General features: G+C 41.1%; 1 protein-coding gene across 1 annotated transcript; it reads right to left on the bottom strand.

The window, feature by feature from the left end:
* Positions 1-18,447: 18,447 nt before the first annotated feature.
* Positions 18,448-44,299, bottom strand: smad6b (SMAD family member 6b). The gene is made up of 4 exons (XM_041795686.1): positions 42,728-44,299; positions 40,028-40,084; positions 38,921-38,998; positions 18,448-19,343 (listed from the first exon to the last, which is right to left on the bottom strand). The coding sequence occupies exons 1-4, from the start codon at positions 43,524-43,526 to the stop codon at positions 18,802-18,804; spliced, it is 1,476 nt and encodes a 491-aa protein (XP_041651620.1). The 5' UTR covers positions 43,527-44,299; the 3' UTR covers positions 18,448-18,801.
* Positions 44,300-72,089: the final 27,790 nt, after the last annotated feature.

Here is a 72,089-nt window from a genome sequence, read left to right on the forward strand (position 1 = left end):
CAGTATTTCTTCACTCCTGGATACACACATCTACCTGGAGCAATAAATGAATAGACCTTAGTGTACATAGCAGGCACTCTGATGTGTCAGTGTATTATGTTTTCCTTGGCTGGTGTCGTTCAGTTTTCTGGTAAAGTCGCCACATGTTCCCCTCTCCCACAGACACACATACACAGATTGTGTCCCTATTAGCTCTGCTGACATTAAATATATATGGGGAATCTGAAAAATGAATAGTGTTTTCATATCTACACCATGTCTGCACCTTAATAAGCTGAAATTAAGTTATTCAGTTTCATGCGCCCTGCCAGACACCTAAATAATCTCTTTTGTACGATGTAGAAGAGCCAATTCTGTCCCGACCATTTTCCCCCCTCTCTTCATCTCCCTTTTGCAGTGAACAAGGGTTGACAGGTTCCTGTCGTTCCTGGCCGGTCGGAGGGAGAGCCAACAAAAGAGGCCTTGTTTGAGACTTACCCCTGTCAGACTGCGCACTTTGATATTAAAAACTCAGCTAAAGGAGGAAGGGGTGAGAGTAGTGAGGGAAGACGGGGAGAAGATGAAAAGGATGAAAACAAACACCTACTGTCTCCTGCGCTCATGTCTGTAGGTGTAACCTCATAATGGACTTACAAATATTAGTCCAGTCAAAACAAAATAAAACAGCTCTTTGACTCCTCATGTAGCGACTGTGATCGCTGTGTCTCCAGCTCGTCCTGCTGTAACAACCACCTGCCTATTCTCTTGTACTCTCACACAGGAGGCTTCTCTTTAGTCATGTACAGGCCCTCTCAGACTGGACCCGAGCCATCGCCAGAAGGAAGAAATCCCCTGATACTGTACCTCACCAACTGAGGCTGTGCCAGAGAACCTGAAATACAAGCAGATGCTAGGTTGTGCCCAAAAAACACACACGTGCCAGCAAAAATAAACCAACACTGATGACCAAATTTACCCTGCCCTCAGTTTAAACTTATACCCAAGAGTGAGCGCTTTGGCAGGCGTGCTCAAAGCTGGAGAAGAAGCAAACTTTTACAAAAGAGTGCCATGGGACATAAAACATATTAGGAAAAATATGAATTTCATCACATCCCTCACAAACACATCATTCAGACAGAATTTCTGGCTGCCTCCTTCAATTTCGGTCTGCTCTCTGGGAGGAATGAACGGCAGCAACAGAGATAAGTCTGTACGCTTTCCAAACAGAGGTGACAAGCTGCAGCATGTCGGCCATTCAGGAAGAATGCTGCAGCAAGTGTAATGAGGATTTTCTTTTGCTTTCTGCTTGCAAGGCGCCTGCTATTATCCTGATTTTGAGAAGCCCTGAGGGCAGTTATTACGGCATTTATATTAATTCCCCTGGATTGCTTCATTTGGTTCATACAGGCCACAGAAATAAAGACTCAGGCAATTAGAGGAATGCCTGTCGAGAGAGGATGAGCTCAGTGATGGCACAGAGACTGCATTGATCCATGTGCTGCTTTATGATTGGCATCATTGTCCTCTGTACGACAGTCAGATCCCTGCTCGTCTGAAGCACCAGGGCCCGCTGTACTGCAGCTGACCCGGCTTTCTGTAGCTGGGGGCTCATTCCTATTAGCAATAGTTTGCCGTGTTAATGGCTGTAAGAACATCATCAGGCCCATCAGCTCTGACAGGCTGCCGCCACTTGTACCTGCAGCCACAGGCGAGGGGATGGGCCTCCACATAAATCTGCAGAGGAATCTGTGAGAAGGACGCCATCCTGCACAGCTACATGCTAGACAAGAGCAGCAGAAATAACAAAGCAGGCATAGCTGGCTCACACAGCCTCAGAGCCTCCAGGTAGCACAGAGGGAAGAGTTATCAGAAAATGAACGCATGTCATACACTCAGGTATTTGATTTGCACCATGAAATATGGCAGGAATATATATGAAAGGGAACGAGGGCAGCCAAAAACAGGGCTAACTAGAGTTCGTGTTTACTTTTCCATCAAGTTTTACAGTTGTAATTTTAAAAATGAATAATCTTATCAATCTGCAGTTACGATTAAAACTTGAGGGCCAGGGCCAGAACATTTCTCTTTTACTTTTCATCATATTTCAGGGAAAAAAAGTGAGTTTTACTTCACTTAATGTGTCAGACAGATTTGCAGGTGATGTCACACAGCAGTGGAGAACTATCCTTGGGGGGCAAGAAGTGATTTCTGCATGGAGAAAAGCTACCAAAAAGTCAATTTATCACTATGCCAAGTATTCAAAGTGCAAAAACAAAACAAAAAAATTACTCTTAAGATACTTTTTATCCTGAAAGTAGAGAAATATACAAGCAAAAAACAATTTTTTGAACTCACAGAGGTGGGCTGTAGATGGCTTCTTCAAGCCCCATATACACTGGCAGCCTGGATTCAAGTCAGGCCTGTGGATCCTGTCTGCCCCCCACTCTCTCATTCCTGTTTCCGACTCTATCCACTGTCTTCCTCTCTGAAAAATAAAAGCATATAAGCCCAAAGATAAAACTTAAAAAAGATAAATAAACTCAGAGAAACAACACCAGGTAGGAATTTAAAAAGCCTCCATCTAAAGCCCAAACAAGCAGCATCACACAGTGCTCATGTATGGTCCGTTTCCACAAAGTGATCCAGTTTGGTTCAGTACAGCTTTGTCATGGTTTAGACATTAAGCCCTGATCTTGCCCGTGTGTCTTCAGCTCGTATCAGTCCAGCATCACTTGTGAAGGGAAATCCATCCAGACTATCAGCTCAGTTGAGCTGATTGTTTGGCTCTCAAACAGCTCTTCACTTGGTCCCAGTTTGACCTCTTAAATGTGGATTAAATAACAACAAAAGATGGAGGAAAGGAAACTGGCACTTAAACAGAACCTAGCTACCACACCGTTTTGTAGAAGAGGCTTGCTCATGAACGGCTCCCTCAGTTGCCTGCCCCACAAAGTTTATTTGGGTGATAGTTTATCACCATTTCAATTGAAATCATGTTTATGACAAAGTGAGGATTCTTTCATATGTTGCAGGGTTCACCTAGCCTCTTGTCTCAGAACAAAAGCCCTCTACACCAGTGGTTCTCTACTGGTATATTGTCAGGACCCACCACCACCTCCATAATGACAAATCAGGACCCACATAAGTTATCAATCACCACCAAATGTTTTTAATGAAAAAGGGTAGTTTGAACTTGAGATGGAAAAAAAGATGTGATGAAACACAGAGATGCCTCTTCCATGCATACATGACCCACTAAAAACGGCTTTGTCACCTACATTTGGGTCCCATCCCACCAGTTAGGAATCAAGGCCCTAGACCAGTGTTGCCCAGCCATTTTTCTTTAGAGCACCCCCCCCCCCCCCCCCCCACACACACACACACACACACACCCCCCCACACACACACACACACACACGTACCTAAGAAAAGCAGAGCAGAGATCATTTTGAAATATTTCAAACCCAGAGGCTTTTTATTGTAAAGACATATTACTTTTCTGCTAGACTTTTGTGAAAGTTTGGTTTTTCTAACTCAAATTGTTGGATGTGTTCTTCAACTCCAGTGAAGGATTTTTACTCCAAAGGACAAACATGCATTTCTCTCTCTCTCTCTTTTTTTTTTTTAAGTCCTCCATTCTCCTGTCTTTCTCCTGCCTGCTCCTCTCCCTCTCTGCACCTCTCCCCTGCTCTCTTACAGCTAGGTGCTGACAGAAGTTAGCATTCACAATCTTTCTGTTGAGGCTTTAACAGGAGCCAGATGAAAGACAGCAGCAGATTAAGATGTTAAACAGCCTCAGATGGGATGGCACGGGACGAGGGAGCCAGTTGGGGCCAGAGCACAGTGAAAATGGAGACAAACAAAAGCCAAGGAATGTCAGATGGAGATCATGTTGCAAGGCCCTCGAGAAATAAGATGTGTTATTAACACTGGCTGGGAAGCTCTCGGGGAAACACTTATGTCTCTGGGACCCCGCAAAAGCACCAAGCCTTGGGACTTAGCACCCATCCTCCAGGCCTCTGACTACTGAAGTGAAATTCAAAGTTTGATTTAGGGTGGCCTCTCAGTATCGACAAGAAAATACTGAAAGGAGAACACAAAAACTGTCAATTTTCCCATAAAACAACTGATAAATTACTGCTCAGAGGGATTGTGTTTCTGATCCATAGTATTGAGCAGACGAGCCAACAGTTCCTGGCCTGAGGCCGGCTTGTCTAATACAGCTATAATGGCAAAGAGGTGAGTATTGAATGTAAAGTTACACTACAGATGGGTTGCCAGACCTGACATTAATAAGGCATAGAGATTGCATCATGAGTACTGCTTTTACCATCCAAGACAATGACACATTCCATAAAACATTTACACTAGGTTGGACTAAAGTACGTTTCAGATCATTTTTATTAGGTTAATAGTTAAAAAAAAAAGTGCATATAAAGGTTTAAAGGAGCAGGAACTATGCTGCTCTGTACAGCGGCCCTAATCAGACAGTCATTTGTTTAATTTTACTGCAATCTTCTGTGAAAGCGAATTTTTGTGTAATCTCATCTTATATGTGTTGTCATTATGATTGATAAGAACAATGGTTTACTTGTGATTATCTTGATTTCTCAAGATCTTGAGAAAGCAAGAAAAATTGAGCAAATAGCTCTAGTGTAGGCAGGCCAAGTCAAGCGCTGCCATTTAATTAAGATCGACTGATCTCATGCAAGCCCTCATCAGCTGACAGCATACTGATTCACTCACGCTATTGGCTAATTGCACACATGCTGCCTTACTTGAGCTGCTCTAGCATGGCTCTGCTTTTGCTGCACCCTCTGCAAGCCGCTTTTTTGCAACCCTCCTCCACCCTAGTTCCTCCTTTATTCTGTTTCTGACTTAATCAGTGCCATTCTGTAGTCATTGATGCCTGCTCAGCTCTGGGGTTTATTGCTGCTTTTGTCCCTGCCTCAGGCTTTCCTTGTAGGCACAGGAAGGCAGGAACATGTGTTGCTGTTGCTGCTTGATGATTTCCATGGATGATAGTGGAAGGGAAGGGCATCCCAGAACAGCCACACCGCCAAATATAAATAACAGTTATAAATGCAACATAATGACATCTAACACTTCTATCCCAAGATGATGAGTTGAAATGAGTGAAAATGTTGGTAAAACAATCAAAATTTACTGTATATACAAGAAACAGAGTAAAATGAAATATGCATATGCACGCATGTTGTCTCAGGGCTTCCATAGTTCTGAGCTCAAGTTAATACTTTATTTGAACAAAAAAGCACTCGGAGAGGGCAGACCTCCGCCATTAGCCCTATCTCCCAGTAGTGAAGAATCCTTTACAAAATTCCTGGATCCATCATGTGCCCCCCACCACAGCATTCGCTGATTACTCCATCCCCTGTGGGGTGGAAACACGGTGAGCAAAGCATTGGCTTCGCTACAGGTGCCATCAGATGCACCCGTGGTCTCATTGGACGACTGGAAGTCATGGCAGAGGGTGAATATTCCTCTATTCCTCCCAGCATTGTGAGTATCCTCTCTATAATTCGCTGTCTTTCTCTCTGTTACGCTCCGACTCGTCTCCTCGACCTGACGTGCGTCTTTCGAACTCTACAAACTTCAAAACTTTGAATAAAAACACACCCAAAAACTGCAGCTGGGATTGAAGTTACTCATGTCTGCCATCTCCTGGTGTAAAGTGGTAACAGCGCAGACCTCCGCCATTAGCTCTATCTCATTATGCCCTTTCTGACATTTCCTGAAAATTTAATCAAAATCCATCCACAACTTTTTGAGTTATGTTGCTAACAAACAAACAAACACATAACCTCCTTGGCGGAGGTAAAAAAAAAAAAAGGAAAAAATCCTTCATGCCTGATGCAAAAAACTGTGGGAAAAACACTGTTGTTAAAGTAATAAAAACCTTGTGCTTAAAGCTTCATATTTATATCCCCAATTCCAAATAAAATCCCATCAAAATGACTAAACATCGAGAGAAGTTTGCTGTGTTTAGTGAGGCTGCACATAAGAAGCAAAGAGCTGTTAAAAGAGCATCCATCTCTGGATTCTTCCACATCTCAAGGGCACCAGCTTGTTTCTTTTTTCTCTTTTCCACTCCCACCCATCCTCTGAGCTGATTGTGAATGGCGTGTGTAGAGTAGAAGTGGTTGGTTTAATTCAGTGTGCCAACATCTCTCTACATCTGTGAGTGTGTTTTCCCTGAATCCCACTTGAGAAACAGCCCGCTCCTTTGTTTGCTTTGATAAGGTTTCCTGTGCATGCTTGATGATGTGTAATAGAATGTAATATGTTCATTTAGTCACATTAGTTTGCAGGAACAACACAGACTCCACCACATGCACATGTCTACACAAATGATCATGCACACGCACGGTTACTCACACACACATTCCTGGCCCCTTGCTGGCACTCATACACTCAGCAGGTATGTCAGTGTGGAGACAGGCTGCTGGTATGTGCCCCAGGAATGTGAAACCTGACCTCTGGGCTGGAATTTGAGCCCCCTCACTCATCTTCATGCTTCTCAGAGATACGCCCACTGAGCTGGCCCTTGCTGTACCCGGCAGAGTCCTGAAACAGCTCCATAAAGTCATCTCCGTCAACTGAGGGGCTGCTTTAAGCTCTGGCAGCAGCTAAATGAAGATCTCACAACACACAGGACGAAATAAAAACAAGCGGCAAGAGTACAACAGCAACACTTGCATAAAGGATGAAGAATGTGAAAGAATAGTTTGATCATGGGGAAAATGATTATTGGCTTCTGTTCTGAGAGTTAAATAAAAGCAATGATGATTTAAAAAAATAAGGTTTGTGCTACTGTACGTTGAATGAATGTAAGATTACAAGGAAATATTAACTGTGTGGCATCAGACTAGAGCTCAACTATTTTTTTCCCCCCAAATTTTGATTGTGATTTAATTTGTGATAATTTTTCAAATTCCTCATCTTATGTGGTTTTTGAAAAAAAAAAAAAAAAAAAAAAAAAGCAATAAATTGTCCTATATTATGACCCACACAGTATTGGATATATTGGCAAGGTCAATCATATTTGTTAGGATGAAATTAGATGATGCATAAACCCATATAAATGACATATTCTTATGAATTGCCTTCATACACAGTAAATTAACTCCTTAGTTTAACTCTCGGCCTTAGAAGCAATCACTGTGACTGAACGATTATGAAAAAAGATCTAACTGAAACTATTTTGACTAAAATTGCCATTGTAGTGAGAATTGTTGCATTGTAGGGAAAGATAATTTTATGCCATTCTCATTTTTAATGAGACAATCATTTATAAAATAAGGAAATGAAACTTTTTCCCAAACTATTCTAGAAAAATGGACTCTTTCTATGCTGCTGCTACTTCTGCAAAACGTTTTAAACTGGCATTTTGACACATATTTCAGGTTAAAGAAATATTGCACCTTCTGCAATTTGAAAATAGCAGTAGGCAATATTGCAATTTAACCTAAATTTCGATTAATTGTCCAGCTTTACATAAGACCGTAGATCTCAGACGCCCCTTCTCGTGGGCCGTCACAGTGAGACACTGTCTCTGTCAAAACAAAAGTGCTGTGATTTGTCTGATTAGATTTTTTAAATCCAACTTTATTGATAAACAAAGTATGGCAGTTACATTCATTAAATAACTACATTGCTAACATACAGACTAAGCAAAATTTCATAAATAGATCAGAGAAAAAGGTCGGAGGTCTTACCCGGGGTAAATTATGTAGAGAACTATTTTAGAATTAGTTACACAATGAAGCTTAAGCTTCATTCGCTTTAGCTAAAGCTAACATAGCTAGGCTAGCTATGTAGTTTACATAACTACGTGAGCCAATGTCACTTAGTAAGATTTAGCAAATGTAGCTAAAGCTAACATAGCTATGTAAGCTACATGGATAATGTAGCCACGTAGGTTATGTAGCTAGTGTTAGCTTCATAGCTTCAGTTGTATAGAATTCCATGAGCTTTGTGAGCTTAAGCTTTAGCTGTCAGCTACATAGCTCTGTTAACTACGTAGCCTGCACAGCTATTGGAGCTACATTTGTACGCTACATTTGCTACATTAGAGTGTTTTCATGGAGGATGAGCTTTTTTTTCCTGTTAGCAGACTGTTTACTCACCTTAATTTAACGGTTGTAATTAAGCTATACAGGTCAGGTATTTAACTTTTAACTAACTTAACCGAACCAAAAGTTCAAAACAGTTTTATCTTGAAAGTTTGGCATGTATTTCCTTTCTGGCAGATGCTGCGTCAGTGGTCTATGAGAGGGGGCGTCTGAGTTATGGTCTGCTGTCAGACCCGTCTCACAATATGGTGGATGCTTTTTGTTGTTATTGTTGGTTTTTAATTTAGATAGAGCCTTGCTAGCTATATCCTGGCAGTTAAATCTCATGTGATGAGCTTAAGGTTAACGTCTATTTGGGGAGCCCTTAAAGGGATATTTCAGTATTTTACATACATGCAAGAGCACATAACCGGTAGCAAAAGCCTGCATTGCAAAATAGTGACAAAAACATAGACACTTTCTTGGTAAAAAATGAAATGCTTCAAAAGTTTACAATAGTGCATACGTTTGAGCTAACAAACTGTCCCCATCTGTTACCCTGTTTAGCCTGGCTTCCTGGCCGGTACAACCAGCGAGTCCTTCTTAAAGGAGCAGTTTTCACTGAAATTACTTGAGTCACTCAAAGAAAGGCTGCTTAAAACAGAGTGTACGTGGGCCAGAATGAGACTCATTAATGTGGAGTCTCCTCCGCAGGCAGAGAAACAGAACAAAACAGAACCAGCGACGTGGACATCTCGGCTCCCGAAGAGAAGGAGGAAGAAAGCCCACATGGCTGAGCCTAACTGCCTCAGCAGCTCCAGCCGCCCAATCAGCCCCGGTCCACAGAACCACCAGCACTGCAGGCCAAACCTCAGACTGGAAGCTTGGAAGGCAAAGTAGTGTGACTGCATTTCCTGAGTCCACCCCATTTAAACTCACAATATGGAACATATTAGGAGCCCTGTAGAAGAAGGAGAAGAAAAAAAGGGGGTCTGCGTTCCTAGATCTCCTCTTTTACAGCCCTGTGGAAAAAAAGTCACTTATACTTCTAAAAGGACAAACTGGAAAAAAGTAGTTTAGCTCTTGGCCAGATCTGAGAGCATGACATACTTTAATATATAGGATTACCTCTGAAAACGTGACAGCATGTTAAGTGAATGTATTTTGTATCATTCAGCAAAAAGCATAAAAATGAGTCTCGATTGGCTGGCTGGGGGACATTCATTTCTAAAAAACCCACAGGCAGGCAAGAAAATATGCATTTCAGGGCGGCTGCAGCACACTGCATTCATGTGCTATTGCCTCACTATTTAAATAGAGGGGTCTGCAGGGATTTGATTATAGCTCATAAAGCAGCTCTATTACAGGCTGGTATAATCCAATTTTTTGAGACAATATCACACAGCAAGCAGTGAGCGAACACGTCTTCTTTTCTCATCAGCCAAACTCCTCATGCAGAAAGAGAAATAGAGAAAGGAAAATTAAACAATTAAACTCTGACTGTTCCTACCGTGAATGAAGCCTTTATCCTCTGTTTCACAGAGGGGAGTCTGGCTTTAAGGGAGGAAATATAAAAGTTAAGGACAGCAAACTGATGATGCATGCATGTGCAGTTAAAAAAGAAAAGCCTTTGTTCAGTCAGGTTGACTTGATGGGACTTCATACAACTGGATTAAGAGAAATCCTCATAAATTTAAATGTTACATGCTAACCCAGGTATCCAAACACAGCCAAAATAAAGAACTATTGTGCTTCTATGATTTGACTTGGACAAGAGGAGGCAGCAATATGCTGTTGATAAATGCTGTCAGAAATTAGCCTGAGGGTGTGTAGTGTGCATGTGTGTGTGTTCTCACACTGTGGCATTCTTTTAACCTCTGTGGAAACTCACTAAAATAAATCCTTTTGCGTACGTCAGAGAGGCCCCTGTGCACCGTGTAATTACTGAGGGGAGGGTGGGATCTGCAGAGGAGCATCAGGACCGAGCTGCTTTTGGCTTCTGAAAAACCACCTAAATGCTTACTCAATGGTCTGTTCCAGGGCTCAGAGCATGCAGTTAGAGGCCTGCAGCACAGTAGCAGTTCCTCTGCAGGGATGCACAAAAAGTCACTTAAAGGAGCAGGATTTATCAGCGAGGGGAGGTATTAAAAAGTGAACAACACACCTGTGCAGCACAGGCAAAGACACATGCAACTCACACCAAAACACAACAGCTTATCTCTTTGCATCCACCCACTGACTAAAATTCAGCCTATTAAGGTGGAAAACACCCAAAGGAAAAGTCTCCCTTCCCTGGCGAGGCCCTGCGTGCCGTCCCATAATCCCCTCTGAGAGCGTGGATCCCCTGTGCGGCAGCATGTGTCAGCACGCCCGGTAAGTGGCGAGCATGGCAGCTGTGAGGAGCCATAATTAACACCCTCAGCCAAGATGAGAAGAGTTCCGTAGCCCGGCGTTCAGGAGAGAAAAGAGAGAAAGAGCGAGAGAAAGAGAGAGAGAGAGCAGGAAGTGTTTCAAGCCCTCTGTGTAATATCCCTTCGTTTCTAAAGGTGCTATTACCTGGCTGTGTTCCTTTTTAAAGAGTCCAGATGTGAGGCATAGGATGCTCTGGGCCAAATTAAAGCTCCAGTAAGAAGATTTAAAGCTGTAATGAAAAAATGAAATTAATACTGGTGCCTCTTGATATAAACAAGCAAACAAGACAAACAACATTGTTTGTTTTTCTACTTAGATTGTTTTTTCATGTTTAACATCTTTGTTAAGGGGGGTAGGGGTCAGACAAAGTTATTAACTAAATCAGGCTTACATTTCTCAAAAGCTATCACTAAGTGTATTTGACTGTTATATAGGGGTGTGATGAGATCAAAATGTCATGAGATTTCTCATCGTGGAAAAATCCATCTCGCGAGATCAATATTGCGCAGACAGTAGGAGCAGCAGCTCTCTTGACAGAAAACAATACCAAAAAGGTAATTATAAAAGATCACAAAGATGCCCTGGACATTTTAAATTGTCGGTTTGACAGCTAATGAAGAACCGGAGCTGATCCGTGACTTATTAAGATCACCACTCTATCATCATCATTGCAGTGTGAAATTATGAAGTGCTGCTGCTGGACACCTGTGCAGTCTCTGCGAGAAGGATACAGCGTTTATTTAGTTAAACATTTCTGAATAGACAACATTTCTCGCCTCGTCTCATGAGATCAGCATCTCGTCACACCCCTACTGTTATATAAAGCAGATACAGTATTGTGCTGTATTTTAAGGCATGTTAAAGTTGGGCCAAAAACCATTGGGCACCATCGAGCGGGGAGGACAATTGGAACAACCCTGTTCATGGTCCAGATGTTGTTGCATATTACCATGGGGAAGGAAAAATAATCTGTTGACAATATAAAGTCCACAGGTAGGAGTGGATGTGGGGAGTAAGCACAGCCTAGGGTACCATCCAGGTGGGGCATAGGGTTGCCACCAGCCCCTGGTCCTGCTATCAACCTCTGTTGATATTATCAAGGTGAAAAGGCCCAGGCAAAGAAAATGCCATTGAGCTTGACCTTGGCTGCTGAGTCACACACTTGCATCAACATGTGTCTAGCTTGAATCAGCCCCAGGTTGTGGCACATCGGGCTGAATCCTTAGCACCCTACATGCCTTAAACTGCACATGACTGTATTTTTTGCTGAAAACCCTCCTTACACATTCACAGAACTAAATTAAAGATATAAGGGGCTTCTTTGTCCATAGGGAGTGCCAAAATAGACACGAACCAAAAGCTTAGATTGTCATTAAATCAGTGCTTCTCGACCTTGGGGTTGGGACCCTCTGGGGTTTGCTAGACATCGGAGGGAGATCACTAGATGCCTTCCAAAACACAAAGAAAATGTTGAAAAGATTTCAAATTGTATATTTTACCCAGTTTTATAAAAATGTGTGCATAAAGTTAGTTAATGTAAAATAAAAACATGGTCATTTGGTGAGATTTGGCCCCTCTATTAAACTATAAAAGCTGGAGTTTGTTTTTTTACAGATTTATCTGGGCTTGTATGCCCTGTATGACCATCTGGAATTTGGGAAAATGCCAGAATAGCCACCCAAGTAATGGCTAATTATTTTACTGAAATGCTAATACTACTTATTTTCTCATTAATGTTTCGATTTCGAAAAAGTTATTGATGAAACCAAAATCAGAGATCAGTCTAAGTTTATGATTTGTATTTTCTGTAGTCTTTTTGTGGTACCGAGGGTGAAAATGTCAGATAAAGACAAAATAAACTCTGATGATTACGTGGCAACCGAAGGCAAAGCGAGGATATATTGGGGGTACTCAACAATGTATGGAGGGGAAGTGAAAAACAAAGTAGATGTTAGCTGAGGGTGAGAAATCTGCCTAAACAACAGATTTATTTTCCAATCTTATTTTGGCTGCTGGTGTGGCAGTGCTGCCTCAGTGCTAATGTGCTAACCAACTGTTACATCATTATATACTTAGCTGGGACAAGAAGTCCTTTTTTGGGTGAAAAACTATGCAGTCAAACCTGTGTTTGTCATCACTGATGCTATTTAGTGGAGCATGTATCTCCTAGGGTTTTTGCTCAAGCTTTTTCTGTCAACATGTCATAAAAAGTAGGACTGGTCTGCTACAAATACCAGGGCCATTTTTGATCCCAGAGAGACACTGGGGAATAACATGCAAGAAAGGAGCCACATGCACCAAGGACTACAGCCTCTGTGCATGACATGTGAGGATAAAACTACTAGACTACTGGCACCCCTCAGCCAATATTTTTGTCTAATTCCTTTGCAGAAACTTCCTATTACTCTTATCATATCCAGCATTCACTAGACAAATCCATGTTTACACTTTATTTTCAACCTATAAAAGCAAGAAAAAAACATTCAATGCTTTTCCAATGGAGCAAAAAGATTTTACTTATGTTAAATGAGATCTAAATGGTTTAGTATGTCTTATTTCAAGATAAGTAAATTTGACTTGCTGCATTGGCATTTACACATGCATTTGCATTTGGTGTCTTTAAACCTTGAAATAAATTTAGCACAAAAAGTAAGGAAATTTGTTTTCGGTAAATTATTGCTTTGTTGTAATAATGCGTCTTGGCAATAATACCATTTAAATGCCTGTTTATTACCCTTTTAAATGGTGCCACATTTGCAAGGAACATGCATTTGTGGGATGAGCAGCAGAGCTGAGTATGTGGGTTGCGCCCATGAAAAGTTTGCCAAATCTTCTCTGCCACTGCCAAACAGCTTATTCTGCCATTGACTCTTGTTTGGTGTTTGGTGGATTGAATGATTGAAGTTTAAAGAAACTAGACATATTGGCAATTTAACAATTTATTCATTATCAGGCAGGAGCCTCAGTAGCATCTAGAAGACCCATACACAGCCACAACAGCCTGGCACCTCCTTCTCATGCTGGTCACCAGCCTGGTCACACACTGATGTCAACCAGCATTTGTCGCAAGTCAGCCAACATGGTTGTGTTGGTCACTCTGGCACGAACAGCACATACGGACTTATCGCTGAACATAACATTCCTCCACATATTGAGGTTCCAGTGCACGTGTTGCCGACACCAGTGCAAATGAGCCTGACGGTGAAGGGCAGTCATGGCAGGCCTCCTGGCAGCCCTATGAGTGTGAGAGTGGAGATTCGCTGTGAGCAGTCTGTTCTGGATTGTCTGGGCAGAGAGCCATTGGCCATATCGTCCTGCAAACCTTGACTGCAAATCTGTAGAAGACAGCCTGCGGTACCTAAGTGCTGACAGGGTGAGGACACGGTCTTCTTGGGGTGTCATCTTCTTGGACTGCCCACTTCGCAGCCTGTCTCAGACATCCCCCGTTATATGGAACTTGGCCTTCAGTTTGGAGATGGTACTAGGGTTCACTCCGAACAATGCCGCAACTTGGTTTTGCGGAACATCAGCTTGAAGTTGCGCTATCACACAGGCCCTATCCAGATCAGTCAAACATGGCATGCCGATTCTTGGAGCAGACACCTACTGACCACTGTAGCAGGGCCCATGCTCACAGGTGCTGCAAAAAGCTCAAAACAAGAGTCAATAGCAACAGCAGAATAAGCTGTTTGGCACTGGCAGAGAAGATTTGGCAAATTTTTCATGGGCACAACCCACATACTCAACTCTGCTGCTCATCCTACAAATGCATATTCCTTACAAATGTGGCACCATTTAAAAGGGTAATAAACATGCTTTCCAACAGTATAAGATTTACTGCGAGAAGCATTGTTACAACAAAGAAATAATCTACCAAACTCAAATTTCCTTACTTTTTGTGCTAAGTTTAGAATGTTTATCCAAATTTGTCAGACAGTATACATGAGATATTTTTAACTAGGCACACATACTTGCTAAGATTTGAGTTTGTCTAGTGAATAAGTCTTCATTATTATTCCATCTTTCCTTTAACCAAGGTTTTTTTAATCACACACTATTGTGAAGACACGAGTTAGATGCGCTAACCTGCTTGATCGTTAATATCACAGAGACCTGAATCCTTTGTAGCTGTGAACACACAGAAGCAGGCCTTAGGAGAGGCTTACAGGCAAGAATCTACAGTCTGAGGAATGCACTGAGGCTTTGGCAGGACAGAAGCCATAATAACAGGGTTCAGAACTCAGAGCTTTAAAAAGCAGTTGTCCGCACACAGGCTTAGAGAGACACTCTAAATGCATAGATACACAACTTTACACATATCTACATGTAGCATTCTGCAGCTTAGAAAGAAAGCTTTATGATTGTGTCAGTAAATGTACATTTAATGTTATTTCTCTTCTAAAGCTTTCAGATGATTGCTGTGCTGCAACAGCAGCTTCGTGTCACAGTGGAACAATAGGGCTGCTTGGTTTTTGGGGCACAGGGCGACACAGACTCCTGCAGAAAATGATGGAGGGCTGCAGCCTGCTAATCAATACCATTCCTGGGATCATGGAGCACACAGAGCTGCTTACATAGCTTTTCCCTTCTCCCTCCTTCATCATACCCAGAGTTGAGGTCCTCCTGCCACAACTATTTGAGCTCTGGAGCAGAGATGCAGCTACAGTAGATGTGTAATGTCGCTTGGCCTCTCCCCAGCCCAGTCTAATTAGGCCCCCCTCTCATACCCTCTGTGGTGGCTTGTGTAATCTGCCCACTATGTGTCTTAGCTCCTCGCCACCACATATAATTGTCTGCCAGTTCCTCTCCAGTGATGTTGCGGGCCCTTTTCCCATAACAGAGACACAAAGGAACAGGATAATGGCCCCCAGTTGTAGGGGAAGAGAGTGGAGGCAGAGACGGACGCAGAGTGGAGCCACTCCTCTCTGCTGTTTGAACTCTACACAGTCCTGGCTCCAGACAGACAGCGGGCCTAGAGGAGGCTGTCTGAGCCTTTAAGAAAGAGGAGAAGAGGAGACATTGCACTCAGCAACAGCAACAGCAACATGCAGTTGGAGAGCATTTTCAGCTTAAAATTATGACAACCTATCACAAAAAACACAACTTCTCTTATATGATTCTGAAACTTCAAAAAAGCACATCCTAGAGTTTTGATGTCTTGCAGAGCCCAGTCTTAAAACCTCAGATCCTTATAAATGCTCAGTTTCACACTCATTAAAGCAGATTCAGAGTGTTAGTGAATGCCTCCATTGCTGAATGTTGGCACAGACTTCCACACCCCTCCCCCTCTCCTCGCTACCACCACCGCCAATCTGACAACCCAACACCAGCAATTATGAAGGAAGCCAGCTTAACCACATCCACCTTGGCTGCAGTTTTTTAAGATTCCAGCAGGCTTGTAAAACTTCTTGGTTTCTCAGCATACATTCCAGTATCACTGCGGTGGTTTTCAGGGTGAAGCATCCCAATGACTACGTCCATCGTGAGATGGAGAGGAGGAGACCTGAGACGTGCTTGGCCACCAGACCAGCAGTGATGTGATGAAGTAGAGACATCATAAGAGCGATTAAAGCATAAGTTTTTTAGCATTTCCTACACTGCTCTCCATGACCCAGCCCTTATTGCTTGGGCTCCTTAGGACCTCAAGGACATGTTGATCTAAAAATGTTGCAATCGACGGACAACAAGATATTATCACATATCCTCATATGTTGGCTATTGACTGCTCTATGCCCACACCTAACTCAGAAAACCTTCCACTCTTTAAATGAAAGCTTTGATATACAGTGTCCATAAAAAGTATTCATCCCCTTGGATGTTTTACCCTTTTAATTGATTTCATAAATCAATCATGGTTAATATTACTTGGCTTTTTGACAAAAAAATTACAAACATAACATCTTTAACGTCAAAGTGAAAACTGATCTCTACAAGGTAATTAATTAAATAGAAATATGTAATGTAAAATAAGTGACAGCATAAATATTAACCCCCTTTAAAGTGGCTGACCTAATTCAACGGAGGTCCAGCCAGTTGAATCTAGTATGTAGTCTCACATTTAGTGAAATGGGGATCACCTGGGTGAAGCGACTGTGCTTAAACTGATTGTAGTATAAAGACACCTTTGTTAATCAGCACTCTTGGCTACCATTACACCATGAAGACAAAAGAACACTCCAAGAAACTCAGAGAAAATGTTAATGAAAAGTGTAAGTCAGGGGATGGATACAAAAAAATCCAAAGCACTGAACATTCCAGAGAGTACAGTTAAATCAGTCATCCAGAAATGGAAGATAAACGTGTAAATCTGCTTACATCAGGCTGTCCTCACAAACTGAGTATCATGCAAGAAGGAGACGAGTGAGAGACCCCAAGACACCTATGACTACTCTGAAGGAGTCACAAGCTTTAGCAGTGAGATGGAAGAGACTCTGAATACAAAAACTGCTGCCTGGGTTCACCACTCAAAGCTTTATGGGAGAGTGGCAAAGAGAAAGTCACTGTTGAAGAGAACTCAGATTAAATCTTGACTTTTACCACAAACACATCATTCTCACTATAAAGCATGGTGGTGGCAGCATCATGCTGTGGGGATGCTTTCAGAAACGGGTACAGTAAGGCCGGCCACCATAGCCTCCCAGACCCTGAATCGTAAATATCAAACATGTTTGATATTTACGATTCTAGGTTGTAGTGCCCTGAAGGAGTATCCACAACAACCAATGAAAGTGAGCACACCGAGTAGCATCACCAGACAGATCATATGTACTTTTACCGCCCACAACCATAAACACAACTGTACCTTAATTCCAGCAAGGATTTCGTCTTGAGTCTTCCCCTTGGTTTATGATTTTTGCTGCACCTGTAACGCATGCCAGGACAGTCTGTTGTGGAGAGACAGCAAGACAGTATCGACAGATATCCGTGTTTTTTTTTTCTGAAGTAACGTGACCACGCAAGGTCATAGGCAGGTCAGCAGGTGTGTGGTGTCCAGTGATCTGACAATCTGGCTGAGTCGTCTAGTGTTTGCATTCAGAGGATTAAAGATGAAAAATCTTTGGAAATTGTCCTGAAGTCTGTGGTCTCCGGTTTTAAAATCCTTTCAGATTTAAAAATCATCTACTGTGTGGCCGGCCTAAGGCTCGTAAAAGTAGAAGGGAAAATAAATGCGGCTAAGTGTAGGAAAATCCTAGAGGATTCCTAAGATATTCAGTCTGCAAGCGAAATATGGCTTGGGTGAAGGTTTGTTTTCCAGCAAGACAATGACCCAAAGCATACAGCAAAAGCTACACAGAACTGGTTTATAGACAACAAGGTCAATGATCTGGAGTGGCAGAGTCAAAGCCCAGACCTCAATCCAACAGAAAATTCATGGTTGGACTTGAAAAGAGCTGTCAACACCTGAACCTTGTGCAACCTGACAGAGCTTGGGCAGTTTTGTAAAGAAGAATTGAGTAAAATTGCAGTGTCCAAATGTGCAAACCTGATTGAGACCTATCCACACAGACTCAGTCTGTGATTGCAGCCAAAGGTGCATCTACTAAACAATGACTTGATGGGGGTGAATTTTTATGTAGTCATTTATTTTACATTAAATATTTTATTTTAATTGACATCTCTTTGCAAAAATCTGTTTTCACTTTGACATCAAAGAGCTTTTTTGTAAAATGTTTGTGTCAAAAAAGTTGAATTATATTGATCATGATTGATTTATAAAATCAGTAAAGGGGTAAAACATCCAAGGGGTTGAATACATTTTTAAAGGCACTGTATGAGTAAAACATAGTGGCCTACTAAGATATGTAAAGGTGAATCTTTTAGGAAAGTTGCAGCATGCTTGTTTACGTTCTGGGATGTCCTAAAGAAATCAATAAACTTTAAAAGATCCCATGAAAATTAATCAGAGAGAAAGAGAGAGAGAGAAGGACTGAATGTAAACAAAGAGCTAATGATACAGACCAAACAGGGAGAGTTATTATGCGAATACTTTATTATCAATGTGTGAATGGTGTTAGCTTTTTGTCTGGAATATTAATAGTATATGAAAACTATACACCAAATCCAGACTCATTCTAATTTTGCTGTATAATTTCTCAGGTTGGTATTGAAAGATTCTTTATCTTTATATATATTTATATATATATATAATATATATAAGCCAAAGTGCATTTTCCGTTTTTTTCCTCTTGTCCATACACACATTGCACCATACATAAATAATTACATTGTAAAAATGACTCCGTATTTACAAGTATAATATATATTTCATATAATATATAAAACTTTATATTAAATCTAGGTAGATGATATTTGGGATAGTTTGTGGGGTCCGTCTGTGTTATCTGTGGTTGTTGAGAAGGATTTCCAGCCAGCATGGGCAGGAGGTGATGAACTGTCTGGAGTAACAGGGACCCCACCCCTTAGCAAAGCTGATTCGCACACTGTTGGGGTCATAGGGTCCGTCTAGGAAGTCAGGGTCTGTGGCGTGCCTCAGCAGACACGATCGATCATAGTCAAACACCTTTATGGAGAAGCCCGGCATCACCTTTCGCACCACTAAAGTTCTGCTGTTGGGCACATCCAGAGTAGGGGAGTTCACAAAAATAGGGTGCTCGCTGCGGTTGTACGCCCAAACGCCATCCGGCTCTTTGCTGAGGAGGATGCCGTAGCCGATTTTGCCTCGTGTGCGCTGAACGGTGCTGCTGCGGTGTTCCAGGTTGAGCTGGCCCAGGCAGAAGCCCGTGCCCTGAGGTAGATCATAGAAGATGCTGACAGAGTGCTCGTACACTGTGTAGAGGCGTCCCACACGTGTGCGGTGCTCCCAGTATGCCACGTTACACCAGTGGCTCTGCTTAGGGGCGTCAGGTGACATACTGGCATCTAGAGGGGACAGAGACAGAATAACAGTCATTAAACACAACATAAACAAAAGCAAACAGGCCTTGTAAAAAGAAGTTTGAAGGGATTAACTATCTGTTTTTATTCTTCACAGCAGATGGCCACACTATAAATACTAAAGGGGGCACTTTATTGAAATCTAAGCCTTGTCTAAACACAATAGCATTCACATCCGTCCAAAACACACACACAACACAGGATACTATACATATCCAGAGGGTGGAGATTGTAAAACTGAAAAACTGAAGTGTCCTCTTCTGCCTCAAGAGGGCACTGTAATGATAAAACACTGACTGCCCAGCACTGAGGCTCACACAGGCACTTTCTAAAAAGATATTCATAATAAGGATAAACTAATGATCATTTTAAGGGTTTTCCATTTAAATCAGAGAGAAAGTTCTGTATTACTGTGCTAAAGATGCATTAAATATCTACTTTGGTTTTGTGTTTCCTGTCTGTGCACACTGAAATAAACACTGGTTTATACCAAAGCACTGTTTTCCTTTTTACAGTGGAACAAAGTTGGCATCCTGTCCCTAACATCTCTGTCCAGTAAATCAGCTTGTTAATTCAGTTTTCATGGCTGCAGTCTGTGAACTCTTTGCAGTGACAGGCCTCAGCACTCCAACATGAGTTACTGCTCCCTGGGTACACTTCTATCTTCAACACACGGAAAAGACACACAACACTGCTGACTTCTTTCAGAGGCTGCTTCAGTCCACGCTGCTCAGAGCTTTCAGTCCATGCTGCTCAGAGCTGTTGTATGTTTCTACCGCTCATAAACTCTGTGGTATGAGTAGAGGAGGGAGGCTGCTGGAGTCCCATGATCTCACATCCCAGTCTTTACCCTCTACTGCAGAATCAGGGCTCCTCTTTCCTCTCCTCCCTCGTCTTCCTCACATTCCACGAGAGTGGGGGTGACAGGAGAGGGCCAGGCAGGGGGTCCCCTTCCCCCTCCCCCCAGCTCTTCCCCTGCTGTGGGCCCAGGGACGGCATTCAGCTCCCTGACAACTTAGCACAAGCCCGTGACCCGCTGACCCCCCAGCCTTCATGCTATCAGCTCCCATTAACTCACACACAGAGTGATGCCATTATTTTGCTTCAGAGAGTCTATTGGCACAGAGGATTTAAAGCCTGGGCCTGTGGCCCCATTCTTTTCAGTCTCTCTGCTCACAGGGCTTAATGACCGCCCGCCCCATTAACAAACGCCTTTAAGGTGGAGCATCGCCGGTCCACACAGCAACAAAATGCCTAGCTCACCTCCCACCCAACTAAACCTTTTTGCTGAGTGACCCACACTAGTAAAGTTTATACAAAGATTAGCAAAAACGTTCAGCAGACTTGCAGAGACAAAACGCCTGCTGACTGTGGAGGAGGGGAAAAGAGTGAGTGAGTGGGGATGTGCAGGGGAGGGGGGAGCTGCAGACAGGCTCTCTGTGTGTTTGCGCACACACTGATGGCTGAAATGACCCCCTCTCTTCAGGGGCCCCAACATGCATGTGCCATTAGTGAATTCCACACTCCAGCTCCTCCACTCTGAGCTCAGCTTTTACTTCAGCGCGGCTCAGCCACACAAAGAACTCAGCCCCAACTTGTTTATGGCCCGCTATTGTCTCAAATCAATTGGAGCCCACACATCAGGGTAAACTCACTTTGAAACTGTGCGCGCACAAAGGACCAAATTGCTACAGTCTCCGCCTTTTTTGATGGGGTGAATAAAGCAAAAACAATTTGGTCAGCAGTGTCTACTTTTCACACGTAGCCTGGAATGAAGGTAGCCAGCAAGACTAGGAAGACCAGGAAGAGGAATGAGCGGGACAAAGGTTAGAAATGTATCAAATGCTAAGCCTGCGCCTGGAGGAAGACAATGAGCGCACCACGAGCCAGGCCTTTTCCTGTTGCTCTGTTGTGTGCAGCGTCTACGTGTGCCTGTGCGCACATGTGTCTGCTTGGAAGGGAGAAAAATCAGCCAGCATGTTTGTGTTTTTGTCCTGAATGTGTGTGTTTTGGCTAGGTGGGGGAGCTGAGGTGAGGGCTCTGAGAGAGCCACTCATTAGGATCTCTTTAACACAGTTGAGCTATCACCAATCGGCAGACTGTTTAGACAACATCACCACAGCAACTATGGCCTCCACTCAGGGGTAAGAGCTGCCTAGGTCTCATTTTTCTCAAAACACTCATTTATAAAGAGCCTTTTTCTTCAGAAATGTTTTGGAATTTGTGACGATACATTGCAGGTTTATATAAAAGATTATGAAGTCAGGTTTAACGTCACTATATTACTTAAAACTCCAACAGATCAATGCCAGACCAATGCTGAGCCCAGATCTTGAAGTCAGACCTGAGGTGGTGAAGTGAGGGCGTGTGTCTTCCTCCCCTTTGACCACACCACAGACACCTACGTCACTTCGACTCCATGTTGGGCCTTAAGAGGGTCTATTTGAGGGTGGAGCCACGACAGGCTGGGAGCAATTACTGGTGCTCTGCATCCATTTAACCCTGCCACCTTTTAACAGCTCCGTTTACCCATTAGAATAGTAGCGCATGTTATTATTGTTATTCTATTCTCAAAAGCCTCTCCTCTTAGTGTCAGTCTCAGAGTCATTGGACGTAGCCACAGAAAGGCCGCTGTGCTTCCTGATCCGTCACGGGTGATGATCGTAACTCATGAAGCGGTTTATCATCTCTGATTTCTTACATAAGACATTCAAAGTCCTATTCTTAAAAAGTGGTGATGCAAGGATCTGTGTAACCACTTTTGGTCTACAGATTTTCCAAGGCCACACACAGGATAAACAATCTGGATTCAACATTCCTTTAGCAGCAAGAAATACAACACTCAATCACAAGGCTCCTGTAATTTTTATAGAATCGAAATTCTCCAGAAACCTCTGTATTTGCGCTCTACAAGTCTGACAACAGTTGCACAGCAAACAAGGATATTATAGAATAGTTCTGCAGCAGCACATAGCATTTGGTGTGCAGAGCTTGATTTCAACAACAAGGCGTGAGCTCCATTGAAACCTTGTGAAAATGTTGACATTTCTGTTTCCCTGTGGCCCATCTGATTGGAGGAATCAGAGTATTAAAGCAGGACATCAGATCTGAAAACAAACAGACTTTTATCAGTTCACTGGAGTCAGAAAGCAAACAGGGACACAACTGTCAATAAAAAGTATTAAAACATATCTGGTGCAAGACATATTACTCCACCTTAACTATTATTTTGTATAACATAATCAGGGATGTTGAAGGTTTTGAATCCTTTGCACAAGTAGGTTTGTCACAATACTAGAAATCAAACATCAAACCCCTCATTGATAACTATATTGAAACCTCTGCAACCCAAAACAGAAGTCCTCTGCACCTAAAATTGTGCATTTTCTAAATGTTGTATCAATAACAAAAAAATGCCAGCAAACTCCCACAGACTCTAAAAAGCACAAAAGTAAGCAAAGTTTTGTTATTAAAATCAATAACTTACTTAAAATAGACAGTGCTTGCTCTCTGTCCATGTGGGTAGTGGAAGCTTTGTGTAAAAATATTACTGACGATCTTTGTCTTTTTTTTTAGTTTAAGTACTTTTTCATTCTGCCAATCATTATAAGACAGACATTCCATAATTTAAAAGATTTGCAAAAGTATACATTTGACAACCCTATACTCACTTCATTCAACAAAAACACAATATTTTAAGGATGCAAAATAATGTATTTTGTTCTAACCCTATATCAAATATAATATTTCCAAACTCATTTTAACTGAGACTAATGTAGACACATTTTATACTGTTAAGAACACCAAGTGTCTACTGTGCAAGGAGGGGAGCTGAGAGCAGATTTAGGCCTTCATTTTTAATATTTTGGTTTTAATATATGTTGTTAATGTGACAAAGAAAAATTGGGTGATGAAAAAATAAAGCAAAATTGACAAACTAGCGCTAGCTCTGTCTACAAGAAGGGAGCAAAACAAGTAAACAGGAAGTGATGCCTTACGCTTGCTGTGTCAGTGGCACCCAAGCCTTGTTTGGCTAGTACTTGTGTGACATCTTGCCAGTCTGACAGTGTTGTGAGCAAGAATATGATACAACAACTCAAAGCATTCCCATAGTAACAAACTTCTCTAGTCATTAATTTTATCAGTGATATGTAAAATAAAACTTTGATAAAGATTATCCATTGACCCCTAAGACAACAGAACTCTGGTGAAGTATAAACATCGGTGAATATGAAAGTGCAAAATATTGTACATTTTTCCTCATGTATAGTATAAGAACAGGTATAATTTTTGGTTAGAATGAAGATAAGATGAAGAAGCTTTAGTTACAGTCAGAGGCAGAAGAAACAACATATGCTGATTATAATTATAGCCATTCAATATTTTTCTTCTGTTACCAAAGAACCTACCATTAAACTGAATGACTGTGTTAAACAAAACTTGTCTGAGCCTTTTCCACAGGTTTACATATGGAAAAAAAGCTGTTATGAGTTCCATGCACTTGAGGGCAATCTGGATAATTACAACTAAGTACACAAAAATGGGGGCTTGAGAGTTTCAATGGCAATCCTTGATGATCATCCTGTAATGCTTTTAAAGACAGCATGAAAGGAGGAGGGGAGGGAGACGAGCAGAAAAGAGCTGCCCCGGGGTAAACACAGCTCCACAGCCTTGGAGTGAGATGAATGGGAGGCCGAGTGTCAGGGACAGGCAGACAAACAACAGCTTCCCCTCCGTGCTAACATCTCCCCACCAAGCTCTGAGGCCACCTCCATTATACTTCATCTCTCCTAATCCAGAGCGCTGAGCAAAGCTGAACTCATTCCTTCAAAACTTTGCTGAGGAGGGGAAAAAAAGGAAAACACTGTTGCCAGTCCCTTTAAGCAGTACAGTCGAAGGGAGGAGGGCAGAAAGGAGAGGAGGGGGAGCAGTGGTCTCTCATCCTGTGCCAAGGATTAGATTCCCCTTCAGCTATTAGACTCTACCAATGAACTGATAGGCTTCAGGGCTGGTGGTGGGGATGGGGTATGAGGAGGAAGAGTGTGCTTTTGTGAGATGTGGTTGTATGTGTAAAACTTTAGGAAAACTATCTTTTATTTGTGCATTCCTGCACTCACAGAAATATTTAGGCCTAATTCTTAAGATTTATGTATTTCAATTGTATAAATTTCCATCCATTTTCATTTCCATTCCACATACTGAATTTCCCTTCGGGGATAAATAAAGTTCTTGTATTGTATTGTATTGTATCCATTTGAATTACTTAGATTTAACATAAATCTAATGTGATCTAGAGTGACAAATATGCAGCACATAAAGTTTATTGGCCTGTTTTTGTTAAATCTAAGTAATTCAAATGGATGGAAATTTTATATGCAATTGAAATACATAAATCTTAGGAATATTTCTGTGAGTGTGTGTTCCCACTCACTGGTTTATAAGAAGAAACTTTCTTTTACAGCTAAGACAAAATAGAAGTAAGTCCTGTTCAGCTTAGCACGGCTTTAGTTCTGTAGACAATGGTTCCTGAGTATAACCCCTGAGCAGGCCACATTTAGGCTGGCGTCTGGGCTATCGCTGCCATCAAAGTCGGCTTTATCAGACAGACATGCTAACTGGAGCTGCTCTTATATGTCTATGGATTTTCTCCCTGAGGTCCGGCCTTTCCCTGCAGAGAGAGAGGGAGAGATAAAGAAAGAAAGATAATAAAGAGAGGGAGGGAGAAAAACGCTGTGGGACCTGGAAAGAAACTGAATCCAGTCACCAAGCCAGCCTGGTCACAACGGGAATGCTTTACATTGTCATCCACTTCCTCTCCACTTTCCCTTCGTTTCTGTTTCAGGACAACCCCATGAGGGAAGAGAAGTGCTGAAGCCTTGATAGCAGATAACTAACAGAATCCATAAATTAAATCAATAAACAACAGAGGGTGTAAAAAGAACAGGAAGCAAAGGAGGCTAATATAGAGGAGCCGTCTGGGCGCATGAGTAAGAGAGAGCCGGTTTGAGGGAGAAGTCTCTTTTTTTCCTCTGTTTTTCTTCAGGGGAAGAGAATGTGCTGCTCATTTCCTCTAAGTTTCCTCCATGGCTCTGCAATGTGTCAGAGACACGGAGCACAAGTGATGGTTGTGATGCAAGCGAGGCCTACGAGAGTCCTTCAGGGCATGTAAAAAAAGCTCTGTGAAAACTGTAGGGTATGTTTGTAAATGTCAAATGTGCAGGCGACGTTCAGGAGCAGCAAAGTCTGAGAGAGCGTCCAAAAAGTCAAACACTCAGCGAACATCCTGCTGGGTGGCTGTGGCCTTTCACCTCCTCATACAACCTATCTGTTTGTGTGTGTGAGTGTGAGTGTGATTGTTTGTGAGCGCCAGTGTGTTAAAGGGAGGTACGAGCCAAGAAGGCTGGAACGTTTGAGTAGAGGAGACCCTGCACATTCCTGAACTCCCCCCTCCTCCCCTCACTGTGCCTCTGAATTTCCTACTCTGGTTAAGACTGTGGGGGGTGGGGGTGCAGCCCGAAGGTTGCTCTCTTTCTTGTCTCTTAAGAGCTTTTTTGGGTGTGATATTCTCTCAGTCAGAAATTAGACATCACTGGAGAAATGAAACATATGCTATATTTTTGCTTGATTAATAAAAGCCAGACCGTTCACAGAGGAAGTAAACCAACCTTAGCTGGCCTATATCCTCAAACTATTTCAAAGATTGATTTCTAGGGGTGTGATGAGACACTCAGCTTAAAAGACAAGACAAGATTTTATAGATTTTTTTTAAAAAGAAAACTTCCCTAACATAACATATGACATCAAAAAGTGTAATATTTGTAATTTAAAATCATAAAATGCAAAACAACATAGGCTCATTTTGAAATGTTTCATAAGTGATCATCTTGTAATTGAAGTCTGCTTGGATATTGTTGGTGTCTAAACTCAAACTGAACATTCAAACAGCACTTCAACTCTTCACTATGTATTCATTGCTGCAATTCCAGTAATACTAATGCATGCAGTTAGATCAACCTAAACTGTCTTTTTAGATGGATAGTGCTTTTAGAAATCTGAGGACAGTGAAACAGAAGCTGTATCATTTGATTAATCAGAGATATGAACTTAAAAGTGTTGTTCTTTTAGCAAACACAGAACTGTGTAACATTTTACATTTGGCTAAAGCTGGGCATACCCTGTGCAATTTTCAGCCATTGCAGAGATTTTTGAGAGATTTTGAGTTGCACAGCTCTCCAGGAAGTCAGTTCAACCTTCAGCCTGATCATGCAGCCTTTGTCGTGCAGTGTCTGGGTGGACAACCATGGCCCAATCAGCTACTCCTGACTGGTCAGATGATTTTCCGGTTTTATAATTTGGTCACAGACCTGCACACATTCAAACGGTGAACTGAATCACTAACTTTGGGACATTTTCTGCCCTTTGATGTCCCTTCCTAATAATACAGGAAACAATAGAGCAGGAAATAGGCCTACCTGTGGACCTTCAGATGACACAGAGGATTTTTTATTATTTAGCTGCTAATTGCGATGTTGTGTCTGTGAGAGACAGATGGTGGTTTTGGTAACTGTAGCTTTTTCAAGTGTAAAAATGAGACTTTATGACTTCAACCTCTCTGTTTGAGGCTTTTCAAAGGAGACTGCATTGACATTTGTTATAACATCACTTGTACAGTGTGAGCATTCAGGTCATGCATGAAATGTGCATGATGGTCATGTGTTGTAAACAAGGCAGTCACAATGTGTGAGCTGACCCCACAACTCTTATAGGTCGTTTGCAATCACGTGATCCCAAATTTCCTTTGGGGGTCAGAAAGTGGGAGGCAGCCATTAGGAATTAATGGGAACAAGGAAAGAATACTTTATAGTTATAAATCAGCCTCTTCACTGCAATTATCATCAGAAAATTTCTACATACACTGAATATGATCCCTACACTTTACAAAAAGTGACTTTTACCACAGTTTAACAGATTAACCTGGCATGGAGGTGATCGATATCACAAATACTCAGTCTTGCAGACCTCCAAGCATCTAGCATGGTCTAGTTAGATGAGGAGAGACAAGAGTCTAGATGAGTCTTGTGCTGAGATAAGAGGCTAGCTGAGCCCCTTTACCATAAAAGAACCTAATTTTATCACAAACATGCTTTTAATTAAAACAGCGATGTATTATCAACGGAATAAAATTTTTGGGGTAAGAGGCAGAGTAAAGATGCAAGATCAGAGCTTAATGTGCTAAACAGGGGCAAATCTACTGAACCAAGCCTCTTTGTGGAAATGGACCATACATAAGTGTTGTGTGATAATGCTTGTCCAGGAATTAGATGGAAGCTTTTTTGATTCTTTTTTGTAACTTATTTCACTGCTTTAGTGACACAAAAGTAGCTTAAGAATCAAGGATGTTTATTTGTTTGCACTCTGAATGCTTGGCATAGTCATAAACAGCTGACATGGACTTTCTGATTTCTGGAACCACACTACTTGCCCTCCAAGGGGTGTTCTCCATTGTGACATCATCCTCAAAGAATCTATAGTCGGCTCGAAATGGGACAATGTCTGCCCACCTTAAGTTTACAGCTGCAATTTACAGCAGGCTGCATCTTGATCCTCATAAGTTTCAAAATGTTTTTATATGCAGCCACCAGCTGATTGGCTACATGGATGATAAAGACAGAAATAGTGAGACTACACAGAGAAAAGCCAAAGTACCAAAGTAAGAAATACTAACACTTAATGAGATGTGCCTGTGTGAAAATCCACAAAACCATTTCATTTTTACAGTGGATCTCCATATCACAGACATGCACAGTGTATTTTTTGCACTGAGACTCTGCACAGGGATTTAGCAGCAGTACATTTGATGACATATTTTCTATTAATCCCTCAACTCTCCATCTAGTACAGGTGATCCAAAAAAATCTTGTATGAGCTACGTGTCTTCACTTGCAGCAACAAAAATTAGTGGTGTGGTGGTGGTGGTGGGAGGGAATATTCCATGGTATTTTGCACTTCAACATCAGACTCAATGAGAAATCTTGGGATGTTTCATCTTGTGAGATCTCATGAGATCTTGTCACATCACTGTTGGTTTCAAATGAACAATGAAAAGGAACTCTCGTTACATTATTGTGCTTTACAAGACTCTGACTAATTTAAGGTGAAAGGTAGGTATTTGGTTTCCAGCAGGCAGGGAGGTAGGCTGGCTATGATGGACACAGTTGCCGTTCAAACAATGGTTTCCTATTGATCAGCCCAGTGGATCAGAGTTTGTGAAGGGAATGTGTTCTGTCAGGATAATGTGGCACCAGAGTTTCTGTTTCAATCACAACACTTGCTGCGCTGTAACCCACACTGCTCCACCGCGGGCATCCAGACACCAGCTCCCCCAAACAAAGACGACTCCCCCTCTGCACATACACATATCCCACAAGTTAGCCCGTTCACAACAAGTGAGACAATCATTAAAAATGCAGGAGTGAACATTTCCAATAATTCACAAACTCCTTCCCCTGTCAACATCTGCAAAAAATCTTGAAGCTAAAGGGAATGGCAGGATTTCATTAAGTAAATTATGTGCTGGCAGTCACAGAGAGGGGAAGAGGGGGAAGCTACAGCCAGACCTCTAATCTAAACCGTACCCTGAAATGAAACAGCCTGCCTGCACATACTGAGCCACACAGCCAAGACCTTCGAAATAAAAGATACACACATTACAAAAGTAGCCTGTTTATGACTTGTAATAATGACTACTTGCAAAAACTTAATCCCAGAGTACAATTTGCCTTGTCAGGTTATGCTTTACGTAGAACCTGAGGATACACATACTCGTACATGCTTGGGGATGAAAATACCCTGACAAGAAGAGTGAGTTAAGCCCCTGTAAAGGAGACAGTATCTGACATGTTTTGCTGCACGATCACTCAAAATAAAAGGTTCTCTCTTAGATTTAAAAGGAATCATGTTTCAGGATCAAGATCAAAGGCTCTGAACATCTGTCTGATATATGTCTATCATGCTTGGCTCCATGTTCGGACAAGGAAGAAGAATGAAGATGCAGATCAAGCACAAGATAAGGGAACAGAGACATAGAGAGAATTAAGTCCCTGTCTCTTAGCCTGCACATGTAAAGTAGAGAAAATTTAAGATGACCTTGATACATTCAGGGTTTACTCTTCAAACATCAACCACAAGCTCCTGTCCTTTCCCTCAGGCAGTAAAAGGCTTGTGTAGAGATGTCGAATAACATGGGCCCCAACAGTTAATCCGCACACAGCATTCTGGAGGCTCAAAGAATGCGCTGGCTATTCTGAGTTTTAAAAATACTGACAGCCATAGGTTCAGGCACAACTGTCAATGCTCCTCTGGGGAGGAAGGGGGAAAAAAATCATAAATCTATTTTTGCCAGCAATCAGACCACAGGGCTAAATCATAGCTGGCTATGGTTGGTGTCTGGATTTATAATTGTGGGTAAAATGGTCAGAAAAATAAAAACAGCATCCACAACTGGCACCACCTTCCCCAGTGCTTGCCAGGCATTGCAAGGCTAGCACATTTACAGTGGCCAGCTCAAACGGAGCATTGTTCCCCCTCTCAGCCTTGAGAGGAGGCTCACTAAAACACTAAACTAACAGTTGGACATTCCTTACATTTTTAATGGCATTGCACGCTCTTTATTTGTTGCTCTAACCCTCTGCCCTAAGCTGAATGAATGGAGCCATTGGTGCAGCCCTGCGGTGTGAAGGAAGAGAATATGGTAACAGCGGCCCTCCCTGAGCACACGACAAGATTAGCTCACTACTTTGTTTGCTAAGGTAGAATATGGGGCAAAAAATTATAGCTTATGCACACCTCCTGTTATTTCTACACTTATTATCTGTGTGCTGAGGTCCAAAATGAAACACAGTCCACCCTATACTGGCCAAGCAGAGTATGCTCTGTAAATTCAAATGACAAGCACAGCACTGTGAGCTTCAGACTCATAGTAGTGTGTGAGGCTTTAGATTTATCTTTATGTGAGCCCTTCAGATGTTAGTCAAACACCCGGCAGCACTGGCACCACACTGGCTTGCCAAGCAGACACAGATAAATACTAACCTCAGCAGGCCAGTTTCTGTTGACATGTAAAGGTTTTCAGGGCCTCTCCAAGGGCTGCTTTAGATTAGCATGGCTTTCACTCTTTACAGAGAGGTCATATTACCTCACCACGTCTAGGGCCTGTGCTCCAAGTACAGAGTGAGAAACAACTCAAAACAAGCAAATTCAGTGTAAGAAAACTAAAGACGTCAGCACAAAGTCAACAGCATAGACATCACCGTTGCTGAGATATGATAGAAACCTACACTCAATATCTTAGCACATGCTCTTTACTAGAGGTGTATCAGAACTTGTATTTGTCCTGAACTCTAAGAGTTTGGGGGTCACTGTTTGGTGCAAGATTAATGTGTCTAAATGGAAAAAAGCAAATCACACATGACAGTGTTCACCCACCAATCTAGTTGACAGTTACACTTGTAACTTGTAACAACTAACTAAGAAGAAGAAACAGTAAAACACACGAAGAAGAATAGTTAGCTTTAGTAGTAAGAGTGAAAGAGCTACAAGTCCAGCTAGCTCTGTATCCTTCTCCTCAACTCCCTTGTGCGGTCTTCAAATAGGCCCTGGATTACAAAGCAGAGAGGGCTGAAGACATCACCAATGCTAGCATATTCAAACACAATACACAAATATGTAGGAACAGAAAGCAACAAGTGTGTTTTTTAGTGCTCTGCTCAAGACCAGTTTCAACATCCCATCCGGTGTTGACCAAAGCTAGACTGGGGTTGTTCACCAACATGCGGTCCTGATTTTGCACGAGTAACCACTGCTTTACTAACAACTATGTAATGGCATACTTCATAAATCATAGATATGATGCATTGCTCTAGAATACATGCACTTTTATACAAAGTTGTGTTTATTTTCATTTCTGTGTTGCTTGTGATTGCATCTCTATTTTTGTTTTCCCTCTTTTTTGTTTAAAGTTCAACACACCAAAGGTTATACTAACTCTAACAAGTAGTTCTACAAAAATCCAAAACTGGAACAAACTGTAAGCTGTACTGTCACTTGAAAGTATTAAATCAGGAAAACCTGAATTATAAATCTGGTACTTCTTGTTGCTTTTATCCTGATGAACAGAATCCATACTAAACCTAGAACCCAAAACTCAGATATGAACTGTACTGTGACTTCTATGAACTGTTAAACCCATACTCTAAACCATGGATCAGATCTGATCTCTAGATTTAAAGAAAACTCATGGCCCATGACAATGACAATGATATCTGATTCAGCAGTTACGCAATAAATGATCAATGTAAAAACAAACAATAAACACAAGGGATACTTCAACATTTTGGCAAATTCGCCCATTGCCATAATCCCTATAGTCTTACTAATAGGTTTGTTACCTTTAGTTGTCAGTGCAAGCTATTTTTAGATTGGCAGTGCCGAGTTAGGAGCTTGACTGCCAACGCAATGGATTCTTATGGTATCCCAGCTTTCTCTCATCAAACTCATCAAATACACAATGTAACAACTTCAAAACACTCTCATGGACAACTTGTGACCTGATCATTCACCACGCTATGAAATAATTATGGAACATTACAAGAAAGAGCAATAGGGATTATGGCAATGGGTGAATTTGCCAAAATGTTGAAGTATCCCTTTAAGATACCTGTTTTACTAAAGGATATAAAATGCCCCTAAAACTGTCAGTTGCAAGGTTAATGTACAGTAGTGTGCAGAACTTTTAGGCATGTTTTGGCCAAAAATTGAGGCTGAAGGGGTAGATGTGATGAGCTAGCTGCCTGATGGCACTATTTGGTGGAAAGAAGGTTTGACACAACCCTGGTTGTGCTCTGGATGTCTTTGCATATTACAAGTGGCATGGTAAAATAATTTGTTGAAAAAAATAACAAAGTCCACACCTCTAGGGCGGAATAATCTGGGGGTGTGGCGAGTAAGGATTGCGATGAGCCCCTGGTCGTGCTTTGGATGTCCTAAGAGCTGACAACCGCCAGCAGTTTCCAGGTGTGAAAAAGGTCTGGGCAAGGAAGATGCTGAAGAGCCTGACCTTGGCTGCCCAGCAACAGACATGTGTCGACCTTGGCTCTGCCCTCCAACCCCAGCTCTGGTCTTGGCACTTGGGCCCTGTGATGAATCCTTAGTGGCCTACATGCCTAAAACTAATGAACATGACTTTATTCATTAACATCTGTTTGATGTCAGTATCACCTCGTGTCATAAAAAGCATAAATATAGAGTATTGATATTGTATCACACAAGTTAGGACAACAAAATATATATTCTTATATCCATTTTTTTTGTTGCCCCTATTGCCTATTACCACACTGCTTTTCAACAGATGTGGAACAAAACCCATTAGTATTGGAACTACATGAAACATGCACAAAACCAAACACGTCATATTGACAAATCTGTAAATTCTGGTTGACTTTGTGGAGGATCTGCAGTGTTATGAACTCTGAGAGAAGAATTTCAAAGTGGACACACCGAGGTTTAACAATGCTGAGAAAGGGAAAATGAAAAATGGCCTTATCGCTCTTATCAATGGCTCTTTTTCTGTGTATGTGTTACGTAAGAGGAAACGGAAGCCAGCCTCCCAGGACAGGAACGGATACTTGAGACGAGGACTGTGGGTACAGGCCCTAAACCACTACACAGAGAATAGAGCACAAGACCCTTCAGGATGTATGGCTACAACCCTCAGTCCCCCAGCTTAAAATGAACTCTGCAAACTGGACATGACAAACGGGATGAGGAGAGCCCCCTTACGTCCCCTGAGATGCTGGCCTTCTCTTTAACATTCCTCAGTCTCCCCCCGCTGTCAAAGGGGCAATTCACCGCCCTGCATTGCTACAAAACCCAGGCAGCTTTTTAAAACAGGATGTTTGTCTGAGGCCTCCTTCCCCTCAAATAAACAATCCGCAAAACCTGATTTCGGGAGGCAGGGTGGAAGCACTCGAGTCACATTATTTCCACATCCCGTATCCTGGAGCATTGGGGCTCCTGAGGGAGTGTGGGCGGCCAGGCGCTGGGAAGGCTCAGGGCTGTGGTGGAAACCTGAGGCCATGTGCCAGGCTGCAGAGGGAGATGAGCCCGAGATGCATCACTCTGGGGTCTGAGGGACCGTGTGAGGGGGATCATGCATGGCTAAAGTGCTGATGCAGTTGTCACTCCATCGGACCATCACTCTCTCACAACAGGATAACTAGTAGTCAGCATGGCAAGACATACTGAAGACTGATATTTGCACTTCTTGGATAATTAGTGCAACATCAGACATTTGATAGAAATGAGATGGTTCTATTAGCTTCATTTAATCATCTAGCTGTGAATTTGAATGGGCTAAATAATACATTATCACTCAGCATCACTATGCATGTTTTCTTTAGCTTTACATTTTGATTTTATAGCTACTATATTATTCTATTTAAGTTTCTTTAAAGTAGGAGCACTATTGTTTTATATCTTTTAACTTATAAAACAGTTCAGAGAAAAATAAGAGGGAAAAATCTTCAGATAAATTCAGCTGATTGGCTTTTTAATCAGTTCCTAACAGAGCTATAATTAGGGTCCTATAATTTCCGCGTAAATGGAATGGTGGAATTGGGCAATAAAAACAGAATTTACAATTTAATGTGGAAAGAGGATGAATTTTACTGAAATGCTGTGTGTTTTTAGAAAGAGGAACGTATATCCAGTAATATGTTCCGGGGGGTCACTAAAGCAGGGCACAACTTGTGCCTCACTTCACAAACACTCACCCCACCCCCTTCTACACAATAATGCATGTCAAAGCAGCAATACAAATCACCAGTAAACATCAGAAAGCTCAACACGGGGCAGTACAGAAAACTCATCCGTGCTTCGAGTTATTTTACCTTACCACAGAGAGTCATGGAGAGAGAGTTGTGTCTGTGCATGAGGCTGACAGCTGAAGTCAGAACTTGAGGACCTACTCACCTTCAAACTCGAGTCAGACAGACTTGAGATTTTATAAAGTCTCGTAGTCTAAATGAAGTTACCTTCGAGTATCAGTTAGTTTAATAATTTCTCCGGTAGATACTGTAGTTCCCTTTGGTTGCTTAATGAGCTAATAAGTGTCTGCATTAACGTACCGGTTCGATATGAGACAGATGGACAGACAGCAAGGATGGAGGGAGATGATAAGATAACTGTTTCAGGAGTAGAACAATGCAGCATTAAAGTGCATGTACTGTTACATATTGAAAGAGTAAAGAAAAGTTTAGGTAACAGGTTTACTTTTAACCATTTAACTTTTATGTTACTTTCTTATTAAGTCACTATCACTCTGTGTTTGAGAGAACAGAAGGATTTCTTCATTTCTATTACAGACATCAGTTAAGACACAGTGTGATTATACATCTGGATGTCTTCAAATGTTGCAAATATCTGGCTGTTACACTGGTTATATCTATTTTATATCAGGGTTATCCAAATAATGGCTCCTGGGCCAATTGTGGCCCTTTTTCAAAAAATTTAAGGTTATTTCTATTTAATTACTGAACATTTTATTAATTTACATAAACAAGACAGACTTTTTTATGGTAAAATTAGTGGAAAGGCAAAAAATGGAATTCCAAACAATTAAAATGGAAAAAACAGAATTAGGAAAAAAATAAAATGGATTTCATAGGGCCCTATATAATCGCATACCTTCAACAAGTCAGTGTGCCGCCTGGTCTACTTTAATCAAGAGGAAGCATCTCCTCCAGGCCCTGATTAGACTGTCTAATAATTCCACTTATGTCAACTGCCTCCAACACAGACAGAAGGTCTGATTTGATGCTAAGTGCTGCACTGTCACCAGAACTGGCTATGCAGTTTCATTTGCTTGACTCCTGCATGTGAATGGTGGTTCTGGATTTAGTATGTCTTAAAGAAAAACCAAGGCCTTTCCCATCCATCAATTCACTGTCTTGTTCTTACTGGAAGAATTGGTTAGTACCAGAGTGAACCTTACACTGCATTTGCTCAGTTACAGCAAAAAATGATAACACAATTATCAGACAAATCAACATCAAATGCAATTATTGACCTCTTGCATTCAGAACACTTTAAAGAACAAGAAATGAATGAAAATAAATTTTAAAATATAAATATTCATATAACAATGGTTATGACTGAACAGAAACAAATTAACCATGTTTTAAAGTATTGGTGATGTATCGTTGTTGCAAAAATACAAAAACAAGCACTGAAACATTTACCAGACATGAGTAAAACATGCTGATGGCATGCAGCCCAATCATGAATATCTTTTTTTATGATCGTTTTAAGCCAAAATAGTAATTGATATTGAAAACCGGTTAGTTGTCCAGCACTACCTTACCATCTGTTGACATTTGCAGAGATGGTGCTGGCTTTTCCTCCAGAGACAGGCGGGCAGATGGAAGAGAATGCTACTTTTTGGAAACTACCTGCTCATGCCTTCTTCACTCTCTGTTATCTAACTTCAGTCTTTCTTCTCCTCTTGTCCAACTTTCCTACACTCTTAGGAAGGTGGACAAAAAAAAGAGGAAAATGGAAAGAAAACATCAGTGCCTTGGGTCACTCTGCATGTCCTGCAGTCACCTGACCCAGCAAATCTGAGGGAACCCCTCCATTCACATCACTGATCTCACCTCACACCAACATGAGCGTGTACACAGTGTTATGCTGACAAATTCCACTGGGTTGATTAAGGACACAACCTCTGAAGACTGAAGAATGTAGGCAGACTGGAGTCATGACGGTTTAAAGTGAGCACAGAGGGAGGGCCTGCATCATATGTTAATCAATACCCACACACTCTGAAAAAAACACCGTATCATCATTGACTGGAATCCTTCAACAGCAATGCATAAACATCTTGGCATAGCTCCTTACACTGAAAGCCAGAGGCGTGTTATAATGAAGAAGTGACAAACATAAAGAGCCCCTGATGTCAGAGACAATGTGACTGATATAATAAAGTCAACGTGTAGGGGGAAAACACCCCCTCAAACAGTCATAAAGGAAGCAATGAGATCTGCTTCAAAGGGCTTCACTCTGATGTCCACACGACAAGGCCCAGGCACTGAGGAAACAGGTGTGAGGGCAGACTGGGAGGGTAGCACCAGCAAAGACACATTCCCTCACACATGCAGCACTGAGGTATACTGTGTATGCACATACTCGAAAGCTTGGCCGTATCATGACGTAAACAGACATAATTAGAGTGCCTGAGGGAGTCGTTTTTCTCCTTCATAAAAAATAAAGCCTGTGAATGGTACAAAGTCTATGACTAAATGTTAAAGTATTACACTAAAACATTATTACAAGAAGGTGCACTGTCAAAGTTTTCCAAGGGCCAGCATGTTTAACATCATCATGAAACAGAATGCAAATAAAGAATAAAGAATTGCCACATAGACACCATTTCTGAGGACATACAACATAATCTAAGATTAGAAAATCTGAAAAATATGTTTGGAATTCCTTACAAAGGATTCAAAGTTTGAACTGATGTGGTTAAACAAGTTTATCCTCTGATTGTTTTCAACTATTGTGTGATGGAGAAGAATACTCTGAGGGTATTTCTGTAGCCCTGGGCTGCAAACTGTAGGTGATTATTTGACTACACTCCACCCATTCAGTAAGTGCCCCCAAGACTTGCTTTTAAGAGGTTTACTTGTTCCTGTGTGAGGGGTGGAGTCTGGATCCCTTACAACTCCAGTTACACTCATACAGACACCCTCTCTACCCCGAGCTGCAGGGGGATTCACAGGGAAAGTCATCTCCAGGTCAGCAGCACATTCAACACAAGCTAACTTGGCAGTGTGCAGTACAAGACTGTATGTTAAAGCAGAACTTAGCAGGCTTTAAATTGAGACCTTTAGGTTATTGGTCTTATGATGGTACATGCTGTACATCCTTCCAGATGAACTCTTTAGTAAGTTAAACCAAATGCAACATGATCAGAGACAAACTGGCGACACAGATGAGCTCACAACACTGAAAACTACCACCCTGTAGGGCACTGGTCACCCTCTCTTTCAAGTCCAAGTGGCCAAGTGTGTCAAAGCCAATACAGACTGATTCAGCCCAGCCTGTGAAGCAGCAACACAAAGTTGGAAGAAACTAAAGCCTTGCATGTCTAGATCCTCCCTCCTCACCACAGTCTCTGAGGAATTGTGGTGCGCGCTTTGACAAGCCCCTCATTTGTTGACTCAGGGAGTGTCGTCGGGCCGTGCTGAGGTGGTGACAGCATGTGTACTGGGGAGAAGGGGGCCTAAGCTGCCTGAAAACTTCACTGCCAGGTAGTCATGTCAACTGCTCAGTGTCCAGGCCTCCGAGCCATGGCAGACCCCTGAACAGGAAATGCTGTTCCTTGTGAGCCCAAAAATGAGGGCTGTGACTCCTCGTCCACTTGATACTGTTCATGCTAGTTACTACGGAGGGGGAGGCATGCTTCCTTGGAGCCATGAGAAAGGAGTGTTTCATTTCAAATCAGAGGACAGGACTGTTTTTACTTGCTTCCTTTGGTGTGGCCCCATTCACACGAGCGACTCAATTTCCCTGAGCCCGCCCCTCCCCGCAGCCCGCTAACAGCCAGGCCAGATAGAGTTGTATGTGCAAGTGACTGTGCACATGCATGTGCACAACTATGTGTGCTCGTGTGTGTGTTTCTGAGTGAGCTTGGATCTTATTACAGTTTGATCCCACTCAAATATTTCTGAAAGAAAAACAGAGGAGGGGAGGCCGGCTCTGAAGCCAACACACACGCCCCGCTGAACCTCTGCACCGCTCACAATGAAACCTTTATCTTCAAACCCACTCTCTGTTATTACCCTTAATGAGACTGAATAAAGTAAGGCATCGAAATGTAATGACCTTTTTAAGTTTGCATAGTCACCCAGATGTACTTCGCAGCCATGCAGGGTACAGCAATGAACTGTTTCTAAGACTAGAAAATATGGACAATACAACAATGCGTCTAATACAAACAAGAGTCTTTACTCCATCAGCATTGTAGGCAATAAACACGCTTCTACTAATTCTCTTTTTTTGATGATATTTGGAGAGAAAGTAAAGCCTAAAAGCATCAAAACAAAGCTCCTCCTTGATCATATTCTGTAGTAATACAGTCACTGTTTACTCAGGTTGGTTAATGTGTTACTGTACCAGCTCTGCAACTTCAAACAGCGGCTCACGAATGTATGCTAGTCACAAAAGAAAACAACTTCTTATTTATCTTAAAAATGCCATTAAGTTGTCAAAACACACTCAATACACACTTCTGCTACAGACAACATTATATATTATGTCAGCAAACACAAATCAACAAAAACTACAGACAACAAAATGTGCAGAGCAAGAGAAATGCCTGAGAAGTTCTATGAGAAACTCACATTATCATCTGATAAAATAGTCTTAATAGTCTTAATAAGGGAGAGAAATCTCTTCTATTAATCTCTTATTTGGAGGCTGACAGACAGTTGGAGAAACACACCCACCTGAGAATTCCCCTGGTGTGATGTTTGGTGAGCTGGCTGCCTCAGTTTCAGTGTAAGACAATGTGGAGTCTGACAGATCTGCGGGGAACAAAACAGAAATGAGCTCCAACTTCAGATGTGTGCTGCTTTTACCTTTCAGTAATCACCAGAGATCATTAAGAGACTCAATGCGTGACCTCTACATTTCAACACATAAACACTGGAGCTATCTCATTTCATATTCAATATGATTAACACTGCATGAGGATAGCATTGTGGATAAGCGGGTACCAGAGTTCAAGCACACTTCATCTTACCCACACTGACTCTGCTTGGTGTATTGATATTGTGCCACATACTGACCTAGGGCTTAATTTAAAGTTAAAGTAGCACTTTGCCTAAATACAGCCATTAGAAATCTCCATGTTACTCTGATCATTTTTCTCCATGTTAAAATGGATCCTAAAAGAAAGACAGTGTAATTAAAAGGCTCTTAAACAGTGTCCCTCAATTGGTTGGTTGGTCGGGACCCACAAGTGGGCCCCTTCCAGAGGGTCATGAAATGTTGCCAAGAGAAAGTCTATGTACAGGCACCCAAGGTTGATATACAGCGAATTAATATGGCTATTCTTTTAGAGTAGATTTCAGTATTTGTCTCAAGATTTCTACTGTTTCTTGCTGTTTTTCCAAAATTAAGAAGAAATCCCTCGAGTAATTATCAAATTTCAACCAAATATCTGGGGAAAATTGAGTAAAAGTGATGTTTGCATGTATGTCCTTCTGTAATGATTTGCTTTTAAAACATGTTTTGTCTTTGTTCAGTCATGTTTTTCCATTTGGGGTCCAAACTAAATGTTTCATTAAATAAACTTGAGAGGTTTGAATTTTTTTCAGAATGTGGGTCACGAATTCTCTTGAAGAGGTGATGGTGGGTCCTGATGTCTGACCAGAAACACTGCTCTAAAAGAGGGGGAAGTTAGAATCTATCAAGTAACAACAGCTTCACAACTGCCTGGGTATGGGCCATAATATAGAATATCAAATGTACCACTTTTCAGATAAACATCAGAAGATGTGGATGAGACAGGAAGCATAATTATGGGTGTCATGTGTGAGTTTGTCACTTACCCAGTGGCTTGTGTTCTTCATTGGGGGAAAGCCTTGAATAAGGAGGTGGGGGTGACTCTGTAACACAAAACAATAATGTCAATAACCTTTAAAAGAATATAATACTCTTTTTAATGTTCCCTGCTGTGAGCACAGTAAACTACAGAGTCAGATCTGTGATTTTTTTAAGAAAACAACTGAATGTTTACAGGTCTAAAGGCCTTGCTGTAGTGGTTAAGAACTACTGTGCTCTTTTATTTTGGTGACCCTATCACTTCTAAAGATCAGTTTCTACATTTTATATCACAGCCATTCAATGGTAAACAACACATGACTGAACAATATGTTGTTTAAAGCTATAGTCATGAGTTTTTACTGACAGCAAGAAGAAACATGCCAATACAAGACACTTTTACGTCATCAAAAAAGCTACTGAATTCCCATCAGTTTAGACTACATCCTCACTACAACAGCTCTGTGTCTGCAGAGCTAAATTAAATCATTCTGTTGAAAATCCCATAAAAAAGCTAATAAAGCCGACTCAAAACTGTACATTTGTTTCTGTTAGGAATTAACTGAAGCTCATGTTGTTGCACCTACTGCAGAGATGGAAAACAACTTAAAGTAATGCACTTAAATTATCCCAAGAAAATCGCTTATTTTGAATGGCTAGCGTCACAATGCTTGATTTTCTCATTAAAGAGCAAAAGCAAAGGAAATATCTTGCACAAGAAGGCAAAGCACAAAGGAAAGAAAAGTTTGTGAGCACACTGTGACCTCGCCTACAGGGAGAAGGAGAGAGCATAATAGCAGCGGGTCCTTTAAGAGTGGCGGCAGTAATTGCTGGGATCTGAACTCAGTCACTCAGATACACAGTTAGTCAGTCTGGCGCCAGTAGTATGCAAACTGTATATTATCACCACTCCTTCACCTAAATAGCATGAGGAGACCTCTTTAGGACAAAAGGGCTTTTAAAGCGCAACTTGAAACTGATCTTATTCAAAAAATTGAATACTGGGCAAAAGAAAAAGAAAAAGTTTGTGTCTACTGCAATCAGAGCTTTTTGCAACATATGAAGGACTGTTTTATTCTTGATGTAAAACACTACAAAAGGAGTCTCCATTCAGATAAACCTAAAATGAGAGTATGTTAACTGATCTACAGTTCAAATCAGTTTATTTTAGAAGGTTTTAAGCTTTTCTTCTATTAATTAAAATGTTTATTTTCCCAATAAAATCTTTTTTATAATCATGTAATTCCACATTTCTTCAGTCCCCAACTGCAAACATTGCAGTAAAACCAGACAAAGATAGAGGTCTTGATTCAAAGTCCCCCTTCTTGAATAGCATGAAAGAAATACCAGCACTATCGGGCCACGCATGAGCGCATGTGAGCTATGTCTACTACAGGCCTTAGTCTCAATATGGGGTATGTGCCCCTCTGCCTCTTCTTACAGTCCATCCTGCTAGTTTTATTGGAAAGAAACTCACAAAGCATAACCTGATATCCACTTCAGATGGGAGTACTTGATTCTAAAAAGATGTAAAATGCACTAACACTGTGGTTAAGCACTTATGAGCAGCTCTATATATTCTGTGTTTGCGGGCCATGGAGGCCAAGTCAACATCAGTTTCTTACATTTGCATTCTGATATTGTTGGACTTCTGACTTTAAATTTCTTGTCACAGCCAGCTGGACCTAGTAAACATTGATGTTATGGAAAAACCGCCTCCTGTGCCAGAGAGACAGAAATACTGACGATTGCATCTTCACACATGATACCACGCCTTGTCATCGGGTCAGTGGGGTCGAGTGGCCCACAGATAAAGGTTTGCCAAATCACAAGCCTGACCCCCTGCCAAATCTCAATCTGTGTAGTGTAGGTCAGAGAGGTTCTGCCATAGATAGCTAATTGATTTTGGAAATAAAGCTCAATCCTCTACCACAATGATAACTGAAGTGACCCATGGCACCAGGGCCAGACCTCTGACTTTAAATTCATACACACAGGAGACATTGTTGATGGGTCTGCAAAACTGACAACAACTCCAAGAAAGGATTCCATGCTTTATCGACCTGAAAGCACTGATTCTGATCATGTATTGCATGTGTATGTTAATTAGTCTGAAACTTGAGGTTGTCTTGAGTTATACTAACAGGCTGTCTTTGCAAGGCCAAGATTTAACATCCTGTGTGGGATGCTCTGTTTTTGCACTAACTTATCCAATACAATGTTCTAGTCAGCTAAAATCTAAAAGTGACATATAGTTGAACAGTTACAATGTTTTCATGTAATTTGATATTTCCAAAATATAAACTGCAGAATCAAGGCTGCATCAGGTTAACACCATACTGGCAGAAAAAGGAGCTACTTTCTCACAACTCAGGATATGTTTATCATTGTTCAGCTTCCCACAAGGATGACTTTGGTAATAATTAACAATTTAATCCAAAGGCCAGGCTATCCACACCTCTGTGTTTTGAAGCAAGTAAGTAAAAAAGAAGAATAAACAGACAAAATGCAGGGTGATATGAAGATTTACCAAGTATATTACCAGGGCATTCACACGTTTAAAATGTCCAGAGGTAAAAAAATTGTGGGCATAAGACATACAGATGCCTTATTGTTGAGTGTTAAAGGACTGCCTGCTGACTTAGCCTCAAAGGTAGGCCTGTAAGGTGCTACATAGAGACAGTGTCTGTGTAGTGCAGTGGTCTTACCTGGCCCACAGAGCCGGCTGTAATGGTAGGGGTTGCAGCATACTGTTGGACTGTCCAGGGCCCCAAAGCTCTTACACTCACAGAGCGGTTTGAGCTGGGCATGGTGCTGGAGGTCTGACCAGCGGTACAATTTACACACAAGCAGCTGTGGGGAGGCCACATGGCCGCCCAACCTCAACTCTGTCCGGGAAATCATAACACAGTCGCTGGGCATCCCTCCTCTGGACTCCACCGCCTCCAGTAAGGTATCCAGCGCCCTTTCCTTTAGCTTTTTTAAAAGAGAGTATGTGGCAGACTTCAGTTCTTGCTCCAACACCGTCCGTGGCATCGCCTCTGGAGCCTCGGGAGATCCACAGTCCCGCGGACCGAGGCCCCTCAGCACCAAGTGACACGACCCCGGATCCCTGGTACCCTGAGCCGTGTCTGGAGCCCTGAGCTCGGAGTGGTCCCGGTCTTTGAATAAACAGCATGTCACAGTCCTGCACTCTCCGTCCTGAATGGAGCGGGGGCTCCCCTGTTCCTGCACGCAGCCCGCGCCCCCATCTCGGTCCGATGTGACCCCCAAGCCGCTGCTCTCCGCGGGGCTCCGGCTGCACACACCCCCTGTGTCCCCTACCACAGACCCGCTAGGGGTCATCGGTCTGAACTCTGTTTTGGGAATTTTCTCTGGGTTGTTTCCGAACAGATCGTCCTTACAGCCCTCACTAGTTTTGCCATTTCCATCTTCCCCCTCGGTATCTGGGATCAAACGGCTTCTCCAGAGTCGCCGCACAAGACCTGAGCGTTTCGTCCTGAACATACGACAACTTGAAAATCTATTAGAGGGTTTTATTTTGTACGGATATCCGAATATTACAGATGCTTCTACGGTCGTTGCAAAACATTAATGTCTGTGAAATGCCGTGCAATGCATGCACAGCCAACTGACGAGCATTGGTGGCAAAACCGCAACATTAGACTGAGGGCTTTAGAGTTGCTTCTACAACTACAACGAGCAATAAATGCACTGCAGCATTCCGACCAAAATGCATCAATTTAGCCGATAAACAACCTTTGAACTGACTTTTGCCCAGGATTCTACGGCGTTGTTTATATAGTTTACAAACCGGCAAAAAGAGTAGAATATATACTGGCGTAAAATAAAATACTGAGTAACATAATCCAGAGCCAGCAGCCTCCAACCCGAGACGACAACTCGCAGCCTGAACCAGCTTGGGACTTTTAACAAGCTCAAATCCACCTTCTACACCGGCACGCAGAGCATGAGGTACGATTTAATCCCAAGAAAATGCACTGGAAGTCAGGATCCTTGTCGTCTTCTCGAGAGGTCAGAGCACTTCTCTCCTTTCTTTACAATCCCAGCGAAATATCCGTGCGAAGCGAGCAGAAATGAGGCTACATGAGGAGGATCAATCCAGGGCTGAATCGCGCTTCTCCTTCTCTACTCACATCTAAACCAAACTGCAGCCCCGATGTCTTTCTTTCTCCGTTTCTCTCTCTTTTCTTTCCCCCCCTCTTCCTCACACATACACATACACACACGCACACACGGGGCCCCCGAGGAGAGCGGTGGAGCCATTGGCTGACTACCATCATGTGCTAGTCTAGACACTTTGGCGGCTGTGAGCTGCACTGATTGTTGCGCAAACAAGGTTTCAAGTTTCTTAACTCTTAAAGGCGAAACACCCACCTCTAGTTTTTAACTTAGTTGCTCTAACTTATTTACATCGACGTAACTGGACGGATGTGCAGCATATATGAGAGAAAACACCAACTGAGTAACCTTGACATTCAAATAAGCGCTACTTTTTCAATTATTCACCAAAATATCAAAATATTATTTCATTTTTGATGGTGACGCTAATTTAATATTACGTGGAAATTTTATGTTATGAGCATTTGCAAATATAATTCATACATTTTTATGATGCAAAAGAAGATGTAAAGAAGATTAAATAGTGCTGATCATTGGTCCTCAAACAATACAAGATAAACATGGAAAAATTAACCACAGATGCAGAAATTTTCACAGAAAAACAGGCCAGACCAGATCAGAATACTTGTTTTGGTCATTTTCACATCTCCTTTAGTATTTACAATAGACATAAAATAACTACCAACTCAAAGACTAGCAGGGGTCTGTGACAACTAAACTTACTGCAGGGAGTATTAACATTAGTACAACTAATGATACCACACTTTGGGGTCAGTAAGATTGCTGCTTTTATTGCGCTTCTTCTTGAGTAAGGATATTTTGACCCTCATTTGCACACCTGCCATCAAGAGTCAGAGATAAAGTAAATGTTACACACTGTGTTTACTACTTTGCTACTTTGCAGGTGTGGTTATGTTGTGTGTGAAAAGGGTTAAAGGGCTGGTTTATGGGGAAAAAAAATGCCAGGGACAATTTTTCTTCCCAGCTCAGCACTGTGCATTAGGACTGTAGTTAAGAAAAAAGACCAGCTGTTAAACACTGATCATAAAGTTCAATATCAAACAGAACCAAATAAATAGATGGTTCAAGATACAAGTAGTTTCAGTTTGGTTGGTGGTAGGTGCTCAAGCTTTAAAAAAAATCATGTCTGCCTCTGAGATAAATGCACACTAACACTGCACTTTTTCCATCTTTGACCAGGATTGCTTAGAATAGACTCAAAGTTGTTACATAAAACTTGCCTAGGGTAAATAGGCCATTTCTTCTATTTATCTCAAAGAAATATGCTGAATTTTCAGTTAAATGTGACCCTTAATCCCCCTTCCACTTTTAAGAGAATAAGCAGATATAACTATGTATATGGATGGATGCTGTCCAATGCTGGGATATGGAGCCCATGGCCACTAAGCTGCATGTGGCCTTTTTGAGTTTTCAAAAAAGGGCGAAAAACTTAAGATCAAAACTATCCAGGTCCAGGTACTCAAAATGGTTCGAAAATATCAAAGCCCTGAAATAATAGGGACAGAAACATTAAAAATACACCTACCTTCCTTGTTTAGGGCACAGGTCTTCAGTTTTCAGACCCTTCCATCAGAACCGATAGTTTGATAGATACTAGAAGTACTCCTGTTTAGAAAAGGGAAACACTGTCATCAGAAATGATTCAAACTGAGTAACACTGATAGACTGATCAATTTGCCTCCCATACTTAGATGCTACTCGGTTAGGCCGCCAGAATGTTATTGCCAAACTTTCTTTTTTTATGTGTCTATGATTATTACATCACAAGAGAGACAGGGCTGCAGATTCAGTTCTGCTATAAGGCAACATCATCCTGAGTTATTTATCAGTTGGGTGTAACAATGAGCATCCCATATGTTTGACCTAATAAAGTGTAAGTAAAGTAAGAGATGGCATTAAAGCATTAACATGCTCCTCAGGTAGTTAAATAGTTAGCAGTGGCAGCACTGCAGTCAAATGAGGTGATTAACCAGGATAAGATGCCACTCAACAATAGATTAAGCTTGAACAGGAAATGTTCCAGATGCATTACAGCTGCAATTACATTCTCACCAACTTGACATCTAACTTATATTTGACCTTTACTAGGCTTGTGTGTACACCCATATAACAGGAGCATCACATATTCTAACACTTTCCACAGTCTTTTAAAATCATCCATAGCAAATACTAAATAAAAAATGAGTTGATAGAAAATGCAATCCTGACTTTTTTAAAAGACAGCACTCTTCATGTGTGCAGGACACCCAGCAGGGGAACTGTTCCTCACTGGTGTCTCTTCAAATCTGTCTCCTTTCTTTTTTGAAAAAAAGAAAACATTTGTTAAAGATAGAAAACATGCAAGGAATACTGGGACTGCATCTAAATACAGTTTAAAGGCAGCATTTATTAAAGCAGAATTCCACATGGTCTAGTAAGAGTTAAAATATCCCGGCTCTGAAAGCAGCAAGGCAAAGCCACACCCCGAGATGTATTAACATGATCCAAGAAGCACAAGTTTAAGAGTAACCACTGCTGATTGGCTAAGAAGCTTCGAAGCCTGCCCCCCTTGTGAAGAAGTCACACCCAATATTAAATTTGTAAATAGTCATGAATGAAATACAGCTACTTCACTGCTGGTAAAATGCCAGAGGTATTGTTTCACTTACAGTAGGCTTTTTACTGATGTTACTAACATGATAAATCAATTTCACACAGGGGATTATCCCCAATTTTATAGCAGTTCTAAAAATATATAAAATTAATTGAAACTTTTAACTAACAGCTTTTGTATCACAATTAATGTTTTTTAAATGTAGCTTTATCAGAGCCAGAGAAGAAATGAAAACAAAATTGTATTTTAAAGTACATACAAGATAGGAAATACTGCCAACAGGCTTTGAAATATAAAATCTATATCTATAATGATATCCTAAATCACATTAATTCTTCTTATATGTAGATATAGAGACACAGCCACAGTGTATTTACTGGGTCATCACTGTAGTGGCCCTGTTGCATCTGTGGAGACTCTGAGGTTTGCAGCCACACACTGTGCCAGTGTCTGAACTGGAATCAAGTTTCCCTGGCAGCCTCTGGGCTTCAGGGCAGTGGGAGGTTACTGAGGGTGGACATGGAGGCCTTCATGCCTGCACTGTGTTAGAGGCACCTGTTCCAAATGCACTCCCCTATGTAACTCAATCACATGTCAGACAAGGAAAAGAAAACTGTTATTACAGAGTAATGCTTCATTTAAATCAGTGTCATGCAATTTTCAATTAAGTGAGAAGAAAGACCCAGCTTGCCCATAAGTCACAGAGGCTGTCTGCTGAGCTTTCTGTGCTCCTGGAACTGATTCAAGTGAGACGAATGTTTGAAAGCATCGGTGGCACGCAGACATTAGATGCTGTGAATCTGGTACAGGATGAGTCACATTAAAGCTGCATTTCCATATAGCAGCCTGGTTTAGTATAGTCTGGTACAGTAAACCTTGATCTTGCATACCCTTTAACCACTGTCTGTTGAGTCTCACTCCTAGTGATGACTTTATTAGCTCAGCTCAGTAATGAGAGCTGGTCTTTTTCGGTTCCTTAACAGCTCTTCTTTTGGTCCTATAAGTCTGCTTTCCTGGTTTCTGAATGTCTTATGCTGTTTTTATTAGTTTTTGGCTTTTCACCTTTATTAGATAGTATAGCGAGGAACAGGAAATATGGGTAAAGACAGTGGGCAAAGTTATGCACCAAACATGCACTGAGACTAGGAATCAATCCCGCAATCAGTGAATTGAGGACTGTTATCTCAGTATATGGACACCTGCACTACCAACTGAGCTAAACCAGTGCCCTCTTTATGACTTCTTCATACAACAAAAACAGAAAAATGCTTCTCGAACAGGAGCACATACCTGCCGTTCACAAAAAGAGCCAGCTCTTAGAACTCGCTTGTCATCTTAAATTGTCATTATAATCTAACCAGTATGCCACAAGGTTTATTCACTAAATACTGCTTTGGTGAAAAGAAAACTCCTTCCTGCAGAAAGTGCAAAATACTTTATGTCAGTCGACTGTTTTTTTTTTTTTTTTTGTAATCAAATGTGCCAAATGGGCCAATGTGCTGTTTAGCGTCTTCCATATCAAGTTGGTTGGTCACTACCGGATCAACAGCCCATTTGCACATGCGCAGCGGCATGCTCGACGGTAACCCTACTTGGACAGACTGCCCGAAATTCGTTGCCAGAGACGTTTCAGGGATTTTGAGTCAATCTACGCTGAAGATGGGTTAATTGCGTTAAAATATTTAATCAGATTAATCATGATGATGGATTAACCCGCATTAACGCATTAATTTTGACAGCCCTGGTTCATATAAGTTGGTTTGAAATGTGTTAAAATAACGTAATAAAATTGTGTTAAACTACAGGGATTTTAATTATGTATCTCAAAAATGTGTTCAGGCTAGTTGATTTTAATTGTGTACCAGGAACATAAAAAAATTGTCTTCAGATGAGGACCACATACTGCCCTGTCTGAGCATGTGCAAGGAGAAACCACCATTTTTTCCTGGTTAGGATTTAGCTACACTTTTCCAAGGCCATTTTCAGTGCTGCAATTACCCACCCATTTTTCACTAAGTATGGAATTTACAGTTATTGGTGGTGAAGCTTGTGTCAGAAAGTTAAATTAATTTCTGTTCCAAGTATTTTTTTAAACAAATATTGCTTGTTTTTATAAGGTTATAGACATAGATATCAAGACGTAGCCAACACGTGGTTATCACTCAAATTATTTGAGTTATGACAAATCTGCAGTTTTCAAGTTGCCGTCTCAATTAAAGATGTCCCGCCTATAGGGGGCAATGTTATTGTTGTTAATGTCAATAAATGTTGAGTGGCACAGTGATATTGGTGAAACTTTACCTACTGGTTCAGTGAATGACTAACAGTCATTGCTGCAAATGATTGCATAGGTTATACCACTTTTGGTGAAATGGTAACATAAAAAAACCTTTATCAGTGAGTACTATTTGACATTTTAAGGTAAGCAGTTACCTACAATATATTCATACGTGACCCCTAATGGGATAAGCGGTGTACTGTTATAACTATTATGTCTTAATTGAAACAACCTAAAAAAAAAAAAAAAAAAACATATCTCCAACCTTTATAAAATGGTTTTATGAACTTAAAAATTTTAAGTTCAAATAAGTGAAATTTTTATATTGGGTGATAAATGAAACATTTCTTTTTAGTTTAGGACAATTTAAAATAATTAGGTTTGCTCAACCTTCAAACAAAGTTTCTATGAAGTTAAAAAATATAGATTTATCTGATTTTAAAAAACTTAACTTATTCAATAAAAAATGTTTTGTGTGATTGATTACTTCATGTTTTTTTAAAGTTCAACCAATGTTTTATTTTTTTTCAGTGTATTTACTAAAAAGAAAGAAGAAAAAACGACTACTCAAAGTCAAACCAAGGAGGTTCTAGCGGTCTTTCAACAACAAGAAACTGGCCAGTTGTTTGGCTTTGACTACACAGTAGTGCATAGTGTTAGAGATCCATGTTTTCTTGTGTTCTTGACGATAAGGCTACTCAATGCTTAGTACTTTCAGTAAACTTTAAATTAAACACTTTTTATCCATACTTCAGTACATTTATTGGCAAGTAATTTTACTTGTACTAATGGAAATTCTAACCATGATTTCTAACCAAAGTAATCATTAATAATCATTTCAAGAAAGATGCAGTTGGCTGACCACATGGAGACGAAGCATTTACAGATTTGTTCACTCTGGGACCCGGTTTCAAAAAGTATTGTTTATGACCTGCCAAAACACAGTTTCCGTGTGGATGAAATGCCGATACGACAAAAAACTTTTGCGTTTACTCCTGAATTCATCTCTGTGTGGACGGGGCTTTAGTTAAATCAGTATTAGGTTAACACCCCTTTCCATGCAAAGTGACCTTATTGCATTATACATCTAATGATGAGGACAGCAATGTAACTTGGAGAGAACACCACTCCGTAGTTTCCTCTACCTCTAATGCTGATAGAGCCTGAAATGCTGTGGGTATCTCAGGTGAACAGATGTGCTTGTCAGAGCAGAGGTTGCGCTGGACTTTTTTGTTGTCTGTCATTTGACAAAAGGGTCGTAAAAATTCTGTCATGCCATTTTACAATCCGTCATTATAATTTCCTCTTTAATATCTGTAATATAATTCAATATGATTTTTTTGTAGTCTTCAGTTAATGAAGCACCCTTTCTAAACTTATATTCAAAAAACAATCTTTAAGGTTCTGCATTTTAATGGCATTGAGAGAAAGATGGACACAGCAGCACAGCGTTTACTCCTCGTCCTTTTTACACAGTGACAGTGGAGAAGCAATCCCTGTCTTTAAGCAAGCAACTATGAACTGTGCCATTTAAGATATCACGTACAGTTTTTTGGATAGGAGGAGACCGGGTATGGTTGTAACACTTTTTGCTTCAGCATCTTTACCTCACTGAATTTTTGAGTTAGAATTCTCAAACTTTAATACAAAGTACCTACATTTGTTTACTACAAATGGCACCAATTCAAATCTCTGCAAGAATATCACAGACCTCATGAGCTGATGTCGAATACATGGTGATCCTTTGTTACAACCTCCCCCACTACAGGGGTAGGTTGTAACACATGCTGGGGTAAGTTGTAACAATCAGACAAAAAAAGCAAAAACAGAGGCCACACCAGGGCCAGTTCTGGGCATAGGTGATATAGGCTTTAACCTAGGGCGCCATGCTGGGGGGATGCCATTATGAGCCCAGAACCTTTTGAATAGTTCCACCAATGTAACAGATCATCAACTCCTGCACTCCTGTAACCTCTGCGCTCCATGTTTGTGAAACCGTCCAGCCCAAATAAACTGGTTTACAGCCTGGTTCAAAAAACCAAACATGTCTCATTAGCTAGTGTCTTTATGTGCTCTCACTGTACAGGGGGTGAATTTTTTTTGTACCATGATTGTTGGATTATATTTAGGATAAACCTCATTTTACGCTGATTGGTGCGTCTCATTTGATTGACAGATAGCTCGACAGGCAGAGGCTACGTTTCTGTCAACCAGAATGCTAGCTAGTTAGCTGACAGGAAGTCGTGCTTAGTGGGCGGGCCGTTAGGTTGATCCAAAGTTTGGTTGAGACCGTGATTTCAATATGGAAGCCCCCGCGGATTGGCTTCAAGGGCCATTTGAGTCCACCTATTGTAAGCAAACGGCTGACGTCACACAGGGTTTGTCCAATTCTTTCTTCAGTCTAGGGTCCAGCCTCATCCCGCCGCTCTATGTCTCTCCCTCCACACACGTCCCCGGCCCACACACACTAGAAGCCCAACAAGACGTTGAGAAAAAACAAGTTTGCTTTGTTCTCGTTCACACTGCGCTTAATGGGCAGGAGGTTGAGATAGTGCCCTGCGTTGGACAGCCAACACCCTACATGCCCATTCCTCTTGATTTAGTAATTTAGTGCAGTGATTTGCAGTATCTGCTTAGTGTTACATGGCAGATCCCATGTGCCTTCGCGACTGATCTGACTGACTTTGACCTTCTTTGTGACCTCGTCAGATAGTTTTTTAAAAACATCTGCAGGCACACCCCTGTCAGTCTTTCTTTTCCGCTGCCTGGAAAAATCAAGAATGTGTTCTTAGTTGTATGTAAGGGGATGGTTGTAACACTTTTTAAAGATGTGGTACCACCCACCCCTGTCAGCCATTGTTTAGCTAGCTGTATTAGCATAGTGGTTTGAAATTAGCAGGGGAAAAATGCATCACATTTTGCCTGAGAAACTACAATTTGTTCTAATATCAGTCACACGGTTTTATCTGCAATAGTATAAGCACTAAACAAAATATAGTCTTGGTCAAAAAATTTACTTTCTTACCTGAAAATCAGTTTTTTTTTTATAAAATCTGCATGCACCTGTTCCCAGCCTTGACAATCACCATGTGTGATCGGGGAGGAAGTGGGTAAATACTGAAATGATCATATGACTCCTTTCTTATCCCTGATTGGTGGAATTGGTGGTGTTACAACTCTCCCCATGTTACAACCATACCCCTATTTTTAATGTCAATATGTTGTAGTTTGATGACCATAGCTGATAAGTTGTTAAAAGGCTGCACTGTGGAGCTGTGCGCATTTGTCTGCTCCACAGGAGTCATAATCCAAAAAACGTCACGCACTCGGGTCTTGCACACTGAGTCCATTGCATTTGTATTTTCCCTGAATGCGAAAATTTGTAGAATGTGGCAAATTGTTTCGTACCGCAATCCTGTGGCTCTGTCACTTCTTTAAAATCCCACTGGATCCATCCTGAAACAGAGCTTCATACAGCACCCATTCATGTGTCATAGCGCTGAGACAAGTTGGAGAGATGGAGAACAACTTTTTAATTCTGTCTCTGTTATGACCTGTGAGTAGGCTACAAACAGCAGCTGAAAGGCAGGATAGCAACAGATGCATTTTATTTATACAGATTTGCCCACAGTTGAGACATATCATGGATTTTTAATGTCAGACGAAAACTAAATTACTTTTCAGTCTAGTTTTAGTCATCTTGAAAAAAACTAAATGTACTTTTAGTCAGTTTCAGTCATCAAAGATCCATTTTTGGCTAGTCTTAGTCTAGTCTTTGTCATGGAAAAAAAGCTGTTGTCGAACATTTTTAGTCATAGTTTTAGTCCATGAAATTAACACTGCCACAAATAACTTTTTGGTTTGAAAACTGACGATAAGTTATATGGATTCACAATTGGTTCCTGTTGCAGCAAAGGGACAAATCTTTGACCCTCGTGTTTAGAAAGTAATGATTCCATAAAGTGTTATTTGAAGAAGCTTTGAAGTTTCATCATTTCTAAAACTGCAATTTACAAAGCCACCAAAACATTTTCTAATTTAAAAAAATCAAAGTTTTCAGTGATTAAAGAAGCATTAGACCTTTTCATTCTTCAGTATATGGAGGCCTTCTCTGCTAATGTGTGCTGCATGTGTGAAAGTGTGTAAGGAAAGACTTCTTCAAAGACTACGAGGTAACCGAGTCCGCAGATCTAAAACAGGGCGCAGCTGTTCACACAGGCCTGTCCCCTGGCCTGCCCCTCTCCCTGTGAAGGTTCAGGCCCATGCTACCCTGGAGACCCCTGGGTAATAATGCAGTGGTCACGCCAACTCAACCAATGCTTCAGATTGGGGAAGGGGGGCACTCACATCAAAAATGACAGACAAAATATAAAAATGCTGTGCCAGTGTTTTATTTGTTTGTTTCAAGTGCTTGTGTCTACTTCAAGACTTTAAACTAACTAGCTCTATGTAACAGTGGGTTGCTGTTGCACAAATCTATTCGTACAATGGCATTATTCATTTGATGATTAATATCCAGACATGATATCCTGAATAAAGCTTGTTAATTGATGTATAGCATAGCATCTTGATAGAAACCAATGAGAAGTGAGGTGCCAAAGTTTTGGTGTCAAAAAGTCAACAGTGTCCTATTATGGAAGCCATATGCAACATAAAGTATCTACTTAATTTGGTTGATTTGGAAATGGTTTAGAAAAGAGCAAGCTCATTTCCACTGCTAATTTGTGGTGATAAAATATGGACCTAATTAATTAGTCATTTATTTGAATGTGATCTCAGCTCTCTGGCTCTCTAATTGATCAACTAATATCCTCTTTGGAGAATACAGAAACATTAGACTGACTGGCTTGCTAGTCAACATGATGAAATACCTGAAAAAAGTCATTTTTACAGTATTATAGCTATCCAAGTTTTAAAGCCACATCTTTTCATAAAAATCAGGTACAAAAATGTTGTAAAGTGCACATATTGTATGTCTCTTTACCACAATGTGGTGAGGTGTTTCTAAATTATGAAATGGAGGGAGAGAAAATGGAACAGCCGAGGGGAAAGAAGCATGATTAAATCTTTAATTGGAGGCAATTTGATTCATTTAGCTGTTTTGGAGACAAGGAGTCCAGGGAGACAGTGCCTGAGGCAGTGTTTTTGTCATCTTCTTTTTGTATCAGTCAAGCTAATTCACGTCCCAAGGGGATGGCTGTCAGTAGCAAGGCTCCATGAACACATTCCTTCTGATCCAGGCCATTATCGGCCCATTCAGCAACACTGGAGCCTGCTTATGTGGGCCTCTCCCTGGGCTGACCTCCTGAGCCCTCCACTGGGCCTGACTCAACACTCCCACTAATCCACACCTCAAAGACTACAAACACAAACTTAGATTAAAGTCTGGGGAAGGAGTCTCAACCATCTACATAAGCATTAAATGAGTGCCACACAAACCTGTCCATAGTTCCCACTCACGTTAAATCTCCACTGGTCTGGGAACTGCAATATCCATTTGAATTAAGACGCGCTGAAACAATTTCCTTCTAATCAGATGCTCTATGCTCTTTAATTAAGGTGTTTGGTTGACTTGACTACATAAAAAAAGGACATAAGACAAATCACATAACAAAATCCATTTTCATCAGTGTTCTTTACTCGATAATGCAGGTAGACTGCAGTTACGTCTCACACATTAGCTGCATTGTTTCTCCACTGAGAGTTCATCTTAATCACGGTAACATTCCTCTTGGCTGCAAATTAGAGGCGTGTCTAAAAGTAAAGGTAACAAGCCCTGTGGTGGGAGCCACACCTTGTCTCAACCCCCACCGCCCTTATTATTGTTTTGGAATAACTTCACTAATTTAGAAGCTCCTACGTTAATGCTCATCATAATAATTGGCTGTCATATCCAAGTGGTGCCACAGGTTTTCTTCTGTGGGTGCCATCTTGCCCCGGGCGGTCTGTACTATCCACAGGGGACTTTCCTCCAGTGAGCAGCCTTCATCAACCTCACAGTTAACAGCACACTCATTAAAATGCAGAAAACCATTGCTGATGTTAAGTATTTTTAAGATGCTGCTGCTGCAATTTGCAGTAAAGAGGAGCTGGCTGCAAATATATAATCATGACTACCACAGAACTATAATTAGCTGTTTATTTGCAATCAGTTCGTTTGATTTGTCTAAATGTTCCTAATGCACTCATATATTCAATGCTGGGCTGCCTGTGGGCCTCCATAAAAGTGAAGACAAGAGGAAAATACTGTTTCAGAAGACTAGTACTCTGCCAAAAAAGAAATTGGCAGCAGGCAGATTTTAACACCTCAGGAAGGCATCGTACACACAGAGATTGGCATAAAGTTTGTTATTCTCTGCTTCTAAATCCGTCATTAATCATTGTATTCAAGTTTCAGCTTGACAAAAGGGAGTGTGGTGTTTTGGGAACAACAGACTTCAGTCATGCTTGACTATAGTGACAGTGATTTGGATTTATCATCTGAGAGGTTCTCTTGTTGATCTGTTTTTACTGCCATGCACCAACAGTGGCAGTATGAATTCAGGAGAGGGTAGAGGGAACACTACAGAGAGAACAGACATCTAGTATGAACCACTGCACTTTTTAATGTTTCCTAAAAGATAGTAAATCAAAACCTCCTAAAAGCTAATCTGACACATCAAGCCAAGTATGATATCACTCCAGCACTGACATGTTTTATGATTTTCAACTTCATTTACAGAGACTGGGGCTGGGCAGGTCACAGTCCAGGTTAATACTCAGTGGTCTCATAGAGAGACAACAGAGACTAGTTTTGTGGGTTTAGTCTTCCATTCTGGATCAGACTGATAAACTCAGAGAACCCAAAGACAGACATCAGAGATTGTTTTCTCAGCAGAGCGTGTTCCCATGTTTTAAACCTCTGCTTTATTTTAGTCATGTAAAGCTGTGGTAGATTTGAGTTTTTTTCCCCTTCATATACAAAGTCATACAACGCCGTAGAAGAATGTTTGCGTCTACAGTGTGAGCGCTGGGAATGTTGTCAGAAAATTCTCGTCAGATGCTCTGTATTCTACAAACATAGACAATGCACTTGTACTGTTGCTCAATGATCAGAATTTTGGCTTTCTGCACCTAGAATAAATTCTATATTCCTTTTATGATAATATAAATGCCAATTTTGGCAGTCATGTGATCACAATGATGAAGAACAAAGTGAAGAACAGCAGTCAGGAATAAACGGGAACGGAGGAAAGTTGGTGTGTTAAAGCTTTAGATAGACCTGCACGCTACAATTATCATAAGAAAATATCTACATGAATTAGGTATTATCCCAGCACTTTACACAGGGTTCCTACATAGTTTTTAAAATCTAATCTAAAAGGTTCTAAATTTCCTGATTTAATTCACTTTTTATGAGATTTAAAATAGTACAGGACAACATTGTTGGTCATAAATAACCAAATTTGATGATATTTGGCACATTTAATGCCTCTATTCTATGAATATACTGTATAATACCACAGTTTAGCACGTTTGCTAGGCTGACATTAAACAATGCAATAAACTATAGATAAAATGAATACATTTAGCCAGAAGACTGGATGAAGCAATGTATTAGTAGAAGTGCCCTTTAAAATTTTAATTTTAATTTAATTTAAATTTAAGACCTCTGACTAGTAAATTCAAGACTTTTTAAGACTTTGTAAGGTCTTTTTGGGGGGGGGGGGGGCCTTTTTGTTTTCCCGTGGGTAAACATATTTACCTGGCGTGGAGGCAATCGATATCACAAATGGCAAACTTAACTGCAATTTCCACATACAACGGCTGCGTCGCACTCCACAGTGCCATGGTTTTGCTCAGTGGCACTGTTGTAGCTCTGTGACCCACTGACCTTCCGATGACCCTTTGCTTTCATTGCAGAATAAGCTGTAATGTTGATATCAAGATGATATATAATTGGGAGGCCTTGCTTCATGTTGTATTTTGAAAGTACCACATACTTTACACTTTTGGCTTACTGTTTGGAGCTTTCTGATCTAAAGGAATTGACATGGTTTGGCAGGAGCCAGCGCTGAAACTAGACCTGCAGCAAATCTCCAACAAAGCAGAGCAGAGTGGCACAGCGCCAGTGGAACTGCTCTGATTGATGAGAGAGTGAGTGCTTTGTTACTAAGTACGATTTGCCGGCGGATCGCAGCGCAGCCACTGTATGTGGAAACTGGAGATTAGTCCTGCAGATCTCCTACTCCATGTCTGGCAAGATTAAGGGACTCAAGAGTCAGGAGTCTTGTACTGAGCTAAGAGGCTAGCTGCATAATCTTTAACAGCTTTTCTCCCTCTTTTTGTAATAAACCTGCTTTTAATTGAAACTGGTATCCAATAATCAAATTAACCTTGTGAGGTAAGTGACTGACTGATGATGTGTTATTCATAGATGAGCCTATTATAAAACAGTGCTGCAAATAAAAATGATATAAGCTCTCAGAGCCACAGATATTAAAGTGCTTTGCAGTTATGCTTGCTGCATGATAATAAAATCAGTCAATAACAAATTGAGTATTTACATAGATGTGTTGTGTAAACAACAAGTTGATTAAATGTTCTCAAGAAAAACCTATTGAAATAATAGTAACTTCATAAAATGCATGACAATTTGATTAATTTAAAATTATATCCAGTTATCAGTGTTAGAGAATTGTGATGGTTTATTTCTCCTTATTTGAGATTTCTTGTTACTTAATACTGCAGACATCAATGACTGAGAAAAATTACTGCACATCAAGAAAAGTTGCAGAACTGAAAGTTTCTTTGACACTCATAGACTCTTGGTGGTTGGCCTTTGAGCATGTCACAAGCTAAAGCTTAGAAATGTCATTGTGTGCCTCAGAATTACATTCAATTGTAATAGTTTACTGTTCAATCTGGGGATCTAGTTGTTAAGGTCCTCAGCATATACTTTACATATCTGAACTTGAGAGATAAATGCTATTTTCTCTTAGATGGTGTATTGTGTGCAATATTTCCCGCTCTGTCAGGACCACGGATAATAGTGTTATTATTGTGCCTGTGAACCCCCCCTCTGTTTCCCTGTTCAAGGATGCTCATTAGGAGACCAACCAGCTAATCTGGTGTCGGGGTCCTGATAACTGCCTTGCTTGGCGTCACTGTAGTAAATTGCCATGGCTCCCTGTTAAAAGCCTGCAGTTGATAGCAGTATCAGGAGACAGGCTGCGTTGGGCAGACAGCATGTCCAGCTCCAAATGACCTCCCAAAATAGACAAGTGCCTCAAGACCAGGGGCCACAGGCACCTCCAGCCGAAGCAAAGGAGCCCAGACGAGGCTGGTTCAGGAAGAACATGTCATCAGAGCCATTGCAGTTAATGGCATGCAGATATTCAAGGAAGGCGGCAGACACAGAATGACCCAGGCCCTTAGCAGTCAGTTCTCCCAAAGAGCAGAGCATTGCCACACCACAGACAGGTCAGACATGGAGCCGCCTGAGCAGAGTGGGAGCCACTCACTACCACAGAGCTGATAATGATTATGGCCAATTCACTATCACTGACAGTGGAAGGCCTGCTCTGTTTTTCTGGCTGTTGTCAAAGAACCAGCAACTTCTGTGGCTCCAAGATCTGACAGTAGTGACAGAAAACTTCATCAGAGCTAAGGGACAAATGTCTTCAGTCATTATCTGCAGTACATGTTACTCAAGCATTTCAGTGAGCTTGTCCAAGTAAATAATGCAAAGTTAAGTCTCTCTTAACAGAGGGATTGCATGATTTAAACCCTGCTGGTGTAGTGGGGTCAGCTCTGTGACCCTGTCTATTCCCTATGATGATTTACTTTGTGCAGAGAGACACTTTACACTGCTGAAGCCTTATCCTGACCCAGTTCGTCCCTAAAGAGACATTTAGGAGGGTCACATTTTTAAAATTCAAATAAAATTCTAGATGCAACACTTATGACCATTTTTTAACAGCATGAGTTGAATCATAAACAGAAAAAAACGAAGCTCAAATGTGTCCTAGCTGAACCTTTGCTGATATCAAAATATGATAAAAACTGAGACAACAGAAGGAGAGAAGGAGAAAATGAGTAACATTAGGTTTAAAAAGCTGACATACAAAACCTGCAACTATATAGCATTCAATTTATTGTCTTCATTGGCACGACTGTTTCAAAATCAATATTGCCAAAGAATTAAAATACGTGCTTCACATTACAGATGTGCTAAATTTAATGTTCTATGGCATTTGGAAAACTTAGCATATCAACCACAATTATACCATGGACGTATTTGAAAACCAGGACAAATCTGCAACAAAACACAGAATTAATTCTTCTTAATCATGTCCATTCCTGAGACAGAAATAAATCCATTCAGACTTGGATGCAATGCTTGAAACAAGAGACCATTTGTTAGCAGTTACCTTTTTTCAAATGGTGAGTGGTTAGTGTATTGCATAGCTCCTCTCTGACCAGTGTCTAGATCTAGACACCTATGGGGCATAGAAGCTGCCTGTCCTTTACGCCAAACAGCACCTTCAATCTTGTCAATGCCCTTGTTACCTCCCATGTTGATGATTGCTGCATCTCACCTCTCAAGCTTCTCTATAAACTTCAACAGGTCCAGAATTCAATTGCTTGGATTCACTAAAACCTGTTCCATTAAACACAATACAACCCCTGTCCTCCAACAACTTCAATGGCTGCCTGAAACACGCATAGACCATAAGATCATCCTTCATACAGTCAAAGCTCTCAATAACCTCTCCACTCTGTACCTCTCTGAACTCCTTCATACCTACACATTGATCCATACAGTCAAATCTTTCTCCTCCATGCGCCACTGTACCTCCTGCGCACTTAACCACTCTGTGGTCTCAAGCTTTCAGTGGTGACAATATTTACTTGTGTCCAATCAATTTAATGCTGGCATCAGGTAAGCCTAACAATTGCATTAAGAACTTTACAAAGCAGAAAAAGTAATCTCTTGGACAAACTCTGATCTGTTTTTATTGTCAAACACAAGAGCACAGAAGCATCAAACATTGGCCCCAAAATTCAAAATAATTGCATCTCTATTTTAAACACACCCCTTATATTCTGTCCGGGGCATGTAGCCGTTCCCAAGTCATTGAATGTGATATAGTCTTATTTCCATAGTTTAACAATACTTAAACTAGTGTGAATATCAGATTGGATGGATTTTTTTAGTTTAGCTTATCTAATTGATTAAATAATAGACAACATAAAGCATAATGGCATGACTGTTACAACACGGTTTTAGACTATGAAGAGTCTGCACTGGACAAGATGAAGCTGTTTCTTATGATAATACTAAATATGTTTCATTTTTAACCTAATGTCTGCAATTTGCAGAAGCTAAATGCTAAATCTTTAATCAATTCACAGTCAAATAGTCTTCTGAAGGTCTTAAAAGTTTCTGGCTCATCCAGTCTAACAATACATGGCTTCTTTATATTACAAGTCCAGTCAGAGATTTGACCTATTCCGACTTCTCCCTTCTTCACACACCTTCACTGTCGTTGATGTACCAGAAGCCACAGCTCTGCTCCATGCAGGTTTTATCTTGAGTTGCTAACAAGGCTAAGCAGGTTGATCAGGACCCTGCAGCTTCATAGAGTCCCAGCATGAGCAGCTCTGTCCCAGTCAGCTGGTTGTCATCACAATCTTCTCATTGCCAGTGCTTTGGGAGATGAATCTCCATGCATCTGCTCCATCTGCTCCCCTGATATTGCCGGCGAATTAAAATCAATTGGTGTGTCTCTTTTCTTTATAGCCCTGGGCAGCCTGTGAAAAATGGATCCTCTTAAGAGGTAACACAGTATCCATGTGGGGCACAAGTCCAGAGCATGACTAATGGAGCTCAAGTCTATATGCTAATGCTACATAACACAACACTGATACTGGCTGCATTAAGTTAGCCATGATACAAGGATGATATCATGTTTGCTCAAAGGAGAGCCAGTCGATGAAAAACGAATGATAGCACAAAATACCATCTTCATAATGTTCCATGTCTTAGACATAGCTGTGTGTGGGGAGAAAGGAGCACTAGTCATTAGGACTCCTAAAGGGTAACAACTCCTTATTCTCTGATTTACTTGATCTCATATCTTGGAGGAAACTGTGCATCGCCTGCCAGTCTGGCGCTCACAGACTCCCTGTGACCTCACACAGTCTGTCTGCTCTGCACTCACAATAGGTGGCCCACTGTGGCCCATGTCCCTGGTGCTTCTGTAAATGTGGGAGATGTGGAGAAGGCAAGGAAATCCTGGTTGAGAGCATAGCCGGAAAGAGTGCAGCCATTTAAGTTTGGAGGTCTATCCTTAGAGGTCAAACAGAGCTTTTTCCCCCAGGGGCCTCCACACTCTCTTTTTCCCTCCCCCTAAAAGACATTCCTTTCTCTAAACCTAGCCTCCAAAACAGTTCAGATCTATCAAGATCTCAATATTTTCCCATGTATGGTCTTTCACTTAGTTATTCTGAGTTATTAAATAACCAGAGCAGCATTATAGCTGAGGTTACTGGTTAGAGTAAGGGAAATTCTGATTTTGATATATGATCCCAGTCATAGTCAGACAGATGTTAGGTAGAAGTCAAACATAAATGCCCAAGCCAGAAGTAACCAAAGCAGGGCCCAGAGAAAAATGTTGGTGCAGGAAAGTGACTGATCAGCAGGATCAATAAGAGAAACACAAGGATGAACACACACTCCTAGATCTACAGCAGACTTCTCACTGTAGTATGCTCCTCAGCCAACACTAAAGCCACAAACCAAGGGTTTTCCCAATGTGTCACCCACTGGAGGGGTATTTGTGTTTGTGTTACAGAGTCTCTCTGTGCTATAAACAATGTGTCTCTTGTGACAGTGAATCAGACACGGCCTGGCGGCTAGCCTCTCCGGCATCAGGCCTGCTAGTCAGAGATTGGTTGGGGGACTGCTGCAGAGCAATGCCATTTGTCATGCTGTATATTTACAGGCTGTGTCAGCACAGGGCGGGTGGAGCAAGACGTCTCCGCTCTGCGCCTGACTCCACGGACGCCAGGCCCAGAACCTCCCCTCATTCATGTGTTTACTTTCTAAATAGGCCTCTGTTTGGACTTACATCAGTGGGGAGAGAATATCTAAGAAAACGAGGAAGGAAATCTGTGGAAAACAAAGGAAAGGGAAAGAAACTCTCTGTGATAGAGACTGCCCCTTGCTGTTCCTGATTACGGCAGAGTTGCAGAGCGCTTGGCGCCATCAAAATCGGCCATCCAGGCAGCTGGGCAGGCCAGACAGGGGAGAGGAAGACTGGTGGTGATGCTTGCAAATACCAAGTAGAAGACTGTTAGGGAGCACTTTCGGTGTTTATGTGTTTTAGATGACTGTTTTTGATTTTGTAAAGTAGGAGAAGAAAGACAGGCTCCCCCCCAAGTTACCAAACTTGTTTTGTACGCAAATTATGCAACACAATCTGTTTTTGTGTGCTACATACTGAGGGCCTTACTGTCGACACATGTTTTCTTAATGTATGTGCATGTACTCTTTGAATCATATCAAGCGTAACATCTCTAAACATGAGAGCTGAACAAAGGAATCCAGCAGAGAAGAAGGAAGTGCTCTAAAGACTCTAAAGAAAATACCTGCTCAATAGTTTCTGTGACGCCAATGACGACATCTTCATTGAGAGACAGCTTATTTGTTTTTGCCTGTTCCTTATTTTACCACCACAGATCTCAATACCAGTTTCACTGACTTTCAATTGAATTCCAAGAAATGTTGGGTTTTTTTTAAGGTTTATTTTTGTGCCTTTATTTGATAGAGGAGAGGATAGTGGATAGAGTCGGAAACAGGGAAGAGAGAGAGGGGGGAGAGACATGCGGTGAAGGGCCTCAGGCTGGATTCGAACCCTGGCCGCCCGTGTACATGGGGTGCGCGTCTTATCCATTCTGCCACCTGCGCCCTGTGTTGGGTTTTTTTAGGCAAGATACAGAGTAAATGATAAAGATCCAGCAAGTGGCCTCATTTCATATTTTTTCCAGATCTGTCTCCAAATACAGTTTTTGTGTTATGTGACACCTGAAGGAGAAAACCTTTGACTGCTGAAATGACATTTTATGCATTTAAATTTAGGTAAAATCAATAATTGCAAAACATGCTAATCCTTTTCCCAGATTGGAAGTAATTTCCAGGTAACTTCAACAACTGGGCACGGACGACGATGCTCTTTTGTTCTATGACGATATGCTCTGTTAAATTGATAGGAGTAAACCTGATCTAAAATGAAGTACTGTATGTGTCATGGTGACTTCAGCCTCTTGCTCTGTTATGCTTTTATAACCTAACCCTTTTTTACCGGTAATCATCAAGTGGAGGCCCAAGGGTCACTCAAGGCCCCTCAAGGCTTCCCATCCAATCCCCAGAGGATCAATAAATTCAGAGAATGTGCAGGGGATAAAATATGGTGTGATATTTAGGATATCTTTTTTTTTAAATCCCTACAGCTACTAAAGCATTCCCTTAAATATTTGACTTTTAAACAAATTTTTCCAGTTAATATCTGATCTGTTGTAAAAAAAAAATCACCAGTCTGCCATCATAAACAAATATGAAGCATGACAAAAACATACTCCTTAGTCAGTTCTTGATTAAAGCCACCACTTTTTGCATCAGTGTATCAATTCAGGTGCTCTGAGAGTGTAATTTTCCCTGCCTCAGAATCAAAACGAAAGTTTTGAAAGGAAAGTCCTGTTTCCGATACATGTTATTCACCAATCAGCACACAGCACATCTGCGTCAAACCCACTGATGGGCAACACAACAGCCCCAGAAATAGAGCTCAGCAGCATACTTGCTTAAGTGAAATTTTCTCCATAACAGATTTGATTATTTGCCATATTGTTAGACTAACTACAAACTACCCAAGAATAAAATGTTTAAACACCTGTAGAAGACAAGAGGTTTGTAAGATATCAACCTCTTTTTGAGTCACAAGTGGAATATGTAGTTCCTCCATCCTCATAAAGAAATATGTACACAGTCTTGTACCTTCTCTTTTGAGTGTTGTGATAAGGATTTTGCAAAATGTCTACGGGGGATTTGAATTGTGACTTTTACTTCCAGAACCAGAGGCGGCAAGAAAGTGGGCTGGCACTATTGAACTTTATGTGGCCAAAATATCTCAGTTGGCCTGCTGCAGTATAGGCGATACTGGGACTTATTAAACTGCTAAGGCTAAAAATGAGATTTAATTGAAAGAAAACAGAAATATTTCAGCAATAATATGTTAATAAGAAAAAAATGTTTATTTGACAGTCTGGCACCCAAAACATTTGATAGGAAATAGCTGGCCCTTGAACAAAAGTACAAAGCAAAAGCTGTGTAGTCAAATGAACGCTGCAGAATTAAAACTGTGTCCATACCATGCAGTGTTAATTTGATTCTTTTTGCAGAGCAAGTATCTTAACGCTAATTAAGTGTCATTACCTACTCTTTTTGAAGTTTAAAATGTACTCTTCTCAACACAAACAGTATTACTTTAGTTCAACATGTCTTTGCAGTGTTAAACTCTCTCAGTGACTCATTTTATACTAAAAAAGTGTTATCATATTAACACTGTAAGGTGGAAATATTCTTGCCCCACATCAAGAAGGTTCCTGGTTTGCTTCCCGGTCAGGGCCTTTCTTTGCAGAGTTTGCATATTCTCTCCTGTGCATGCGTAGGTTCTCTCTGGGCACTCCAGCTTCCTCCCACCACCAAAAACATGCATGGTTAACTGATAGTAGCTGAAATCTGGGATAGGCTCATCCCCCCAGGACCCCCAAAGGGATAAGCAGTCTAGAAAATGGATGGATAAATGGATGAAATATTGCTTGAATAGGGATTTAAGCACAGCAATGTGTTATTTCCTTTCATTTGAAAAATGTAAATTTGTAGATTTTACAGTTTTAAGTATTGGCTCATTGCGATGTACTTCCAATAATTAATAAAGATTGACGTTTTGTATCGGACACCTGTGGCCATCAGGTGTTTTCTGGTTAGGATGGAGCAAAGAGATATACAGAGTTGGGAAACTCTCTTTGATGAGAATCAGCACACCACCACCAAACTGTACTCAGTTTCTTGCCACAGATAGGAAATCAGTTATTCAGTGGATAACTTCACTCATCGTGCAGAAGTGTTTCACATCAAAAACAACAATAATCCACCAGAAACATGAGCAAAAGGAGAGGAACTACACAACAGGAAACAACCAAACACATCTTAACACATCTAAACACTCTGCCCAGGGGCATGATGGGACCCTCTCCCTCAACATTTGAAATGGCAGCGTTGAGTTGAATACAGTTAGATTATAGAAATACACTAAGTTATGACCAGTACAATATTAGTCATAACTCATTATAAGGGCATTTCTATAATCCAGCTGTGTTTAGCCCAAATAACTTCTTCAACACATTTCTGGTGGCCAATATTGCTATTTCCCATTGTTATTGCTTCATTACTACAGTTTAATTTTAGTCAGCTATACATACTGTTGTTGTGGGCACACACAATGTATGTGAAGGATTTAAGGTCTTCAATTTTTGGCCTTTTTTCACTTCCAAATAGCTAAAGCTGAACACCTCAAAAAGCTGTCTAATCCCTCAGATTTAGAAGTGATGCATAAGCTGTGAGATGGGCTCCAAAAGAATTGATAAGTAAAGTCTGAACATAAGACGATAAGATATACACTAGTTAAATATTGCATTGATCTTTAAAACTTAAAAAAAGATAATAATGAGTTTCTTCTAGAGGTCCTACTTTTGATTTTAACATGTGACCTAACTGAAGAAAGCCCTGATGAACCCCATCAAATGCATTCCTTTAAAACAGTCTAATATTTGTTGCTTATCACATATACGCACATTCAAACAGGCAACACTTCTGTCTCTTGTGTCGCCACAGTAACTCTATCTAATCTCTATTGGAAAGAACAAGAACACCAAAAAACAACAGGACTGGCTGGGACTGAGGCAAGAGTGAAGAGAAAATCAGCAGTAAAGATTTGAAACAGGAAGAGTGTGGCGTCAGTACAGGCGGGAGATAAGAGCACTGCGCTCCATACACAAACACAGGGTTTCTGTGGCTGAGTGACTCCCAGCTCTCCGGGCGCCCTCACAGTAGCTGCCCCCCCACCCCCTTTGGCTCCGGACCACAGCCCGACACCCAGCCTCGCACACAGCAGATCCAGGGGCCTGATACACCCTCAGTGACTCCAGGGGTTTTAAGGGGATTTGTGTGAGTACAGAGGGCTAACAGGCCCCCTCAACCTGGCAACCCTGGGAAAAAAATAAGAGGACTTCTATTCTGTGGTGCAGTTCAACCTGTTAGCTCAACTTCAAGGTAACATAACACTGGAAAATTTGCAAGATAATCTGTAGAACTTTGCTTAGTTTTGTCCAAAGGTTGAGTGCTAGAGTCAGATAGTCTTGTAGCTGCAAATGCTGTCACAAACAGCTGAAGTATTTACATTCAGAAGCAGGATCGCATACTCCTTTCCTCAACCACATAACCGCTATCTGTTGCAAGCATGCTTCAAATCCTATTATCGGAAAATCCTGAGTCAAATATCCTCCCCGGTGAATCTCACAGGGCCATCATTCAGCAGGCCTGTGTGTGTGTGTGTGTTATGACAGAAAGGCAGAGAGAAGGTAAAGACAAACAGCTAAGCAGTCAGACAAGCTTCTGTATGACGTGGAAACAGCAAAAAGTGTACCAGAATTCAACCCAACAGTTTCATTTTCAATTATCTTCACTCGCAAAACAAAAAGTGTGCTAGTTTTCCCACAGCCGGAAGACAGAACGTCACCGTCCTTGCTATATGTTCCAGGCTAAACATGGCCAACTTTTTATCAGTGTATGTGTATGTGGATGAGAAACGAGGAAGCCTTTTGGCAAAGGGTTGAAGGCTGGGAATCCTAGCCGGGTTAATAAAAGTAGCCCGTGGGGCACTGTTTTTCCAGGCACTATCTGTGATGTTTGAATGTGAACTCAAACAAGCCTTCATTATGTGGCCACAGCCCTGGAGCCCCTGGTGCTGGGAGAGAGGCCCTGCCACTGACAGCCATAGCCTGCTGGCGGGTGTAGACGCCTTCCCCTCTGCTATGTCTCTCTTTTCACTCCCCCTGCCTCAGATCCCTTTCTCCACACTGCTCTTAGCCTCTAATCCTGCATTCTCCCCTCTCTTTCCTCTCTGGTGTGATCCTTCACCACTGCCTCTCTGGTTTCTCTCTTTTCCATGCTTTTTTCCCAATCATCTTCCATGAGGGATGGATTCTTAGGCCTACTCTTAAAGAAACTAAAGGGCTTTTAATCAGTTAAGTTTTAAGATGTATCTTTTCACATATAGCTGTCAGACACACCTCCGTACATGCTTGAGGAAGTGCTTCATCATATGTGCAGGTCAGTACAATGCTAACCCTGCACGAAATAACAGCAGTCTTCAGAACCTACACTCTTGGATCACAGTTAAGAGTAGTACATCATAATCTCAAATTGACACTTGTGAAAACAGCCATTAATGCTTAAACACAACATTATCATTGGCCCGATGTGCTGCTGCAGATGTTGTTTCATGAATATGTTGGAGCTGCATTCTGCACAGACCTGTCCTCCAAGTTTACAGCACAAAACACCCTTTGAATTATTTTTTCTTATGTTATTAGACAAAAAGGCACAGGCAGACTGACAAAGGAAAGCATTAGCTTTACAAGAGGATTTGGAAAGAGAAAGAGAGTTAAATAGATAGAATGACAGGAGTAGAAAGAGAGAGACACACAGAGAAAGGGATCCTTAATTAGAACCATCTTTTCTCTCAGGGATTGCAGCTCAGGGTTTTCCAAACCAGTGGTAAAAATAAGCCCTCCTCTCTCTAGCCTGATCCAGGGACACCCGCTGCGTCACTCAGGCCACATACAGACAGAAATGATTAAGAGCACCGAAGATATTAAACTTATGGGACGCTTAAAAGGCTTTAAATGTAAATGGGCAAGATTCAGAGGACAGAGCACAGCAAGGAGTTGAAGGAACATCACAAGACTGACAACATGTGGAAACCAGTATGAATACAAGCCAGTCAAACATGCACCCCATACTTCTATACAGCTGTCTTTTTCTATACAGCATTTAGACAAATATATTTACCTGCAAATTCCACATATCCCCCACGTCACGTTCTAAGCATACATTTGCTCCAACCAACAGCGGCCACCTCGCCCACTGGATGCGTTTCTGAAGCGATGCACAGCAGAGTCAATCCCTGATCTGCTGGAGATGAGAGATCACAAGACAATGTGAGAACTATGAGCTCACACAGGAACAGAAAGCAAATCTGTGTTTTTTTGCTTCCAGGTGAGCATAAAAGGAAGCTGAAAGGTTTATGAATGTAGAATTCTTTGGTTTTCCACTTCAAAAATGATCTTTCTTCATGTTATTACCTCTGTGGCCCTCTGACAAAATGATTACTCATGGCTGTTGGGACATAATATTGATATTTTTGATAAGATTTACAGTCAAGAGTTCGTGCATTGTGTTGTATTTTGAAGTTGACTGGATGCTTTGCACATTCCTCCCCCTGTTTGAGCCAATCTCTATGTGGATTGATGCGTTTTGGAAGCACCTCTGTGACAAATAGACTTGGCAGATTTCTTGAGTGAAGAGGAGTGGGGCTTCCAGCACAGACTGGAGTGCATATACATAGTGGAACTGCAAAGATAGACAAGAAAAGCACCAGCACCGGTAGTGATTCCCTTCTCTAACCACACTTTGCATCATGGTTTTCATCCCTTTTAAACCATAACTTTTATCCTCATTCTCAAAATGTTTTCAGGGAGGAGAGGGATGTTTTTGGATTGTGGCTATTGCAAAAATGATTACTCACAGCTCACCCTGACATCACACAATTTCACTAGGGGCTTCCAGGAAAAAGTCTTCTTGAAGTCAAGATAAAAAAAATCCTCTGTTTGCGTTCTTATATGTAGTTTAAATATTCAGGAGTTTTGTGCATGTGTTTAAATAACTTTATACAAAAACACCATTCTTCTCATAAAACGATTCGGCTTACACGCCAGCGGGCATCTTATTTAATGATCACACAGCTCAGCCATCCTGTCACCAATATGAAAGTTTGACCAATGATGTCTCATCCCCAACACTGGAGTCTGATTGAGGCTTGTGTGTTTATCACTGTGAAGGGCCTCTGTGAGTTCTTGCCAGAGGCAGAAAACAGGCCCAGGCCTAATACTCTGCATAACTACACAACATCAAAATGATTCATTACCATAGAAACCACTAATATGAGTCCTCTTCTGAATAATTATCAATTATTCATGAAGCAAGGCTCCCAGACTGTTTTGTCTGCTTTGTAAACACTAACTAACTACCCCCTCATGGCTCCCAAAAGTGAAACAAGCGGCAAGTTGTCATGCTTCCTTATGTTTATGGTTGGCTCTGCAATGTCAGTCTGTCTGTCTTACTCTCAAAGATCATTCAGTCTGTGACTTTAATGCTGATCCAAGTACAAAGAATAGCTAAACCAGCTCATCAGGTAAAAGGTCTGAAGGAAACATTACTACTTTATAGATAAATGGTCTGGGAAAGAGACCAAAACACAAGTCGCAACAAAGTCATTGTCTTTAAGATGCTCAGAGAAATTAGAGGGATATTTCCTAACACCCTACTCTAATAGCCAATGTTTTTACATCTTTTTTTTTTTTTAACAGTTGTTGTGTGACTTATCAAAAGTGTAGCTGGCCTTTCAAAATATGTTTTTTTCCTACTTTCCCCCCCTCAGCTCAGGGCCAGGATGTCTGAGGCAGATTTCATTTCTTCACGAGGAGTGGGTGATTTCCTTGTGTATATAGAGATATGCCCCAGTTAGATATCACTGTCTGCACAGGCTGGAGTCAGGGCTCCTCAGCCCACAGATAACAGGGCAACCATTTGTGTGTGTGAATATTGAAAGAGTGATTACAGATCCTACATATCTGAACAGCCCTTAGGCAGACACTGAACTCTGACTCTTTTGTAAGCATAATAGCAACTAAAACATAAGGAACAGGATCTTAATATGTTGAGCAGCACAAGAAACCTTCTACCTGACTGGACTAAGTCAAGTATAACGCAATGCTCCCTAAGCAACTTAACCTTAAACTTAAACAAATTTCAATCGATACAGCATTTAATGCCAAAACAAGAAACATGAATTTCATACCATTTTTCTAGTTAGAACAATTACTTCAGAAAGGATCTGCATTAAATGTGTAGGATGTAAAAAGAACCCCACAAAAGAGCCCTAGTCTCAATGTCTTGGCCCATATCTTATAATTAAAAGTGCAATTTCACTGTGTTTGTGCTTTCACCAGGCAGATCCATCTTGCTCCGGTCTGAAAAGTGTGTTCCTGGTCTAGGAATGGATTACAGTAGGCGGTAGCTACAGATTGGGTTTGTACTGCAAGCTGGTAAATAATGACTGCTGGCATTGAAGCAATTAGCTATAGCTGATGTAGCTATAGTGACTTGACAATATTACTTTATTAAAAGAAGCGCAAGTAATCGCACTGAAAGCTTTTCATGGTGGAAAATGTTTTTTCTCTTCACGGGACCTGCTTTAGAATGAATTTAATTCACCAACTGGCTACCCTGTAGGGGTGGGAGAAAAAATCGATACAGCATCATATTGCGATATTTTGTCTGGTGATATACTGTATTGTCTCATCCACCAAGTATCGATTTTTTTTCAAATTAATTGCTAATATGAACTCAATATATTATGATAATGGAAAAATTAAAATCAATTGTTTGTCCAGTGAGGTTAGCAGAGGTGACGGTCATAGAGCAGGAGAAAGTTAGTACAACAAACATGGCAGCACCAGGAGACAGACATTAGGAATGCAGGCAGGACACAAAACAGATGGACATGACACATGCAGTTTGCAAGAAGTGCTACATGAAAATGAAACACTGTGGAAATATGACAAAGATGAGGGCAAGACTAATGCTAAATCAGCTAAACAGATAAAAAATATGGTATAAATCACAATATATGATATCGCAATACTCACTGTAATGCAAAATGCTTAAAATCGCAATAATATCAAATCGTGACCAAAGTATCGTGATAATATTGTATCGTGGGGCCACTAGTGACTCCCACCCCTACTACCCTGATAGTGAACAATGACAAAATGGACCCCTGCACTGCATGTATCATCAGACAATTTCCATATACATTCAGTGAGATTCCTACACTTGACAAAACAGGGATTTTTACCACAGGTTAAATGATTAACCTGGCGTGGAGGCAATCAATATCACAAATAATTTGGTCCTGCAGACCTCCAAGCGTCGAATGCCATTAAGCCAGATGAAGAGTTGAGCGGAGTCTTTTACTAAGCCAAGAGACTGGCTGAGTCCCTTGACAAATCCTAATTTTGTCACAAACATGCTTTTAAATGAAATGGTAAGATACTATCAACCAAGTAAACCTTGTAGAGTTAGCGACAGAGATAATGTGCTGTTCACAAACAAGCCTCTGAAATGGCTCTTTTATGTTAGCCACTGTAGCTAGCTAGCTCCTATTTGAGTGCTGATTTTGTTTCCTCCATCCTTTGTCATTATTTAATCCATATTCAAAAAGCCAAATTGGTACCAAATGAAAAGCAAACAACTAGCTCTACTGAGATGGGCCAAATGATCTGGATCTTTAAAAACAGATGGATTTCATGTCACGAGTGAGACTAGAGGCTGGTGAGACAGACATCAGCTGAGGAAACACGGGTAAGGTCAGAGTTAAATGAGCGAAAAACTGTACTGAACAAATCTGCAGCGCTTTGTGGAAACAGGCTAAAATTCCTGCCTGCTGCCATTTCTCTGTGACCTTTAAAAAACGTTTTTTTTTAATTTGACGGAATATTTTACTACTTTCGGGACACAAAAGCAGCTTAAGAATTAAGATTTTCATAATTTACACACACATTTACACACTTCGAACACAGCGTAGTC

The sequence above is a fragment of the Cheilinus undulatus genome, linkage group 9, assembly GCF_018320785.1.
Source record: "Cheilinus undulatus linkage group 9, ASM1832078v1, whole genome shotgun sequence".
In the NCBI taxonomy this organism is placed as follows: Eukaryota; Metazoa; Chordata; class Actinopteri; order Labriformes; family Labridae; genus Cheilinus; species Cheilinus undulatus.

What these genes read in the sequence shown, in the direction of transcription:
- smad6b (XM_041795686.1), bottom strand. Translation starts at nt 43,526, where the DNA reads ATGTTCAGGACGAAACGCTCAGGTCTTGTGCGGCGACTCTGGAGAAGC. An exon ending in CAGCCGGCTCTGTGGGCCAG is followed by an intron (nt 40,085 to 42,727) that starts GTAAGACCACTG and finishes TTTGTGTTACAG; the next exon opens with AGTCACCCCCACCTCCTTAT. An exon ending in TGAAGAACACAAGCCACTGG is followed by an intron (nt 38,999 to 40,027) that starts GTAAGTGACAAA and finishes TGTTCCCCGCAG; the next exon opens with ATCTGTCAGACTCCACATTG.